At 41.0% G+C, this 72089-nt stretch overlaps 3 protein-coding genes and 1 pseudogene across 4 annotated transcripts in view; all 4 read left to right on the top strand.

Moving 5' to 3' along the window:
* LOC132894769 (olfactory receptor 52P1-like) overlaps window positions 1-248 on the top strand; it is a 957-nt gene extending 709 nt beyond the window's left edge. Inside the window, exon 1 of the mRNA XM_060934886.1 lies at window positions 1-248. This exon is cut by the window's left edge and continues 709 nt beyond it. Within this exon, the coding sequence (XP_060790869.1) occupies window positions 1-248 (248 nt within the window).
* Window positions 249-23389: 23141 nt separating this feature from the next.
* On the top strand, window positions 23390-41206 carry LOC132895432 (carbonyl reductase [NADPH] 1-like). Its single transcript, XM_060936038.1, has 4 exons — window positions 23390-23756; window positions 36749-36929; window positions 40448-40571; window positions 40823-41206. The coding sequence occupies exons 1-4, from the start codon at window positions 23468-23470 to the stop codon at window positions 41060-41062; spliced, it is 834 nt and encodes a 277-aa protein (XP_060792021.1). The 5' UTR covers window positions 23390-23467; the 3' UTR covers window positions 41063-41206.
* A 5163-nt stretch (window positions 41207-46369) lies between these two features.
* On the top strand, window positions 46370-63085 carry LOC132894943 (carbonyl reductase [NADPH] 1-like; annotated as a pseudogene).
* Window positions 63086-68004: 4919 nt separating this feature from the next.
* The window catches only part of LOC132894942 (carbonyl reductase [NADPH] 1-like), a 35660-nt gene continuing 31575 nt past the window's right edge, over window positions 68005-72089 (top strand). For both annotated transcript variants that reach the window (XM_060935086.1, XM_060935087.1), the window contains exon 1: window positions 68005-68300. In XM_060935086.1, the coding sequence (XP_060791069.1) occupies window positions 68012-68300 (289 nt within the window). In that variant the 5' untranslated portion in view covers window positions 68005-68011. The remainder of the gene's footprint in view (window positions 68301-72089) is intronic.

Genomic DNA, 72089 nt, shown 5'->3' with positions numbered 1-72089 from the left:
GCAGCAAAGCCATCTCCACTTGTACCACCCACCTGATAGTTATCTGTATTGCCTACTTCACATCCATGGTGGCCTTTTTGGCCTACAGAATCCAGTCAGGCCTTACACCTGACCTACGTATCCTTACTAGTCTTGGATATCTACTTGTCCCTGGTATCTGCAACCCAGTAATCTATGGTATCAGAAATAAAGAAATACGTGAACAGTTTATTAAACTTCTTAGACTAAATAAGGTTGATGCTTTCTGATCACTATCACACCAATGTCTATCTATCCTTGTATTAAAAATATGAGTATCATGCATAGAGTGACATTTTTAAAGACCTGGGAAATCATTCAAATTGCTGGCAAACAGTGGCTTAATAATTACACATCGCAATAAATACAATGAGAGAAACAGAAATATAGAGCAACATTATTAAATTAATTGGAATAATTTATTTTGCATCCAGTAATACTATTTTCTCTCTATCACTGAGATTAATGAAACAATTTTGGGATTAATGCAAAAAATAATGGATGATAAAACAATCCATGCATATAAGAGTTTTTATTATTAAAAAGTTTTTTTTAAAGAAATGAATAAAATAGCTCATTAAATTAAAGATTTCCTTATTGGTGATAATAATGATAATGGACAAATTTGTAATTAATAATGTACTTATATTACATAGTTTGTCTTGTATCATATTACTGCATGATTATGAAAGATTATTTCTTCTGTAACAATTTGTTCAAAGCAAATATAAAACAGGTTGGGCAACTGTGCAACACAAGAATATTTTTGTAATTTTAGTAAAAAAAAATTTTTTATTCATTTGCAATATTAGTGCACTATATGACAAATTCTGTCAATGTATCATTTTACTGTATGATTAGGAAAGAATATTTCTTTTGTAAAAATTTGATTAAAATAAAAGTGGACAACTGTCCAGCACAAGAATAATGTTTAAAGAATGTTTATTTGAATCATTTCCTATTCATTGTCACAAACAATTCTATGTGTGATATTGGTTACTCATTTATTAAACATTTTGAAAGGTCCAAAAGGTTTTTATTGGAAATTATATACAAGCTGAACTATATAGGTGCATTTTTTTTATCTACTAGTGCTACTTTGAAATTAATTTCCAAAACCTTATTTAACTTACCATTTAAAGCAAGCACAAGTAAGTGCATTAAGAGATCACTTTTTGGTGAATAATTCATTTTATAAATGTTTTATTGGTTTTATAAATAAATAAATAAACTTGAAAACATTTTTTGTATGAAGTTAGTGAAATGACAGTAACGGCAGCACATTGCAGAACGATTCTTGTTCTGATTAAAAATGGGGGGAAATACATTTTGCTAAAATATCCTGATAATATAATTAATATAATATATTTTGGGTTTTTCCTTAGCTTGGCTGCTGTGTATTGCTCAGTGTAAACTCTTGACTAATAATGTCACCACATACTTAATATGATTCAATTTAATTGCAGAAATAACTAACCATCCCCAAATGCACCTGTTACTTAAAACAAAACTGATTAAAAGACACCTTCACTGGTTCCCTAAAGAACAGTGTGAGTCTTTTAATTGGTTTCTTAAGGAAATAAATCACAATAATATGTAACTGATTCCTAAAGGTAATGAAAATCCAGTTAAAAAAATAAAAATAAAAAAATCTCTAACAATTTTCCCATAGGGAATGTTGAAACACGCAGTACACCCAAAGCTCTTTCCCTTTTAAAGGGATCCTCCAGCAGATTTACTCTTAAACTTATGTTAAGTAAAAGTATTCATAGATTTCAACAGTCAAACATTCATTTTCAGAGACCAAATAGTGTTCTAGAAAATTTAATTTTTACAAAAATACCAGATAGGCCTCCTGCCACGGTGGTGTAGTGATTAGCGCTGTCGCCTCACAGCAAGAAGGTCCGGGTTCGAGCCCCGTGGCCAGCGAGGGCCTTTCTGTGTGGAGTTTGCATGTTCTCCCCATGTCCATGTGGGTTTCCTCCGGGTGCTCCGGTTTCCCCCAGAGTCCAAAGACATGCAGGTTAGGTTAACTGGTGACTCTAAATTGACTGTAGGTGTGAATGTGAGTGTGAATGGTTGTCTGTGTCTATGTGTCGGCCCTGTGATGACCTGGCGACTTGTCCAGGGTGTACCCCGCCTTTCGCCCGTAGTCAGCTGGGATAGGCTCCAGCTTGCCTGCGACCCTGTAGAACAGGATAAAGCGGCTAGAGATAATGAGATGAGATGAGTTTCATGCAAAACATTCTGAGTAATTCTCTTATCTGGAGTATAGTAGGCCATACCTGAAGCTCAATCGAATGCTCTGTCTCTTGATCCATTGGAGACTGTTCTTTAACGTCTGTGTTTTCTTTGTTATCCGTATTTTCTTCCAATATACATTGAAGAGCCTACAACGCATTGGAATACCGATTACAATTCACAAGGTAAGACACCAATAATATACCAGGGATGAATCCAGACTGATGCGCATGCAGAAATATATGTGCACCACTTGGCATGGGTCATGGGGTGTTTGTTTACTTTACCACTAGCTACGCTCAACCGACAGACGGGGCCAAGACGCGGTCGTAGTGGGCCGTGGCTACCCTCTTCGGAAAAGGCTTGGTGTGCTCTATGCCCCTGTGAAAATCCATAGCAATCTGGTAAAATTAGTTAAAATGTTTCTGCAAATGTGCATCTGTCAGATTCTTGGGCTGGATCCATCCCTGTATACTACAAAGAATCATGGTAGAACAAAGTTGAAACTAACCTCCCAGTGTTGTTGTCTGTTGCCGCTCAGCACTGCATTGGCGGACTTTTGGAGCTGAACGATGGGCAAATATTGTTGGCACAGCATCATCTTTTCTTTCTTTTCATTCTGGAAGCCCCCATTAACCTTGCTTTTAATTCCATCGATTCATCGAAACAGGATGATTCAAAATGTTTGGAGCATAAGTAGGGCACCACAGGCAGATTGTTGTGAGGGCTTTTGATGGCATGAATCAATTTCTTGTGAATAGTCAGATGATTCTGGCCAGGTAAATGGTGAAAAGATATCTTCTCGTCTTTCTTTTTAGCATCATTTTGGCATTTATATGCTGCGCAATGAGGCATACGTTACTTATTTAAAAACCTATAAATTCTGTAAAAATACTTGTAAAACTAACAAAACCATGATGTAAGCAGATGATGTAAACAGCTGAGTTGCTCCAAGCTTCCACTAAGCCATGTCATCGCATATGTCACTTCCACAGGAGGCTCGTCTGGTATTTTAATAAAAATTAACCTTTCTAGAACACAATTTGGTCTCCAAAAATGAATGTTTGACTGTTGAAATCTACAAATACTTTTACTTAACATAAGTTTAAGATTAAATCCGCTGGAGAATCCCTTTAAAAAGTCTCAAAGACCTCATGTTTAGGATGAAGGATAACTAATAATGTATTCATTATTCACTGTTGCATGTAGCAATGATCAAAACTGTTTTAGACCCTGTTTAATAACCCATTAAAAGCTTTAACCTGAAAATGCATAATATTTTTTTCTTTATTTAATTAAAGAAGTTGTTTTAATTGACTTATTATTACTTGCTCAGCTTTTAATATTTACTGACGTTCAGGAATGAGAGTGGTCTCCATGTTGAAAATAACAAGAAATGCACACATCATCCATTGGTACAACAGACACTATTCAGTTTGTCTGTGTCCAGAAGTCAAAACTAATGGAGAATATGCACTTTTTAAAGTGTATAGGCATGATGTAAACATCACGTCAAGGGTGTCTGACGTCAAAATGAAGATCAAAGAAAGAGTATGGGACTGACACTCACTGCACTACTGAAATGTAAATTAAACAGTGACAGCCAAAATTACAATTTTGTGATAACTCTACAAATGGTCAACAAAAGCAAGTACAACTACACAAGTACAATAGGGAGTAGAGAGCTGAAGTAATTCACACACACACACACACACACACACACACACACACACACACACACACACACACACACAGAGTGACATGAATATCATCTTGGATATGAATGTCATGGCAATATTTGGGCTTTTTCTATGGCAGAATGATTGTACAGCATACATTTTTAATTAAAAAAACACTAGAATTTGATGCACAAGTTTTAATTTTCTTTGGGTTTTCTGAAATCAACACAGGGTTAAAATTATACATACAGGATCAAAAATTTACATATGCTCACTTAGATTATTAATTCAGAGGTGCTGAAACTTCCAAAATGTCTCTTATCTTGCCAAGGCTGAGGTCTCTTAACTTCCTGTTACTGATCATGATTGAGTACAGCTGGTAAATTCTCTCTGCCATCATAAAAAGGGTTTGTTTACAGCACTGATTGGATTGACCAACACACAGTAAAATGGGAAAGTCCAAGGGGCTCAGTGCAGATCTGAGAAAGAAGATCGCAGATATACACAACTCTGGAATATCTCTTGGAGCCAGTGGCGTGCACAGACATTTTGGGGGGCAAGTGCTCTGGGGGGAAAAAAGGGCACTTTTTTGCGCATGTGGAACACCTTATTATAAAAGTCTGGGATTTAACCCTCCTCTTGTGTTCATAATCATATCAAAGTTTTGGGTATTTTTCTGTAGTTCCATCTTTAAAAAGTCTGATAAAGTCTGAAAGTCTGATCTTCCCATCACTGACTTGAGTCTCAAGACTGTGTTTATTCACAGATTTCCATGAGATCATCTTAAAATTTGTAACGAAATATACACACTCAATGGGCTCAACAGAGCTCTCCTTTATTTGCATAATGGTGTGCATACTAGCATAACGTGATATTCTTAATCATGTTATAAAAACAGGTCGGAATTGATGGAGAGTGGGGTTGCCTCAATGGTTTAGGCTACATTTAAAATGTTGTTCAGTTTGTTTCTCCATATGGAAAGGAGCAAATAAGCTGGCAAAGGCTGCCATGTGCAGTTGTTTCTGTATGCAACGGGCTACTTCATGACAAAATAATTACAGCTTGGGCTTAGAGGGCAAACAATACATTTTCACTCGATTCATGTGTTACCTGGCTGGTGGGGCAGGGGAAGAGCTGACTGACTGCCCGATGTGTTGTCTGCGCTACGACAAGGCCGTGGCTTCCAGGACGCTATGCTGCTGCAACCTCACATTGAATGCACTGCACGCTTGTTCACGTGACAGAGCAAGAGAGACAGAGGTCCGGTGTGTGTGCGGAGGGGGCACACATCGGGACATTATTTTCACACACGCTTTTAATGCCGCGGCTTTTCTAAAAGATCATGTCGACATTGGCCTCAGTAAACTGTAAAAAAAAAATTTCAAAAGGGCACTTTTTTGGACAGAGGGCAGAGGGGCAGGTGCTTGAGCACCACCTCGTGTCTATCTGTGCATGCCACTGCTTGGAGCCATTTCTAAACAACTGCAAATTCCAAGATCAGTTCAAACAACTGTGACTGGTGTAGTCACTTTGCTTCAAGAAAACCCAAACTGTCAACATCAGCTGAAAGGAAATTTGTTTGGATGATCAGGAACAACCCAGGAACCACCATGGCACAGCCCTGCCATGAACTGGAAGCTGATGGATCACTGTCTACAGTTCAGATCACCATAGACTAAGAGGCTGCTATCCAAGAAATAACCCCCTGCTCCAAAATTGGCACTTTCAAGCTTAAAGGAGATAAGCAGAACCTTTAATTTTAAATACATTTCTGAGTGGATAGTATCTCCATCTTTGACTCTTGTATGCTGCATAAATGGGAATTAAAAAATATATATTTTTGAGAGTTAAAATCAACCTCAAAGTTGGCATACGAGCTGCCCCACTGAGCCAGCCAGCCCTGAGTGCATGACATCACAGCAGGAACTGGTTTTAAGGCCCAGGCTTTTGACAGCTATATACTAAAGTCATATAAATAACATAAAATTAGGTACTACCTAATAGTGGAGCTTCCATTCAAATGAAAACAAACATGCAACAGATGATGTACTTTGATGTGTTTCAATTTCATCACGAGAAGATAAATTTCTCCAAACTCACATGTAGTAGCTTAGTCTAACAATAAGCAATACCGGACAATGTGCAATATAATGTGCAATATAAAGTGCAATATCTCTCCTGCCGCCCCCCTTCTCTCCCCCCCCCCCGTTCCCCCCCCTCGGTTCCCCCCCTCCTTCGCCCCCCCTTCTCCCCCCTCCTTCGCCCCCCCTCTTCGCCCCCCTCTCCCCCCCTTCTCCCCCCCTCCTTCGCCCCCCTTCTCTCCCCCCCCCGGTTCCCCCCCTCCTTCGCCCCCCTCTCTTCCCCATATCTTATTCTTTTTATATTTGTATATGTAAATACTTAATTTATTTTAATTTATCTAGAAGTTTTCTCTATTTATTTTCTCTGTTTATCAGTAATGATGCTGCTGGAATCTTAATTTCCCTGAGGGAACCCACCGAAAGGAATCAATAAAGTTTTATCTAATCTAATCTAATCTAATCTAATCTAATCTAATCTAATCTAATCTAATTATATTATTCTTTTTATTACTATAAACTACAGTGTGCTTTAGGGATTTATAGCAAAATGTTTTGAAAACAAAAGATACACGATTCATGAAACCACTGACTGGATTCAGGTCAACTTGTCAGATCCTGAAGGATTTTGCAGTGATTTCAAAATCAACATCACTATTTAGAATTAAATTCCTACAACTCATCATTTCTATTAATTCATTTTTTACACGTTTTCTTTCTCTGTCAGCTTGTCGCTTTTCTTGTGAAAGATTTCTTCACCTTTCTCTAGCTCTTTCACATCTTTCCTTTTCTTCCTCTGTCAAAACTCTCTTTCTCTTCCCGGTTTTGACTTCATTTTTCTCTCCTTGGTTAACTTGTTCTGACATCTTTTTAAAGTTTGTATTAAAGTTTGTAAAAATTATTATTATTTTGTTGCACTGTTTGAGTTGTTCTCAGTGGAACAAACAGATAAATATGAAATTATCTGTAGACAAAAATAAATTATGTAGGCACGCTCAAGCTTCTAGTTCCTGCCAAAATCAAACAGCCAATCAGAATCGCGAGGGGCACGGACGAACGGACGGACGTACACGGCTGGGATCCCTGTGTGTCCATGAAAAATCAACTCAGTGGGTTACCATATTTTCTTAAGTATGGAGCTCTGCTCACACGAGCCTTTGGCCCGCGCAAAAGCTCCGCTAAAAATTTATGGTGAAAGTAAGAAATACCGTTACCGACTTGCTCAACTAAAGTCTCACTCACAACCTGCCATACGTGCTGCTATTGGCGGTCTACAGTAAAAAATCTGGCAAAACCGTGCTTGAGACTTGCGTGACACTTGCGTGTGTTCAGCACCGTAGAAGGTTGCAGACTGCCTGTGGAGACTTTTGGTCCTGCACATGCAAATTCTACAGGTCTTGTGACAAATCAAGAATGCATACACTACGTACGGGACCTGTACTCATTTTGTATGCCTGAACCAAGTCAGCAGCGTGGCTAGTAGGGGCTTTTTGCGATGACCATACGACACATGAGTGATGCACAGTCATTATACAAGTGATGTGCCTCAGAAGTACTACAACTATTCCACACTTGCTATTTGTGCGGCCCGCAAGACAGAAGTACATCTCACTTTCTACCCCATGTGTGGCAACCTGCACGCAGGGCACGCAACCCGCACGTGACACGAGGGGCAAGACTCTGGGTATATACAACCCTGAGTCCAAAAAAGTTGGGACAAAGTACAAATTGTAAATAAAAACGGAATGCAATGATGTGGAAGTTTCAAAATTCCATATTTTATTCAGAATAGAACATAGATGACATATAAAATGTTTAAACTGAGAAAATGTATCATTTAAAGAGAAAAATTAGGTGATTTTAAATTTCATGACAACAACACATCTCAAAAAAGTTGGGACAAGGCCATGTTTACCACTGTGAGACATCCCGTTTTCTCTTTACAACAGTCTGTAAATGTCTGGGGACTGAGGAGACAAGTTGCTCAAGTTTAGGGATAAGAATGTTAACCCATTCTTGTCTAATGTAGGATTCTAGTTGTTCAACTGTCTTAGGTCTTTTTTGTCATATCTTCCGTTTTATGATGCGCCAAATGTTTTCTATGGGTGAAAGATCTGGACTGCAGGCTGGCCAGTTCAGTACCCGGACCCTTATCTGTGAAGATACTCAGTCGTCCAGGTACATAGTAATCTGTGGTTGGTAGAAGAGAGCAACTGGACTTGCTTGAAAAGTCTTGAAGACGTTTCGCCTCTCGTCCGAAAGGCATCATCAGTTCTGTCTGTCTAATAGGGAGTATCAAGTATTTATCCTCTCATGGATCATAATAGAATCCAAATCAGAATGCTGATGGCTGCATTGAAGGTGGCTGATAGATGTCATAGACACCCACCTCTGTTCAGTGATGGTCGTTCCAGGCTGACAAAATTGAACGATCCTCTCTGGCTAAGATGTCTACCAGTTTTCTGGAAGTCCTCTCATACTCCCGCACTAGTCGAAGGGAACTCATCCCAAAGTGTGTAGAAACATATCTGTGAAGATACTCAGTCGTCCAGGTACATAGTAATCTGTGGTTGGTAGAAGAGAGCAACTGGACTTGCTTGAAAAGTCTTGAAGACGTTTCGCCTCTCGTCCGAAAGGCATCATCAGTTCTGTCTGTCTAATAGGGAGTATCAAGTATTTATATATACTTAGAATGTTAAATAGAATGTTAAATAGAATGTAGAAATCTTTCTTTTCAAGGACCATTAGCTAATATGATTTTGAGTTTGAAAAGAGTTTGCTAGCATGTCAGGTGGAGTTTCACTGACTAGCTAGCTTAAGGTTAAACCACCGTGATGGCACAGCATGTGTTCTCATCTCATATCTCATCTCATTATCTCTAGCCGCTTTATCCTTCTACAGGGTCGCAGGCAAGCTGGAGCCTATCCCAGCTGACTACGGGCGAAAGGCGGGGTACACCCTGGACAAATCGCCAGGGCATCACAGGGCTGACACATAGACACAGACAACCATTCACACTCACATTCACACCTACGGTCAATTTAGAGTCACCAGTTAACCTAACCTGCATGTCTTTGGACTGTGGGGGAAACCGGAGCACCCGAAAGAAACCCACGCAGACACGGGGAGAACATGCAAACTCCGCACAGAAAGGCCCTCGCCGGCCACGGGGCTCGAACCCAGACCTTCTTGCTGTCAGGCGACAGTGCTAACCACTACACCACTGTGCCGCCCCACAGCATGTGTTCATTTTTTGAATTCACATTTCTGTCTGTGGTAATGGCATTAGGTTTTGTAAGCGTTGTGGCAATAATACAACGATGTGTTGACAGAAAATGTACTTTTAATACTTAAGTATGTTTAAAAGCAAGTACTTCAGTACTTTAACTTAAGTAAAAATTTGACTGTACAACTTTCACTTGTATCGGAGTAACATTTGACCAGTGGGATCTGTACTTAGGTGGTGTAGTAGTTAGCACTGTCGCCTCACAGCAAGAAGGTCCTCGGTTCGAGCCCAGCGGCCGACGAGGGCCTTTCTGTGTCCGCGTGGGTTTCCTCCGGGTGCTCCGGTTTCCCCAACAGTCCAAAGGCATGCAGGTTAGGCTAATTGGTGGCTCTAAATTGGCCGTAGGTGTGAATGTGAGTGTGAATGGTTGTCTGTGTCTATGTATCAGCCTTGTGATGACCTGGCGACTTGTCCAGGGTGTACCCCGCCTCTCGCCCATAGTCAGCTGGGATTGGCTCCAGCTTGCCTGTGACATTGTACAGGATAAGCGGCTGCAGATAATGGATGGATTGATCTGTACTTTGACTTAAGTAATTAATTTGCGTACTTTGTCCACCTCTGAATAATACTGGACAGCGATACATGTTAGTACAAGATGTTAAGTATGAAACCCCTGAATATTTAGAAAACGTAACATTATTGTAATGTACCGTACAGTTCAGTGTTGTTTTTGGCAGCCATTTTTGATTTAGTTTTAGTCTTAGTCTTTTGGACGAAATGCTTATTAGTTTTAGTCACATTTTAGTCAATTCCATCTTTGATAGTTTTGATCTAGTTTTAGTCAATGAAAACTAAAAGGGTTTTAGTCCAGTTTTAGTCATTCATTTTAGTCGAAAAAATAATTACTTTAAAACATTAAATTAGGCCAATACAGAGATAGGAAATTGTAATCGAGGTTGACAGGTTGTGCATAACATACTCTCTACATAAATGCTGTCTAGTGTGCATGCTCTCTACATAAACGCTGTCTAGTGTGTATACTCTCTACATAAATGCTATCTAGTGTGCATGCTCTCGACATAAACGCTGTCTAGTGTGCATGCTCTCTACATAAACGCTGTCTCGTGTGCATGCTCTCTACATAAACGCTGTCTCGTGTGCATGCTCTCTACATAAACGCTGTCTAGTGTGTATACTCTCTACATAAATGCTGTCTAGTGTGCATGCTCTCGACATAAACGCTGTCTAGTGTGCATGCTCTCTACATAAACGCTGTCTAGTGTGCATGCTCTCTACATAAACGCTGTCTAGTGTGCATGCTCTCTACATAAACGCTGTCTAGTGTGCATGCTCTCTACATAAATGCTGTCTAGTGTGTATACTCTCTACATAAACGCTGTCTAGTGTGCATGCTCTCTACATAAACGCTGTCTCGTGTGCATGCTCTCTACATAAACGCTGTCTCGTGTGCATGCTCTCTACATAAACGCTGTCTAGTGTGTATACTCTCTACATCACTGGTGCCATGGTGGCGGCCTGCGGGCCGGATCCGGCCCGAATGAACATCTAATCCGGCCCCCTTGCTGATGGCCCTCTAATCGTTCGGCCGGCAGAGAGCCATCAATGTCTGCCGCACCCCATTGAACAATTATTACAGAACAATTACCTGTCTTTCACTGCCGATCGCATTGACGTCAGAGGCGGAGATTTGCACCGATGTGCGTTGGTTGAGCCGAGGCGCAGTGCTCAAACGGTTCTACAAATTGTGCAAAGAGATAGCCGAGTTCATGCAGGCTAAAGGGAAGCCTGTGGAGGAATTGGACGACACCGAATGGACCAGGGACCTTGCCTTTTTAGTGGACATTACCGAACACCTGAACTTATTGAATGTTAATATGCAAGGTCGCAACAAACTCGTTACCGAGTATTACGACGGTGTCCGTGCGTTTCAACGTAAACTTGCGTTATGGAAGGCACAGCTCTGTCAGCGCAATGCAGCCCACTTCCCCTGTTTGAAATCTCTGTCTGTCAGTCATCAGAGCATGGACAGGTATGCAAACTTGCTTTCCGGTCTCATGCAAGAGTTTGCCAATCGATTCACGGTTTTCACTGAACTGGAAAAGGACTTTGCGTTTTTTGGCTCTCCATTCACCACGGATGCTTCCGAGGTCCCCGAGGCGATGCAAATGGAACTGATAGACTTGCAATGCTGCACGCGGTTGAAGGACATGTACAAATCTGTTGGTATTGAATCATTCTACCAATCGTTGCCACCTGAGTACCCGACTATCACTGCATTTGCAGGTAAAATACTCTGTATGTTTGGGACAACATATTTATGTGAGCAGGCATTTTCAGTTATGAATATTAATAAATCGAAAATGCGCAATCGTATGACACATGGACATCTCAATGATGTCATGAAAATAGCCACGGCCCAGAGCCTGTCCCCCAATGTGGACAAGCTGGTGAAAAATAAAAGGCTTCTGGCTTCGACATGTAAAATGTAGCTGGCTTGTCTGCCCATGTAACATAGTGCTGTGAAGTAATGATTGGGAGGGTATGTTTGTGGGAGTGGGAGTTTGTGGGAGTTGTTTAAGTTAATGTACCATCTGTTATTTATGTCTTTTTATTATTAAGTTCTAGTGAATATTTAGTCACTTGGCCTGTTGGTGGAGTACTTAACCTTGGCACATCTTTTGACTTCTTTAGGGCTACTTAGGGCCATCTTTTTTAATTGGCCTAATTAGGCCTGTGTATTGACATGGTTTTATGTGCAAGTTGTCAATAAATCTGATCAAAGTAATTTACAGTTTAGTTGTGTTTTTATGTGTCCTTGTCCATTTTGTTGTTTTTGTTTATTTAAAAAAACAAACATTTATAAATAATATTTATATTCATAAATGATATCAAATAGTATGTCTATTTGTTTAGTGTTTGGTCTTGTCACGCCGGTAATGTGGCCCCCCAAGGTCCCACTTGAAAACAATCTGGCCCCCTGACCAATTTCACCCTGGCACCCCTGCTCTACATAAATGCTGTCTAGTGTGCATGCTCTCGATATAAACGCTGTCTAGTGTGCATGCTCTCGACATAAACGCTGTCTAGTGTGTATACTCTACATAAACTCTGTCTAGTGTGTATACTCTACATAAACGCTGTCGTGTGTATGCTCTCTACATAAACGCCGTCTAGTGTGCATGCTCTCTACATAAACGCTGTCTAGTGTGTATACTCTCTACATAAATGCTGTTTAGTGTGTATACTCCATTGTTCACAGACTCGTGTTTCTGCCTCCGTTTAACATGTCGCAATGCGCTGATCGAGCACAAACATGTCATGATGAATACACAACTAGAAGATGACCACGCTGTCCGTTAATGTAAATATGATGGCTAAACATGCTGCTAACCTTAGAGTAGCCAGGTGTGCTGCTGCTCATTTAGACATATTAAGGAACAGCAACAGGTCTGAAAAGCTACATTTCCCTAGCCTGGGCCCGCCCATCCTAAGTGTGACGCAACACGGGGGGCTGTTGCGAACTTAGTCTGTCAAGGCAAGCTATCTCCAGCTCTTCCAAGTTCCTGAAAAATCGGGAGCCAATCAACTTTGAGCATCTCCAACGGCCCTGGGTAGAGGCGTGTTCAAGGCAGTGACATAGTAGAACTGCGACCGGAAGCCATAGATTGTTTACAGAATCTATGCCGGAAGCGCTTCATTCACTAGAAACATTACGAACATGGAGCAGTGGCAAGCCTTTGACACAGCGGTAGATGCTGTATTGAAAGCATTCAACGGGAAGTTCTCATTGAAAACGGAGCAAAGAGCAGCCCTGGAGGTATTTTTTGAAAGGAAGGACGTTTTCGCCTTGCTCCCGACCGGCTACGATAAGAGTTTAATCTACCAGTTAGCCCCGCTGGTAGCCAAATCAATGGAGCTTAGCGAGAATCCTATCGTTGTGGTCGTCGCGTCACATACGTCAGAGGAAAGAGTGATGTGATTGGTTTAAGCTTTGTCACAGCCTTTTCTGGCTTCGACCAGTAGCAAACTGAGGCATTTCAAGGAGGCGGGTCAACCACACGCTTTGGGAAACAGTTGGGCTTAATATCTATGCCAGACCAATGCTCGCAGAGCTTTGAAGTTGCGTTAGCCAGACTAACATTTCCCCCCATATGTTTCACAGTAACTCAAATATGGGTCAATATATGACAAAGCATTCAGTTGCTGTCCCACCAATAATCCCTGCAGGACAAGTTTTACTCATGACATGTTAATTGAATTTAAGTTAGCTTAACCAAGCCAACTTTAGCTTGAAGCTAGCGGTTCCATTCATTTTCGCCAGGTCACGGTGTTTTGGAAAACTTCATAGGAAATTCATCACAGACCGATTGTTGAGTGACATTAACCAAAGCTAGCAAACGTATACATGATTTGTTAACAGGACTTCTTGTAACGTTAACTTACCATTGCAGAAATAGCAGCATGGTGAGCCTTTAGATGCCTCTTGAGGTTGGTCATATTCTTGCCACGTAGTTTATAGCCACAGCGTGTACCTCTGTCTCCCACTACAAGGCATTCCGTTTTATTTTCTGCTGGATTATGTGTAAAGTATGTCCATAAATCATCACATCTTTTCCACCCACCAAGCCCTTGTGCTGGCATTGCCAATGGTCCATGAACTGTGTGTGGCTGCCCTGGTGTGCACTGTGCCCGGACATGCCTGTGGTGGGCATGACCAAACAAGGACAGGATGCACATACATGTCAACCTTTGGTCAATCAAACCTGTATAACCAACCTCCAAAATCCATATTTCCCTTATAAAATCCGTATAAGATGCAAATTAAAATAATTTACCTAAAATTTGAATGATAATTAACAATGATATATCCCAGTTACTTTTTATTCAATATTAATAACAATAAACCTTCAGAATGAATACAAAGCTCCAATGTTTGACAAAAACACAAAGTGTTATCAGCGTAGTTACGAAGGAAATACTTCGTTGTTTGGAGACAGGTTTCACCGAGCGGCTATTATGCGCGAGACTTCATATTAGCCACAAAGTCAGGAAAATCTGTTTGTAAAATTACGTTATAATGACCAAATACAATGAAAAGTATTTTTCCAGTCTCACCTGTGAAAGGTAATCCCATGTGATCTTGTTTGGATGGTAAACCTGTTGGTACAGTTAAACGCAGCATATGAATGAGGCATCTTTATTCTCGGCTACTGTCTAGACGCTATACCAGAGACGGGTGAAGAATCTCCACTTTGCCCCATCCAATATGGCGGCGAGGATGACGTATGATTCTACGCAGAAGGTGGCGTCTATGTTTATATGTCTATGACTTCCCGGTTGGTGGGATTCTCGCAATGTGGTGTGCGCATGATCAAAAGTGGAATGAAGTCTCACTACCACAAGATAACGCGTGATTTCATAAGACTCTTTACTGGCTGTCTGTGGTGTACAATACGTTTGTAAATGTTATGCACTCTTTTGTCATCGTGGGAATTGATTATAGCTCTAAATAAATATTGAAGTTTTTTTTAAAAGAATCTGTATAACTTTATTTATACGCCCGTATACTACGTTTATTGAATCAAATCCGTATAAAATACGGACATTCCGTATAGGTTGACATGTATGGATACAGGTGCATTGCTGATATTTTCAGTATTTGGCAGACAGATTGCACGCACCGTTGGAGGAAACGCCATGCATTTTGACAGTCCTATAGCCAACCCACTAACTCGTCTCATCTCGTCAACGAAAACAACAGATACACTATATTGCCAAAAGTATTTGCTCACCCATCCAAATTGTCGGAATCAGGTGTTCCAATCACTTCCATGGCCACAGGTGTATAAAATCAAGCACCTAGGCATGCAGACTGTTTTCACAGTTTGGAGCAGGCCCCTTCCTCTTCCAACATGACTGTGCACCAGTGCACAAAGCAAGGTCCATAAAGACATGGATGACAGAGTCTGGTGTGGATGAACTTGACTGGCCTGCATAGAGTCCTGACCTCAACCCGATAGAACACCTTTGGGATGAATTAGAGCGGAGACTGAGAGCCAGGCCTTCTCGTCCAACATCAGTGTGTGACCTCACAAATGCGCTTCTGGAAGAATGGTCAAAAATTCCCATAAACACACTCCTAAACCTTGTGGACAGCCTTCCCAGAAGAGTTGAAGCTGTTCTAGCTGCAAAGGGTGGACCGACGTCATATTGAACCCTATGGATTAGGAATGGGATGTCACTTAAGCTCATATGTGAGTCAAGGCAGGTGAGCAAATACTTTTGGCAATATAGTGTATGTCTCGTCATATTTTTGTGATTAAAGAGTTATGTTCAGCTCATCACTGTCTCGTTTTAGTCATGAAAAAAAGGTGCGTTAACAAAATTATTTCGTCATCGTTAATGAAAACAACAATGGTCCGGTTCCAGTTCATACTTTCCATACCAGGTGATAGGAGACACCAATAAACTACAGTAACTTCATCTCATCCACACGAATTCACCTGCACTGTGCACCAATGAGAAGGATTCTGATTCTTTTCACTGAGTCGGATCATTCGGCTCAACTCACCAAGAAGAAAGAAAAAAAAGAAAGAAAGAAAGAAAGAAAGAAAGAAAGAAAGAAAGAAAGAAAGAAAGAAAGCACAACTTTATTCATCACACACTTGTGAAATTTCCTCTCTGCATTTAACCCATCTGAAGCAGTGAACACACACATGCACAATGAGCACACACACATACCAAGAGCAGTGGGCAGCCATGCTAACAGCACCCAGGGAGCAGTTGGGAGTTAGGTGCCTCACTCGAGGGCACCTCAGCCCAAGGCCATCCCATATTAACCTAATCTGCATGTCTTTGGATTGTGGGGGAAACCAGAGCACCCAGAGGAAACCCATGCAGACACAGGGAGAACATGCAAACTCCATACAGAAAGGACCTTGCCAGCCGCTGGTTTCGAACCCAGAACCTTCTTGCTGTGAGGCGGCCGTGCTAACCACTACACCACCATGCCACCCAAGATTCGGCTCTTTCAAGTCAAGTTTATTTGTACAGCACTTTTAACAATAGACATTGTTGCAAAGCAGCTTTACAGAATTTGAATGACTTTAAACATGAGCTAATTTTATCCCTAATCTATCCACAGTGAGCAAGCCTGTGGCGACGGTGGCAAGGAAATCTCCCTCAGACGACATGAGGACGAAACCTCGAGAGGAACCAGACTCAAAAGGGAACCCATCCTCATTTGGGCAACAACAGACAACATGACTATAACATTAACAGTTTTAACATGAAGTCAGTTTCGTTGATGTTATAAACTCTTCATTGATGGAAACTTGAGTGCAAAACTGTTCATGACAACTGCAGTCCTAAAGTTAGCAAGTCAACTGTAGTCCACAGCCATAAAAGCATTACTGTAAGGGTAGTATCTCACTGGGCTGTGACAGCCCACGACTAGTTGGAGACACAACAATTGCAATAAAACATGCGAGTTAGCAACAATTTTCACTTGGAATCACACTGAATTGATGTTCGCATATTTTACCGCAATTGTTGTGTCTCCAACTGTCGCAGCCCGGCTTTCCCTCGGCAGGCAGGGAAGTAGAGGAAGCCTCACGGAAACTGACTTGAGAAGGGTTCGCGACGGCTTTGTGACACCAGCAACGCATTTGCGGCTATTTTGAGAGAAATTTTGTCGCACGAATTTTTTGAACATGTTCAAAATTTCAGCAACGAAGAAGCGACACTTAGACTACGTTCAGACTGCACCCTGAAACGACCCATATCCGATTTTTTTGCCCATATACGACCTGTATCCGATTTGTTATTGACAATCTGAACGACACAGATCCGATTTTTTCACATGCGACCCAGGCCGCTTGGATATGTGGTCCTAAATCCGATGCATATCCGATATTTTCACATGCGACTGCAGTCTGACCAGACAGGTCGCATTCATGCGACCTACACGTCATCAACAAGAGACAAACGTCACTATTCTGCGTTGGCTAATCCCGCCTCTTTGGTGGAAAACAACAACATTTGTACAGTTTTCAGAATTTAAATAGACTTTTATAGAATTGATCAAGCTAATGGTGGATTTGGTAGGGACCTGGATGTTGATCTGTTAGCCTGATTAAATAAAACAGTTTCTATAACTGATTTATAACTTAAAGTAGTTCTAGAATTTTAGAACCCACTATTGATGAAAATGTAGTATAAGGGTATATATTCAATGTATGCAAATTAAAAATAAAAAATTTCCCCATCAAAGGGGTGTATTTGAGCGACAAAACCGAGCTTCTGGGAAGCATTTCCTGAAAATCCCAGTCGGGAGTCACGTGACCGATGACGTAGTAAATTGACCAGGATGGCAGCATCCAGTATAAACACAAGCGAAATGAGTGAATCAGACAGCGATTATTCAGACGAAATTGCGTCTGAAGACGAAAGTGAATCGTGTTCCAGTCGAGGTGAGTCGATGCACAACATTTTTTCTACTAAATCAGAGGTCTGGGCCGAAATGTGCGTCGTGATCGGCAGTATATTTGGGGCGAACCGATGGCGTTCAAGCGGCCTTTCCAACAACACGGAAATGACTGCAGCTGTCAAAGTCTGCTTTGTGTGCGTTCGGAGCTTGGGGAGAAGAAAAATGCGGGCCTGAATGGGGACAGTCACGGCTGTATCGTAGAAGTGCAAAGCAGGAACTCGTCCAGGGATCGTCTAGTTCTTATGTAGTGAAAATTCATTATGTCTGATTATTATAACTATTCTTTAAGTTCGTTTCTTAAGACACGTATTTTTTAGTATGTTACCTCGTTTGTTGACAGTTTTGGCGAACACTTCCGCCTTCTTCAAAACAGTCACCAGATGTCGAGTGGTGACGTGCCTTATCAGCTGATGTACTCTATGGAGGCGTGAACGTCCCGCCCAATTTGACAGGTAGTCCACGCCTCCTGCTGTCAGGTTGCTGCCCCAGGACTGCGCTCCAGGTGTGTGACAGCGCGTACTCGACATCTGGTGACCGTTTTGAAGAGGGCGGAAGTGTTCGCCGAAACTGTCAACAAACGAGGTAACATACTAAAAAATACGTGTCTTAAGAAACAAACTTAAAGAATCGTCTAGTGCTTGTTTAGTTAAAGAACCCTTTAACTGTCCTAAAGGTTCGGGAAGCTCGTTCAAAGCGCGCCTCAAGATTCTCCCATGGACTATAAAAACCACTTTTCCCTTTACACTCACCAGCATAAATATGTGCACTAGCCTTCAACTAGCACCAGTCTGCCCTCGTCCGCTTTACTTGCCGGTTCCACTCAGCGAGATCGTATCCATTATTCTTATCAGGATCAGGGAACTGATGCAGAGATACTCCGTCTTTGTTGGTTTTAGAACAGCCGTACGCGACACACTTTTTTTACCATCGTATACAGTGGAAATAATCCGTAGATCCGCGAATTGTCACTCATAGTCACAGTATGTACAGGAAGTGAGCTGTCTAGCTTGTCAATTTACTACGTCATCGGTCACGTGATCGCGGCGCGATGTTTTGCTCGTGGGCTATTGCAGAAAATCCTCTATAAAATCATTACGGATAAACATTTTTTAGTGATTTTTTTGTAATATACTACAAATATTAGTATTCATCGTTACATGCAAAGACGATTTTCAAATTCTAAAACTACTTTAAACCCTCCTGTATTACAAGATTATAAGATTGTTCTGGAAATTTCCAGTAATTTGACACCTTCTGTCTCATTAGTCTGCTGTTAATGAGATTATTGTGTGAGTTCCGCCGCCGCCACAAAAACCACATCGCCAGGTCTCGTCTCATCTCCATAGCAAACTGCACTGGTGTTTATGCACCTTGAGCCAGCGCTGAGAGAAGTTGCAGAATTCAGCTGGCTATAAACAATCTAAATAAATATTTATAAAAATGTAGAAAAAGTTTATTAATATGACGAAATAAATATGTGCAAATTATTAAGCCTGAATTAAGAGTTTGGTAATACAGCGGCCATATCCCAAATGACTGCCTACTGAAGCTCGAGTGCACTATATAGAGTTTAAAAATCCATTACTTCCTAGTAACATGTAGTGCACTTATATAGAAATTAGAGAGACATTTAGGAGTCAACCCTCGTTACCAGGCTACACGTTTTCATTTCAGTTCAGAAACAAAAACACACACGAGACCTCACACTTTAACACTAACCAGATAATTAAACAAACAAAAAAAAGAAATCATTAAACATGAAGAGTGCGCTTTTTTTTTGTTTACGTATTACGTAGATGTGCTTATTACGTGTCAATTTGCGCATGCGGGACACTTTTGGGTCGTTTTCCATTCATATTGGAGATCGCATACAAGTCTCATATAATTGGTAACGTGAACGGCCTAACAAAAAAATCGGATTTCACAACAAATCGGTTATGGGTCGTTTCAAGTTGCAGTCTGAACGTAGTGCTAGTGACTCATGCGAGGAAATTGAGAAGCCCCGCGAATGTTTCAAAACACTTTTGAAACTCTCTTGCGAATGACGTTTGCAATTTGTCACAAGCTGTTGCAGCCCAGTGAGATACTGGCTTAAGTGTCCAGAGCAATCTTTTGGCTTTGTTTTATTAACCATGGTGCAGAGCATTTTTTAAGGATTTTCCACTAGGAGACCAACTGGTCTGGGCAATACAATCACAGGCCCCAGAGTCCATGCGGCTACACTGCTGCGGCATATTCTGTGATGCAAATTGCCGCATTACAAATCCTCATTTCAGCCAGCATAATATCAACATAGTTAATGCAGTGCAAAGTTTTCCTTGTTAAATGTATACTTACATGGTACTTGGTTAATTAATTGCAACTGATTGAGCCAAATGATAAGACATAACTTGGCTTAAAATTTGGTCTCCCAGTGAAGCTGGTTTGGCATTGACTAGGAGACCAAATCTGGCCACTGGGAGACCATTTGGTCTCCCAGTAACTATGTTAAAAATGCTCTGCCATGGTGAGCATTGATAGCTGCTAAAGTCATGCCTGATTGGCATCCCTTTGACCATGGGCATCGCCACCATTGAATGTAATTTCATAATTTTTCGTTACCTACAACAACTCACCGCATGCAGTTTTCTGGAAAGTAACATGGGAAATCAGTGTATGGGGAAGGAATAGTAGAAAGGAAAGCAATGGAGAGAGACGGATGTTATTCCAGGTGGATTGTGAAGGAAAGGGGGATAAAAGTTATGAAGTGGTAGAAATTGTGGTGGCACCAGTGTAAGAAGGAGTTATATCTATGAATCTATTTGTTATACTAATCTGTAAATGTTACTGTAGTACCACCATTGCATGTAGGTTGACAAAACCGCACTTGTTCATTGTGTGACGTTCTCTTTTATGTGTCATTGCTTGACACAGTGAAATTTTGAGTTATGAAGACTGCATGATGCCATGTCATTTTTGTTATGAGTATCACTAAATCGGAAAAATTAAAATGCACCCACTAAAGTCACTGTTGGTGGTTAACAAAATTGCACCTGTTCATTGTGTGAAGTTGTTTTTTATGTTACCGTTGCTTGACACAGTGTGATTTTGTGTTATGAAGTTTGCATGATGCCATGTCATGCCTGTTCATTGTGTGAAATTATGAATATTCTTATTTTTAAACATACAGTTGAGTGTCACTATTGCTTGGCACAGTGGCATGTTGTGTTACATCTAAAACTAAATAAAAAAGGAAACACAAAATAAAAAGTAAAATGCACCCATAAAGTCATTGTTGGTGATAAATTGTGTCACATTCATCTCATTATCTTAGGCAGAGCAGTGGGTTTAAAAACAGGCTGATGAATATATGGACTAGTTGAATGAGGACTTATTGTTGAGTCTCTAAAATAGTAATTGAATCAAGTGACTTTTGTAGGTAAAATTAGGCATTTAAAAACCTGTTAAAAATACACCAGAATGCAGGAAATGGCATCTAATTAATTAAAATTTTCTGGGGGAGGACCCCCCGCCAGTGTGCCCCCCCCCCCCCACACACACACACACACATTAAAAATGCTTCTGATGCCCCTGTTGTAGGCCATGATGTGGTTCATTTTCAGCAAACAAACATTTAAAACAAAACAAAACAAATATTTAATCCTTTCAGAAAACTGAAACATAGGTTCTAGGTAAAGCCATGAGTGTGTTCATTCCCCAGAAGAACTGCCTCCTTCCATTCTGCCATCAACTGATCGTGTTCAAGTAATGCTGCTGAGAAATCACTGAACTTGATTATATACAGTCTGTGGACGAGACATGACCCTAGTGATTACTGATAGGCTCAATATTGAGAGTAACCACAGGTGCCCCTAAAATCACTGAATCATTGAAATTGAAAAGGATGCCTCCACCCCTGCACAGGCACTCTCAGGTGATCATGTCAGGGCAAAATTGGCCTTTGGTTATTTACTCTTTACATTAATGTTATAGAAAACATATTGCTCTCAATGGTGCATTTTGCCCATGTTCAGGGTGGAAAATAAAAAAGAAAGATTCAAGTAAGACGAGCCAAATTGGTGTTTTTAAAAAGAAGGGATCATGGAGAATAAAGAAAAAATATTTTAAAAATCTGCGCACATTCCCACAAGGTGTTATGGTGCTCTGAAAATGACATCCAAAATGACTTGTCAGATTTGAGGTCTTCTGTTCAAACACTGATAGAGTTTCCTTTCTGTTTATTGCATTTTTTGAGAGTGTTTCTACTTATCTCAATAAGGGAAAAAAAAAAGCCTATGTTGGGTAAAAATATGTCTTCTGAAGGCCTAAACAGAGCACAGCCAAAAACTCCAATAAAATTTTGATCATCTTTGAGGGAGAGCTATGACCATGCAGGATCATCCAGACCCAAAATGACAGTTTTGCTACATAATATTCCTATTTATGTACCAGCATGCAAAATTTGAGCCTCCTACATGGTTTAGTTCTTGAGCTGTGGGCTTGTGAACTTTGACAAAAAAAAAAAAAGAGTCTGAACAAAATTGACACCCCCTCCCCCAGTAAAACTGGCTGTAACATGGAAAGTATACATCTTACATTCCAATAAATTTACAGTGTTTTTCCTAGGTAACATGGGTACATCTGGTTATTTTTTTCAGAATTTTTTGAGACCTAAGTGCGCGGGCCCCGGTTGAATTGACGTGGAATGACCCTAAAGGGTTCACAAACTTTCAAACGGCTCTGGATGTGAGTCGGCTCACAAGTTGTAGGATCCGGCTCAAAGAGTCGACTCATTCCTGAACGCTTGAGGCAAACAGTGTTGCCAGATTGGGCGGTTTTCCGCCCAATTGGGCTACTTTTGATTACATCTGGCGGGGAAAATGCATTGGGCGGGTATATACAATTTGGGCTGCTTTTGCCAACAACTGGCGGTTTTTTAATATTGTGAAAACTGCACAACAAACCGTTATTTTATGGTTTATAAACAATACAAATACAAAATTCAGTATACATCACTCACTCGTATTATGGTCATTGCAGTGAGTTATTCAGTCGCTATAACAATGTGACGTCACATCAACAAACTAGCGTAGTGCGCCGACGCAGAAGCCTGAGGCAGAAGCCCGCGCTCTCTCAACTCTGTAGACTAACAGCTGTAGCGCCGTGCGTCTTTCAGCACCCTGGTGGAGAGTGACTGTTCATGTAAATATGGTCTCCATATGTCCATAGTAATCTTTTTACGTGTAAATAGCAGGTGGTTACTGCTGCTGTGTTAACTTGGGCCTGGCACTGGGATACACGAGGTGTATTTGGCAAGTTCTGTGATTGTTTTATTATGCTCTTTTTGGTTGTGATTTGCTATCTGTAACAGTCTAGATATTTCTGCAGTGTCGAGTAAGGCCACAAGAGGGTGGCGCCTACTTTTTTGTATCGTGTATGCACTATCTTGTTCTCCCCCGCCACACGGACTTCCATTCTCTTTCTTATGCTTATATTCTCTTGTAAGTGGTGATAGCGGATCAGCCTATGCGATCCTACGCATGTATGACTAATAAACGCAAATACCGTTGATCTCTGGCAACTTAAGCCTTTGGGCGGGATTTTATTGGATTGGGCGGGTTTCAAACTGTGATTGGGCTGGAAACTGTCACTCTCATCTGGCAACACTGGAGGCAAATTCCACTGCACGCTACATGTAGCACCATTTGGCAGGTTGATTGTTGCACAGGAGCAGAACATGGCTACTAAAGTCGCTGTTGTCACAGGAGCCAACAAAGGCATCGGACTAGCGATAGTGAAAGGACTTTGTAAAGCAGGTTACAGTGGAGATGTTCTCCTGACTGCTCGCAGCGAAGCGCTGGGAAAGAAGGCACTGGAGCTGGTGAAAGCCGAGGGCTTCGAAAACGTCGCCTTCCATCGACTCGACATCTGCGACCAAAGCAGCTGCCTCGCGCTCAGAAAGTTTCTGGAGGAGAACTACGGAGGCCTGGACGTGCTTATCAACAACGCGGGAATCGCTTACAAAGGTTGATTCACACGCTTAGTTATGCTGCGTTCATGTGCTATGGGAATTATGGTAAATACCAAACGCCGACATGGAAAGCACACATGAACGCCCCCTCTTGTGGTATTTTCCACTGGGCAACTCGTAGAAAATTTTGATACACGAGTTGCCGAGATGAGATGAACTTTAACCTTTTCAACATGGCGGCGAGCGGTACAAGACACTTGAATGCTAAGCATTGTACGCTACTAAAGTTTTTTTTACTAGTACTAGTGGGTAGTTTTTGGTGTCTATGCAATGTTGCGTCATTAACAAGTGTAATATAATACATTAGAAATCCGTTTCCTTTAAAAATGTGTTGTTATGGTTTGTTTTTACCTATCCAGAGCAGACGCTATTGCTAACGATAGCTAACTAACTATTGCTAACTTGAATCTGGTCCACCATCTTTAATTTGTCAACCACAACAAAAGCATGTGAACACAACACACTGGTAAATACCACTTCCCAACTGGAAAATATCTTCTTCCCAGAGCACATGAATGCAGGGTCAATGTACATCAAACTACGGAGCCCCTCATTGGGTGGAAAAAAAAAATTCCGTGGTCACGAGAAGTGTTAGTAATTTCATCACTGAGACTGTTGACTTTCTGGCATCAGTAGCTTCAGCCGCAAATATGGACAAGTTTGATCTGATTTCGTTTATTTTAATCTAGGAATGAGTTATAATGATATCCTTAAATCACTTGCAGTTAGACATGGAGTAATTCTGAGCAAGAGGCACTTACACTGAAAAAAAATTTGGAGTGGGGTTTACTTAAAAAAAAACTAGTACACTTTTTCCATGCAGAAATACTAAGTAAATTTAACATGGCATATTTTCAAGTAAAATTTACTTGCATCTCTTCATAGATTTTATTAGTAATACCCAAGTAAAGTTTACCCCTGAAAGCATGTTGAATTACATTCAGCCACAGCTTTATAAATCTCCCTAAAAAATGACACACATTCTCCAGAATTCTGCCTTTTATTTCTCACAAAATACAAAAAAAGAGGGCCTTGGGTCCTGTAAAACAAGGAAAGGCCGGAGAGGGAACCTAAATGGACCTCTAATAACAACTGTCATATTTCCCTTTTACAGTAGCAGTTTCGTCTCAGGGAATCCACTTTTGGGGAAAACTTTTAACCATCTAACTCCAGAAACAACTTCTTTAAACACTTCACTGAATCTCATTTATCCTCCAAAATTGAGATACACATTTGAATACACAAAGCCTTGCTGCATACAACATCACATTTCCCTTTTACAGTAGCAGTTTTCTTCTCAGGGAATCCACTTTTGGGGACAACTTTAAATCCAAAAAACTCTTGAAACACTTCAAATGTTTCTCTCAATTTTGGAGGATGACTGAGATTCAGTGATTACACAAACCTCATGAGCAGAATGCAAGCGTACATGGTAAAAAAAAAATCAAAATCTTCAATAAAGAATACAAATCTTAGAAAAAACTGTACAGGCACATCTGTGCATTATAAGTCATTAAACAAGCCAGGCATAACTCGAAGCCTTTTATGAACATGAAGTAGTAAATTGCATCTGCTGCATGAAACAATGTCACATTTCCTTTTTACAGTAGCAGTTTTCTTCTCAGGGAATCCACTTTTGGGGAAAACTTTTAACCATCTAACTCCAGAGACAACTTTTTTAAACACTTCACTGAATCTCAATTATCCTCCAAAATTGAGATACACATTTGAATACACAAAGCCTATGAGCAGAATGCAAACGTACACTGTAATAAAACCAAAATTAATCAAAAATCAAAATCTTCAATGAAGAAAAGTGCAAGACATATCTCGAAGCCTGATATGAACAGTTATGAATGACCTCACAATAAACACATCTGCTGCATATAACGTCACATTTCCCTTTTACAGTAGCAGTTTTCTTCTCAGGGAATCCACTTTTGGGGAAAACTTTAAATCCAAAAACAACTTTTGAAACACGTAATGTTTCTCTCAATTTTGGAGGATGACAGATTCAGTGATTACACAAACCTCATGAGCAGAATGCAAGCGTACATGGTAAAAAAAATAAAAAATCAAAATCTTCAATAAAGAATATACAAATCTTAGAAAAAACCTGTACAGGCACATCTGTGCATTATAAGTCATTAAACAAGCCAGGCATAACTCGAAGCCTTTTATGAACATGAAGTAGTAAATTGCATCTGCTGCATGAAACAATGTCACATTTCCTTTTTACAGTAGCAGTTTTCTTCTCAGGGAATCCACTTTTGGGGAAAACTTTAACTCATCCAATTCCAGAAACAACTTTTGAAACACTTCAATTTTGGCGGATAACTGAGATTCAATGAATACACAAAGCCCATGAGCAGAATGCAAGCGTTGGTGAGTATTTTACAACCACCCATCACCTCTGTACCATCAATCACAATGATGACATCAGTTGGGGTGGCACCCTCTGCAGCACTGCCCAGCACAAGGATCTTGATCACATGCTCTCTGATATCTTGTTTGATAACATCCTTGGAAGCATCCTGCCAAACACAACACAACAAAATGCCATAGTGGTCAAAAACTGCACAACACTGAACAACCCATACATCCCAAAACCTCAACTGCAGCCATCGTAAAAGAAAGGGGAAAAAAAACAAACCTGGTAGTCTTTAATGAGGTCCTCTGTCGATTCTCCCAGGAAAAGGATCAGACAACGGATGACCGCATCATGGCTATCGATCTCTTGCTGTATAAATACAAGAGAGTAAATAACTACAATGAACACTACTATTCTCTAATAACATGCATCAGCAGATCCATTAAACATCTGTACTGTGTCCAAGTACATTTGACAACCCTACGTTTGCTTGACCAGTGTGGGCCCCCAACTCATTCTGTACTGGAGCAGAGTGCACTAGTATGGTTGGAGGTGAATTTGGGCATGGTCCTCATGAAGTGTGCTGACAAACATACCTGAGCAGTTTTGAAATACATTTGCCAAACAAATCGCAAGGAATTCCCTTTCGGTAATAAAAAAGAAGCAAAGGTTCTAAATTCAGTTCAATGTTAGATACTAGTCTGGCTAACGCAACTTCAAAGCTCTGCGAGCATTTGGTCTGGCAAAGATATTAAGCCCAACCGTTTCCCAAAGTGCGTGGTTGACCCGCCTCCCTGAAATGCCTCAGTTTGCTACTGGTCGAAGCCAGAAAAGGCTGTGACGAAGCTTAAACCAATCACATCACTCTTTCCTCTGACGTATGTGACACGACGGGGCTAACTGGTAGATTAAACTCTTACCGAAGCCAGTCGGGAGCAAGGCGAAAACGTCCTTCCTTTCAATAAATACCTCCAGGGCTGCTCTTTGCTCCGTTTTCAATGAGAACTTGCTCCATGTTCGTAATGTTTCTAGTGAATGAAGCGCTTCCGGCATAGATTCTGTAAACAATCTATGGCTTCCGGTTGCAGTTCTACTATGTCAGTGCCTTGAACACACCTCTACCCAGGGCCATTGGAGATGCTCAAAGTTGATTGGCTCCCGATTTTTCGGGAGCTTGGAAGAGCTGTAGATAGCTTGCCTGGCCAGACTAAGCTCGCAACAGGCCCTCATGTTGCGTCACGCTTAGGATGGGTGGGCCCAGGCTAGTTAGATACACCGTCTGAGTGCAGACCAGGGACCAGAAACTATCATACTCCAGTAGAGTGTAAGCAACCTAGGGTGTATGTACACTAGGTACATTACACTCATACTGTACTGAAGTATGGTTGCCTTCGGCCCCCAGTCTACATGCACACTGCATACCATCAAACTGTCTCAGAGTAACTAACTGTTTTCACAAACATTTGTGATCATACTACATGTGCACAGGCACAACTGAACACAGCCTGAAACCACTTCATTTAAGGATAGACCCAACCTCCCAGCCGACCTTGACGGATAAAATTCTCTTTTTCCCCCCTTTCCTCCACTGGCCGACTCTGACTCCACAGGGGAAAACAAGGGGGTAATTTTGGGGTGGAACAAAGAAAGATGCTGTCTGAGTCTGTATGCTAACGACTACCAACTACTGTACCATTAGAGAATGGGTGGTGATCACACTGGTCAAAGAAGACAGCTCTGGCATGATGGGACATGATGTATATCCTTATAAAATGTGAGACAAATGAAACAGATAAGTACATACTACAGGCTGTCACAATAAAATGTATACAAACTTTAAATCCTTGTAAAGTAGGGGTTAATTAAAATTCATGCAATTTTCAAAGTTTAATAGAATTAACAGACATCGCCTTATTGTTTTGTAACCACCTATTCTCAAACTGATGTCAAAAGTCTATGCTATGACACCTGCAACAGTCACTGAAAGTCAAAGCAACCATTTGTGAATGCATTAAAATTTAAAGAGAATCGTGTGCAATTCACGTTGTCAGCAGTGCCTGGACCAGAATGAATGTCAGTTTGAGAACAGGCGGTGACAGTACTAAATTAAGGTCTGTACATTCTATTACACTTTGTAAATTACATTAATTTTGATAAATGTCTACTTTACAATGATTGAAAATGATTAACTGTATATTAACTGTATATTAAAAAATACATAGCGTTGGACAGAATCTTTCAGATTTTTTTTTTACCTGGCTGAGTGAGTCCAACAGGCTTTTTATTTTTGTGCCTGCAGTCCCACCCTTTGTCTTGAAAATTGACAGGAGTTTCTGAGTGTAGAAATCCATCTTAGTCAAAAAGGTTCGGTCCAGGTGGATGGTTGTGACCCTCTTGAACGCCTCTTTCACCTAAAAAAACCACACACACACACACACACACACACACACACACACACACACACACACAATTTGAAATGTTTTATTATTATATGAATATGATTGTATTCATGTATGTATATACATTTGAAAGCTACAATGAAATAAAAACTTTCCAAAAACATTTAATGACCTACTAACTGCCATGAAAGCATGGCACAAAGATTCATGACGTTTACCTGAGATTCATAGAAAAGGGCAGGCCATCTCTCCATGACATCTGGGACAGCAGGGATGTGGTTGACAATCTCCAACCGTCGATATGAAAAGGTCTTCTCCATTTTCTCACTGATAATCTTGTCGTTGTTGGTCTTTTTCACTTCTGTGAGGAGAACCACCCTCTCTTCTTCCAGTGTTTCTTTCGTTTCCCCAACTGGAAATGGAGGCAAATAATTGACTTCAGCCTTTTTGGGCCTTTTGATGCCTTTGGGATGGGGCTCATCATTCATCCTCTTCTTTTTTGAGTTCACCTCTAGCTCTGGACAGGGAAGTTGGAGGCCTCTTAGTTTTGCTCGATAATTGACCATTTTGTACTTGATTCTCTGTTGCTATCCATACATTCCATTGAATGATCCGGGTTCTTTGAGGCATGGATATTTCTCTGCCAAGGCCTCAACTACATTCATGACTTGGATTCCTGTTGGGTATGCTGTGTAATGGAATATTGTCTCTGCTAGTTTCTCAAGGACACTGCTGGTCACTTTGGGATTGTTCAAGAGGGTTCCATTTGTGTGATAAGCTTCGTTCCCTCTCTCCAGCAAAAGTTGCACATCAAAGGAGAAGGTTGGTATTTCAAACTTTCTTGGCCATGGTTGAGAACGGCGTGGTGAGAGATCGTCATCAGATGAAGACAGCAAAACAGTGTCCTGAGATGCTAAAGATGTGGATGACATGCAGTCTGATTCTGTTAAGTTATCGTCCTTTTCTTCCACTCTGCTGAGATTCACAATGACTGGTTCATGTTGAACAACTTTCAGGGTACCCATGTCTTGCACATCTTCTATGGAGGTCAATGTGAAGTACTGTCCCCCAAACTCCACATCTTGATACATTAGAGTAAAGCCATCTGTAATGTTGAATGTGCCCTGGATGACCAGTTTAAGATCCTGTACAGTACTGGGGATACCTGTTGGCACATCCAATTTGTGGACTGTATGATCATCAAAAATTATCCGTAGCTTTGCTGGGGTAGACATCTGAACAGGCAGGGAGACACTGCAACAAAAAATTAATCCATTTAGTTCATTCTGATAAAAAAGGAAAAGGAGAGAAAAAAACCCATTGAAAGTTTGAGCAACTTCCATTGCATATTTAAAAGGGAAGATTAATGTGGTGCTTTAAGGTAACAACTCGTCGTCCTGCAATAGAGATCTTGCAGTCACGTGACCGGAAAGTACACAACCGCCATCTTGTTGGTTAAAAACACCGCTGAATACTGCTGCACTCGTGTACAGAATGGATCAATTTCAACCGACGGACTACACGGCTCATTTTTCTAATGAATAGATAACTAGATATATGTCTAAAATAAACGATCTACAGATTTGTGACCCTTATGGCTTACCGGACGGAGTCTTCATGACCGGATTTTGAACTGTCAGCGGAATACCCGGACATGTATAATTACCTCATTAACTTTCCCTCGCTGTTCAGTGGTGAAGCACTGCGTGCCTATAAATCTCTGGACAGTTATCTTTACAGAAATTCAGGATTTGTCAGTGACTCAGATGTGGCATCTTGTAAACAAGAATCCTCATTGGATGGGTAAGTCACTTAAGTATTGAGTATAACACTGACCAGCCGATTATAGAATAGAATAAGGTAATTCCAAATCGTCCGTCTTGTTTACATGGATCTGGCGTTGGAGAGGTAGAGGCTTGGCAGTGGAGATTTGAGTAGCTGTTTTCTGAGCTTAGTCAACAGGCCGGCTCTGCAGCCTCGCTTTTGCTTCCGCTCCCGGCACTGCCTCCTTCGCTTTGATTCCGATAACAATCCACAGAGACCCCGCTGGTCTCGCTATCTCGTCCGGAATGTTTTTTTTTTTTTTTTTCTCGTCCGGAATGTTGTGCATGCGATGGAAATCGCTACAAACCGTCATTTTCTGCTGGAAACCAATGTCCAGTAAGTCCATACAGTTGTAGTGGATATTGAAGTCCGGTACAGACGAACAACACGCAAAAATACACACAAAAAACATAAAAAACGTGCACAGGTAGGGACAGCTTGTAGCCACAGCCGTTGTAGTAGAATTGTATATAGTAGGGTTTTCCAGAAGAAAAGGTAGAAGTAAAAGCAGAAGTAGAAGTATAAGGCGGAATATGGCGTTTGACCGACAAGATGGCGTCTGTCACAATCTGGATCGGCTGTGACGTCACATGCAAGTGCTCCATAGAGTACATAGCCAGGGGATAGAAATCAAGTAGTTCTTTCAGTTGAAGTATTTGGATGTTGCCCGTGTAGTCTAGCTCATAGCTCCTGAGGTGCTCGTTGTACCATGCATTAAGTAGTTTGACAATAAAGACTATGCTATCCAAAACCAAGAGGATCTGCGAAACCTCAGCAAAGTCAGGCAAACCTGCAGTTGAACCATAACACAGCAACATTCCTGGTGCATAGCTTGTACCTGAAAAGGCCACCTTGTTTGAGACATGGACCATTGTGATGTTTGGATACTTTCGCAACACCAAGTCTTTAATGGTCTCATTTAGTACATCTAATGACACTTGTGATGTTTTGGTAACAGTCACAGATTGTTTGACTGTACTGTTCTCATGGAGACACAGTGCAACCATGAGTTGGTGTTTTTTGGCGAGGGATAACAATATGTTCCTAAAACAGCCTGTCTGTCTGACAATTTTTTTGAAGAAGCTGTGTTTCGCTTCGAATCTCATTGTCCACAGGGCAGACAACGGACCAAATTCCTTAATTAGCTCAGGGTAGTGCTCAATGAAGTGGTGCTTGGGAAGCAGCTTCTCTTGGGGGAATACATCAAGAAATCTGTGTCTGTGTTCAGAGATCTTAGTGTCCAAGTAACAAATGCTTTCTTCTGTATGAACTGGGGACATCACTAGCTCCACTATGTCCTTCAAAACCATTAACATCTGCCATACTGGATCACTCTCAGGTACTCTCAACCCTATTATAAAGGGCAAAAGATGCAACAGGCACCAATTTTCATGGGCATTCCCTCCTACTGATCTTTTTGCAGCGAAATTGGCAGGGACCGAATGTGGGCGATTTGTTCTGTCAGTCCACTTGTAAGGGAACTGAGAAATTAAGTCATTGAGTTCCACCAAAGAAAAATACTTTTTCTTGATGAACACATTCAATGACGATGCCAGCTCTAGGGGAACAACACCCTCAAGAAGATCATGCAGCACATCTGGAGGGTAACCAGATGTCACATCAAAATGACTCAGTTTTTCAGATAGTGCACACTGACTTTTCACCCCATAACAGGGTCTAAGAGCAGGACTTGACAAAGCTGTCTGAACATGCAAGGTGTGCTGCTCTTGCCGTCTTTGCTGAAAAAGTCCTGATCTTACCTCTGTTGTCTGAAACAGAGAGCGCTCTCCCAGACAGAATCGACAGACATGAGGTCCTGTGAAACTTTCAACAAATCCTGCCACAGTATGAGCTCCCAAATTGTCAGCCACTATGCTCACCACAGTGCCTTTGATGACTTTCCCAAAACTTGGAATAAAAAAACTATCTTTAAGCTTTGAAGATCTCGTAATAGTGGCTCTAGGACAGTCTGAAATCCAAACTTCTTGGTGTCGCTGGCCTTACAAAGAATGGCTAAGTAAATACTTGACAATGCTGATCTCGCTTGTGCTGGGATGTTTCCCAACACCCAATACACAGCAGTGACTTTATGTATCTTACGGGATGTTCCCAGGGGATTGCAGACCTCAAAGTCATTGATGTACAGGATAAGACTTAATCTGTCCTCATTTGCAGAGAAGTCATTTTTCTGAAAATGAGACCCATCTTGAAATGACTGGTATTTCAATGCACAGTCTGGGTTCCTTGTAGCAACTAGGTATTTTTCTGAAGAATTCTTGAGTACGGGTGGCACGGTGGTGTAGTGGTTAGCGCCGTCACCTCACAGCAAGAAGGTCCGGGTTTGAGCCCCGTGGCCGGCGAGGGCCTTTCTGTGCGGAGTTTGCATGTTCTCCCCGTGTCCACGTGGGTTTCCTCCGGGTGCTCCGGTTTCCCCCACAGTCCAAAGACATGCAGGTTAGGTTAACTGGTGACTCTAAATTGACCGTAGGTGTGAATGTGAGTGTGAATGGTTGTCTGTGTCTGTGTCAGCCCTGTGATGACCTGGCGACTTGTCCAGGGTGTACCCCGTCTTTCGCCCGTAGTCAGCTGGGATAGGCTCCAGCTTGCCTGCGACCCTATAGAACAGGATAAAGCGGCTAGAGATAATGAGAATGAGATTCTTGAGTACCTGTAACAAGGACTGCAGTATAGGAACATATTGGAATGTTTTATTTTCCTTCTTATTCAGAATGTACTCTTTTGGTTCCACAGCTGAAAAATGTGCCTTCATATATTCCCTTCTCCTATGTGATGTAGTAAAAGGACCACCTTTGCCTAAAGCTGAACTAATAGGGTGTGACTCACATAGGTTGCTCACTAAATCGCTTAAAAGAACTGAATCCAAGTCACAGTTGTGTTTCTTGAAGGTGGACTCGACAACATGTCTCAAAACTGGTCCAGATGAGGAGCAGGATATGAACTGTAACTCATCTACAATTTCATCGATGCACTTGTTCGGCACATTGTAACAACTCTCCAACCTTAGAAAGAGCAGTCCAAGCTTCTCTTTTATAACTTCAGCCAAATCCTCACATGGTTCAACAAAAACCTCAGTATCCTGCTCAGAAATCACTGGATCATGCTGGATGACAGGAGTATCTGAATGTGTTTTCAAGACCTCAGGTTTAAAGTCATCATGCGAGTGCTGACCGTGTTTCCTGTGCTTATGAGTAGAAAAGGTTGAATAGATGTTTGTACTGAAGCTACAGTTTTTAAATACACACTGAACAACTTCAAACCTCTTCAGATGACTGTTTAAGTGTTCAAAATACTGTTTCTCTGAAGAGAAGGACGCTAAACTGCAGCGCTGACAACTAAATGAAAGGACCACCTTTGGTGCAACTGATTCCACATGATGACGGGACAGATGGATCTTGAGAGCATTAAACGTCTTAAATGAACAAGGACAATTAGTATAAAGGCAAGGGATGGATTGAGTACGGCCACTGTTTCCATGTTTGAGTCTGTAGTGCTTCAAAAGTTCAACCCTTTTATTTGAGGCAAAGCTACAACTTTTACACAGCCACCTCATGGTGGCACACCTAGGGCAAAAAATAAATAAAATATTTTTAAAAAATTATATTTCAGGCACATATATATTTCACACACGATTGATCGTAAATCATGCTGTAATGTGATTGTGTGCTCAACTTACCCTTAACAGGATGCCTCATGAGGGATACAAATGTCCATGTCACCAGAGGGGCTCTGTATTAAACCATTAAACCTCTGTATTAAACCATACTTGCCAACTTTTCAAAATTCTCATGGGGGAGAAAAGTGCGTGAACGGCATTTTCTTTCTTTCTTTCTTTCTTTCTTTCTTTCTTTCTTTCTTTCTTTTTTTTTAATTCAGAAAAGGTCAGTTTACAAAAAAATTGTTTCACTTGTTATCCTTACAAAACAGAAAAACCTTTTCCATTTTTTACATATATGTACATATGCATATGTACTCAAAAGCCTTACATCTTTCTGATCCTGTGAGCTATAATTCAGACCACGAGAGAAAATTCAAAAAGAAAGATAAAAAGTAGAATATGTACCCAAGTGGTGGTTAGCGCTGTCGCCTCACAGCAGGAGGATCCGGGTTCGAGCCCCGTGGCCGACGAGGGCCTTTCTGTGTGGAGTTTGCATGTTGTCCGCGTGGGTTTCCTCCGGGTGCTCCGGTTTCCCCCACAGTCCAAAGACATGCAGGCTAGGTCAACTGGTGACTCTAAATTGACCGTAGGTGTGAGCATGAATGTTGACACAGACAACTATGCCCTGTGATGACCTGGCGACTTGTCCAGGGTGTACCCCGCCTTTCGCCCGTAGTCAGCTGGGCTCCAGCTTGCCTGCGACCCTGTGGAACAGGATAAAGGGGCTAGAGATAATGAGATGAGATGTACCCAAGTACCTCCTTAAATCTGTCTTCAAGTACCTCTGCTAGAAGCTCTTGCATAGCTTTGTCTTTCTCACATATGTCCATATTATGTCCTCCTATCATGAATAACACAATCACAATAAACACTAGAACCAAGGGAGCTTATATTGCTATTATTCGCATCAACACAAGGGAATTTGTACTAAGTAACAGTGGAATCATACCAAGTCTGCTCTCGTCGGGGCTATGAATTCAATCCATTTATTCCAAATTTGGTAGAATTTGTTCCTTTGAATCCGTAGAGAATAGGTCAATTTCTCCATTTTAAATATTTCCATAATTGTTCCATACCAGTTATCCAATGTAGGTGGCACTGGATTTAGCCACCTTTTAGTGATCGTTTTTTTTTTTTTTTACTTGCCGCTAGAAGGGCCTGCAGCAGCTTTATGTCCTTCCTCTATTTCAGAAGTGAACGACGTTTTCAATTGGACAAGGGTATGATGCACAGTGGAAAGGATAAAAACAGTGGATCCCAATTAATTGCAAACCATTTGAAATTTATACAGTTAAAGAGTTTTTGAATTGTTGATATTGCTCTATCAATTACTATAAGTTATGGGATTCATGTATCAGGCATGAGAGAGCTCAGAGTGAAAAATCTGAAATAATACTCGTCTTGAATTTTAATATTATAACAATGAAAGGGAAGTCTTAAATCAGATTTTGAGCAGAAAAATCTCATGCGTGAATATTGTATACATACAGAGACCCACAGAAAATAACACGTGATGCTTTAGAAGAATGTTTATAATTTCGTAAAATAGTCACAGTGAATGAAAGTGTTATTGGATTGCATCAAATGTGTTTTCCTTCTGTAAGCTCATGTAAAAATACAGATAACTATAATATCATATATAAATTAAATAAAATTTTAATAAGATTTGACCAAAATAGTAACTCAGTTAAATAAATACTGCACTGTCTTAGTACTACTAAAATGCATCTCTCTCACTAAACACTTTCCAACAGAATTTTTAAAAAGCACTAGAAATCCTATCAAAATCCTATCGGAATGCATCAAAGGAATTTGCTCATTTGCAAACTTTGACTGAAAGTTTTCAAACAAAATTTAAAAATGGCACTATAAATACTACCATACTATCAAAATATACTCCGCAAAGAAATTCACTCGAATGCATAATTTTAGTACTACCAAAATACACTCACTAGTAATCTTTCACTTAAAACCTCAAAACTCTATCAAAGTCAATCACTTTCCAGATACAGTAATTCACTTGTAAACTTTCACTTAAAACTTTCAAACATAAATTCAAAATAGCACTAAGACACTACCACACTATTCAAATACACTCATCAAACAAGTTCGATAGTTACGGCCGCCCAACCCAGCGTTAAAAATATTCCAACTGAAATAAATTTGCGAGACCCGGATGTAAACATACAGACTTCTAAACTTTGACCTGTGCGGTCAGTGAATCGCTTACCTTGCAAAATGTGTTGGTCTGGTTGGTCAAACATTTGCTTATCCATGAAGATTCATTCTCCCATGCAACCTGGTATTTGCATTCATATTTTTGCTGTTTGGTATTTGGTTTAGTGGCCATGATGAATGACTGCTTGTAAAAAATGTCGGACAGCCTGGGTGAATCCTACATTACGGAAGTGACTGTCATTCTGTTCGTTGATTGGTTAAAAATCTGTTGACATCAGCAGTGTTTCTCATACGATTCTGATTGGACATAATCGGGAGTATTTTTAACTTGGCAGTAGGGATTTCCCCAAACCGGGAGATTATCCAGTTTTTAACAAATACGATCGGGAGGCGGGAGACGGAGGCTAAAATTGGGAGCCTCCCGCCGAAATCGGGAGGGTTGGCAAGTATGATGAAATGCTTTTGTAAATTTACAAGAAAAAATGCACGCCCAGAATATTTGACAACAAAAACATTTATTTCCTGTCTTTGTTTATTAGAGAATGCCACTGAGCCTTTTGGGGAACAGGCTGAAGTCACCATGCGCACCAACTTCTGGGGAACCCTGTGGGTGTGTCATGCTCTATTCCCCCTGCTGAGACCAAATGCTCGTGTGGTCAATGTGTCCAGCTTCTACAGCAAGCTGACTCTGGAGAAATGTAGCCCAGAACTCCAGGCAAAGTATACAACCTACACAGACATATGGGTTTGTCTCAGAAACTGGGTACTGTGGGGGTACCCCACTAAATATACTCACAGTCAATAAACTATACGGTTTTGAATGGTGATGTTGGTTTTAATTTGAGATAAAATGACGAAAGAAATAATACAGATAAAACTAAATCTTTGATGTGAATATTCAGAATTTGGCAAAAATTCTGCAAATTTGTTGAAAAATGGCGGCTTGATCTGGGACATGATAAATGGTTGACTACATCGCATTCCCTTAAAAACGTTGTAGTCCACTGAAAAGTCTACAGTTATCACTAATTGTATTTTAAGTTGTAACTTTATACACCTAAGGATTGGTGCGCTCACAGAATAATCATAACCGTAATAAAACATCATGCAAAATATTTGATCACCGTTGTAACTCCATTTTCCGCATACCCAAAACCAATACGATCGTGTGTTTTGATCTAAACAGAAAGCCTCAGGGTCAAGGTCACTACCTCACCAAAAGTAGTAACTTAAAATCACTACGCCATATAAAAATTTAGTTATAAATCTGCGGTTTTGTTTTTTAAAACGAAAGCTGAAAGTTAGGTATAGAATATGTTTCTTACAGAATATGTTACGATGGTAGCTGGTCTTGTATGAATTTCTGAGCTATAAAATGAGTTGTGGTCTATTTTTTACCGTAGCATGTTATTTGTGTGCGGGGAAGGACACATATTAACAATTTGCATGTGTAGAATGGAATTTTCCACTCCAACAGTTAGAAGTTGATCGTGCTTCCATTTGCGGTCTTTCTGTTACGCGAGTGATCTGTTTGGACGTTATCACTGAAAAGGTGAGTTTTGACAGTTTTATTTTTTGACAGTTTTATTTTGTTTTAGTCTTGCAGTGTAAGGCAATAGAATGTTTCTTTTTCATCTTACTTTCATATTTCGTAGTGTTTGCGTATTTTTGGCCAATATTTTGCAACCATGGTCAATTTAGATCGAACTTTTGATAGAATCTACAGCCAGTCATTTTGCCCCGCCCCCGCCTCACGCTCCGTCCGGTGCGGTAGTGATGTCCCGTTGCTTGTGCGCCACAGCAGAGACCAGCGTGACCTTCAGCCGGTACAGTCGCTGTTCTTTTACCACCGCCGTTATTCTCATCTTTCCGGTGTGTTCTTGATTTTTCCATTGTGTCCTATTGTCCTATTTCGCCATATCAAATACCCAAAATGTATCATATTATTCATATTTAAGTGAATAATCAATTCAGTCATCATAACTTGGCATTTTTAACCCAAGCAATCAAAAACAGGAAATTTATTCAATATTTTCACTCATCTGTGAAGGAGGGGCTTTAATTCTTCATGATGTAGTTATTTTATATGTAAATCAATTTTACAAAAGCATTTGAATTGTAATCAAAAAAATTTTCCACAGTGGAGGCCAGATAAAGCAAGATACTATCTTTATTCTTATTAAACATGACAAAAGAAACATTGTTAGGTAAATGCAAAAAAAAAGTAAAATTAGAAAAAATATTTTTTGACCATATTGTCCCCAAATGAGAGACCAGTTTCTGAGACAGACAGACAGACATATATATATATATATATATATATCAGAGAGAGAGAAGCAATATTAAAAATTAACATAATGACAACACTTTTAGGGATATGTCTTTCACCAGATCCTCAAATCTATTTATTAGGAGATGCAACAAATATTGATGCACAGTTAAGAAAAGCCTAAAAGAAGTTTCTCGCATTGGCCCTGTGCATTGCCAGGAAGTGCATAGCCATTACATGGAAGTCTGACTCCCAACTCCCTATAGCAAGATGGGTTTCGGAAATGAACAGTTACGTTCCACTTGTTAAGATTACATACAGGGCAGCACGGTGGTGTAGTGGTTAGCACTGTTGCCTCACAGCAAGAAGGTTCTGGGTTCGAGCCCAGTGGCCGACGAGGGCCTTTCTGTGTGGAGTTTGCATGCTCTCCCCGTGTACTCCGCCTCTCGCCCATAGTCAGCTGGGATAGGCTCCAGCTTGCCTGCAACCCTGTACAACAGGATTAGCGGCTACAGATAATGGATGGAAGATTACATACACACTTAGAAATGATTACAACACTTTTGTAGAGATTTGGAAGCCTTATTTGGCATATATGGACACACTGCCAACTTCTATTGTGGACAAGATATAGAAAGGTTATTAGAATTAACAAGCCTTTGATCATAAGTATATAAGTATTGTTTGTCTCGCCTCTCTTTTTAGTTACCTCTCCAGTTGATGGGTGGGTTAGGGAAGGGGTTTGGATTCATGTTTTTGTATGTTTGTGTATGTCTTGTTAATTTGGAAAATTGAAAATAAAATATTCTATAAAAATAAAAAATTAAGCAAATTTGTGACATTTGTCATTCCTTTGTACAAAAGGCCAGATTCTCTTTGAGCCTTATCCATTCCACTGAAGACCCTCTTATGGTTTTGATCTAACATGAATAATCAGGTTTTACACAAACTTGTGGAGTCCATGCCAGCTCAAGTGCAAACTGTCATTAAAACAAAATAGGAAATATGAAGAAATTTTCAAATTCGTGTAAATATTCAAATAATTTTTACTTTTCACTCAAATTATTGCTGATAGTATAAGTTTTAAGTAAACATTCTGTATTACATTTGTAAAGCTTACAAAACAGAAGCATTTTCTTTAATGGTCTTAGAATTTTGTACAGGTGGCGCAGTGGTTATCACTGTCGCCTTACAGCAAGAAGGTTCTGGATTTGAGCCCAGTGGCCAGTAGGGGCCTTTCGGTGTCAAGTTTGCATGTTCTCCCCATGTTTGTGTGGGTTTTCTCCCGTTGCGCCAGTTTTCACCCACAGTTCAAAGATATGCAGTTAGGTTAACTGGCTACTCTAAATTGTCTATGGGTGTGAAAGTGTGTGTGTGAATGGTTGTTTCCCAAGCCTGGTAATGGGAGGGTTGCATCAGGAGCATAAAACTATGCTCCAATTAATATATGACATGTGGATCAATAGGGTCCACATGGGAACAACCCCACACACATAAGTGGGACAAGCTGGAAGGAGTGAGTGAGTAGGTCTTAGGATTTTGTACCCCGTTTTATTTATATTGGAATGGCAAAGACTCAGTCATGTAGTTTTATGCAAAACAATACGCGCCTCAAAGCGAGACACACCTCGAAGCGGGGCTTCGTCTGACACTTCCCCTTATAATCGATACACGCTTTGGAACCTCAGCTTCAGATAGCCCATCGCTAGCTCTGAATGTCCACTGTTGGTTTGAGCCCTGGGTTTCACATGTGAAGACTGCATTTGTTGTTAAAGAGGATAAACCAACATGAAGACCAGAGAGCTGTCTATGGGAGAAAAGCAAGCCATGGATGGATATGTTGCCATTTTCTTGATTATGGCCCCTTGTATATACAGAAACATAGTTTTCATATATTTTTATTTCTACCAATGGCTACATACTATACCTTTCATTTCATCAGATTTTGACAATATGCTGTTTTTGATAGGTTGAGAAGAACAGACATGTCTGAGGAGGAGCTCTGCTCAATGATGGGGGAGTATGTTATTGCTGCACAGATTGGAGCTCATGAGGCTCAGGGCTGGACACACAGTGCTTATGGTACCACCAAGGTACTGTTCACAAGCTTCTTTTTTTTTTGACAATTTGATGGCATCATCTAATTATAATTTATGAAATGAAAGAAATCCAAATTATTATTTAGAAAAAGGTGGTATAGTGGAGGGGTGGACGATCTGGCCAAATCATGATCCATGACAGAATCATGAGCCATGATCTGTATCACAATCTTTCTCAACTCTTTTAAAACGTAGGCTAGTTACAACCAATCTCCAAATGTGACTATTTCTTGTGATTCTTTTAGATCGGTGTGACTGTCCTTTCAAGGATCCAGGCACGGGTTCTTAATGAAACCAGGTCCAGCGATGGCATTCTCATCAATGCCTGTTGCCCAGGCTGGGTGAGAACAGGCATGGCTGGTCAGAATGCCCCCAAGAGCCCAGAACAAGGAGCAGAAACTCCGGTGTACCTGGCATTGTTGCCAGAAGGAGCGAAGGAGCCACATGGACAATTGGTTTGGGACAAAGAGGTGCAGGAATGGTAGCAAGAAAGTAGAAAAATAGCACATAAATTATGTAAACAGAATAAAATGTATTAAAACTAATGATTAAGTTCTACTGGATAAAGCAATCTAATTTTTACTCATCTTGATTGACATAATAATATTGGTTTTGCCATGCAATATTTTTCCCACAAATATATGTATAAAATTAATTTTAAAAAATGTTATTAGTTGCCTTTCTTAACTGTGTTGGTTTTCATGGTCTTTCAAGGTGACAAATTGCTTCATGCTTCTAAATGCTGAGTCATCCCACATGGTGATAATCCAGAACAGAATTTGACATTAGCAAATAGCAACAATTAGTAGTATTTGTATGCTACTTCCTTCCCTAGAAGAGGCTAAATGAGTCAGATGATGACTTGCAGGAATTCAGAGATTCTATAATTTCTTTTATCACTTCAGAAAGTAGTTCCATAAAAGCAAAAATAAACTGACAATTTGTTGCACTTTGGGTTTTATAATCTGTGGTTGGTAGAAGAGAGCAACTGGACTTGCTTGAAGATTCTTGAAGACGTTTCGCCTCTCATCTGAAAGGCATCCTCAGTTCTGTCTGACTAATAGGGAGTATCAAGTATTTATCCTCTCATGGATCATCATAGAATCCACCTACAATGCAGCCATCAGCATTCTGATTCGGATTCTATGATGATCCATGAGAGGATAAATACTTGATACTCCCTATTAGTCAGACAGAACTGAGGATGCCTTTCAGATGAGAGGCGAAACGTCTTCAAGAATCTTCAAGCAAGTCCAGTTGCTCTCTTCTACCAACCACAGATTACTATATACCTGGATGACTGAGTATCTTCACAGATATGTTTGGGTTTTATAGGTGTGACTGCAATATTTGCCACAAATCTGCCATTGCCAGAAGGGCCAAGTATCTTTTGGCACATTTAAATAGTATATAATAAATAAGAAAAAAACTGACAAGGTGACTAAAATGTTTTATAATAATTTATACCAGAGCACTGTTGAATTCCTGAATCTGCTTGGTTAGAAGGTGTTAAATATAACAGCAGGTCTGGCAATAGTTACAGCAAATCAAAGGTTTACATTCATGTACTTGTTCACAGGTCACGGGGACTGTGCTTCACATACTCTAGGCCTCCCAATATTTACACATTTTCACATTGCAATACACTGCAATATTCATTCATTATCTCTAGCCGCTTTATCCTTCTACAGGGTCGCAGGCAAGCTGGAGCCTATCCCAGCTGACTACGGGCGAAAGGTGGGGTACACCCTGGACAAGTCGCCAGGTCATCACAGGGCTGACACATAGACACAGACAACCATTCACACCTACGGTCAATTTAGAGTCACCAGTTAACCTAACCTGCATGTCTTTGGACTGTGGGGAAAACCGGAGCACCCGGAGGAAACCCACGCGGACACGGGGAGAACATGCAAACTCCACACAGAAAGGCCCTCGCCGGCCCCGGGGCTCGATCCCAGGACCTTCTTGCTGTGAGGCGACAGCGCTAACCACTACACCACCACGCCGCCCACACTGCAATATACTACAAGCTATTTAAAAGCAGTGGCAAGGTCAGAAATGAAAGAGCGGATTGTTTACTGTTTTATACATACACACACCCGTGTTGCCACAGCTACAGCACAAAAAAAAAAAGAAGAAATTCCAGGAGCTTTTCCTCTAGGTTATAACCATTAAACACAACACAAGGGCTATCAGAGGTCTATCAATTAAAATATAACGTTTCTTATAGGCTGTGCAGGCTTATGACTTTAAATTGCAAGAAAATACCAATTAACTTAGTACAAAATATGTTTTCAGAAGAAACCTACAAATCACACCAACTGTTTTAGCCAAGACTTTTAAATCTATTTAGTAGAACCTTAATCACTGTCAGATGAATTTTTGATGGCATTTAAATATTTTCATTCAAGTAAGGATATGAACAGAAAAAATAGCAAGAATGGCCAACTGCCTCATCAGATTTTTTTGTTAAATAATTTCATTCATCTGCAAAACAGTGAAAAGATTCAGATTTCTGATGATAAAAGGGAAACCAGGCCTACTCCAATTCCTATGATTAAAGATAATTTTGTTGTGTTTTTATTACAGCAAATAATGACTTTGTGTTAGACCATACATTCTTCAACAAACTGCATTTCTGTTCTTCAACTCTCAGATGTGTCCAATCTCCACCCTTGATAGAATGGTCCAGCATTTTATACTACAACTCTGATTCCAAAACGTTGGGATGCTGTGTACGACATAAATAAAAACAGAACAGGCTACAATGATTTGCAAATCCTTTTTGACCTATTGTATTGAATACAATACAAAGACAAGCTGGGCAGCACGGTGTAGTGGTTAGCGCTGTCGCCTCACAGCAAGAAGGTCCGGGTTCGAGCCCCGTGGCCGGCGAGGGCCTTTCTGTGCGGAGTTTGCATGTTCTCCCCGTGTCTGCATGGGTTTCCTCCGGGTGCTCCGGTTTCCCCCACAGTCCAAAGACATGCAGGTTAGGTTAACTGGTGACTCTTAATTGACCGTAGGTGTGAATGGTTGTCTGTGTCTATGTGTCAGCCCTGTGATGACCTGGCAACTTGTCCATGGTGTACCCTGCCTTTCGCCCGTAGTCAGCTGGGATAGGCTGAATCTGATGCTTGCAACACGTTCCAAAAGAAGTTGGAACAGGGGCAATAAAAGAGTGGGGAAAGATGTGGACTGCCCAAAGAAAAAAAGAAAGAAAACCCTCCTGTTTGGAACATTCTACAGGGAAACAGGTTAATTGGTAGCAGGTGATAGTATCCTGATTGACTATGAAAGGGTCATCTTTGAAAGGCTTAGTCGTTTACAAGCAAGGCTGGGGTGAAGTTCACTACTTTAAGAACAACAAGGTAGTTTTGCTGTTCACGGAACTTTGATCAGTTAGAAAGTGCAAAGTTAAACAGCTCCTCCCTTTGTATACAGGAAGTGCAAAGTCATGCAGGTACACTTAGAGAAGATGTTGACTTGATATGACATTGCACTTTGCCTGCTGCTCACAGTCCAGCCCATGTGTTTTTGAGAGTGTATTATGGCTCTGTGCGGTGCCCTACATGATTATTGGCACACCTTTCAATTAAAGGTTGGCTTTTTCTCTTTTTTTTCAGTGTGAGATGAAGCTGCTTCATCAAAAGGTGGATTTTTTTTTAAATAACCCTTTTTACTATTTATAAGTGGTATCAATAATGGTGGAGGGCATGACCCTAGTGATTACTGATAGGCTCAATATTGAGAGTAACCACAGGTGCCCCTAAAATCACTGAATCATTGAAATTGAAAAGGATACCTCCACCCCTGCACAGGCTCTCTCAGGTGATCATGTCAGGGCAAAATTGGCCTTTGGTTATTTACTCTTTACATTAATGTTATAGAAAACATATTGCTCTCAATGGTGCATTTTGCCCATGTTCAGGGTGGAAAATAAAAAAAGAAAGATTCAAGTAAGACAAGCCAAATTGGTGTTTTTAAAAAGAAGGGATCATGGAGAATAAAGAAAAAATATTTAAAAAATCTGCGCGCATTCCCACAAGGTGTTACGGTGCTCTGAAAATGACATCCAAAATGATTTGTCAGACTTGAGGTCTTCTGTTCAAACACTGATAGAGTTTCCTTTCTGTTTATTGCTTTTTTTTTTGAGAGTGTTTCTACTTATCTCAATAAGGGAAAAAAATCAAGAGCCTATGTTGGGTAAAAATATGTCTTCTGAAGGCCTAAACAGAGCACAGCCAAAAACTCCAATAAAATTTTGATCATCTTTGAGGGAGTGCTATGACCATGCAGGATCATCCAGACCCAAAATGACAGTTTTGCTACATACTATTCCTATTTATGTACCAGCATGCAAAATTTGAGCCTCCTACATGGTTTAGTTCTTGAGCTGTGGGCTTGTGAACTTTGACAAAAAAAAAAAAAAAGAGTCTGAACAAAATTGACACCCCCTCCCCCAGTAAAACTGGCTGTAACATGGCAAGTATACATCTTACATTCCAATAAATTTACAGTGTTTTTCCTAGGTAACATGGGTACATCTGGTGATTTTTTTTCAGAATTTTTTGAGACCTAAGTGCGCGGGCCCCGGTTGAATTGACGTGGAATGACCCTAAAGGGTTCACAAACTTTCAAGCGGCTCTGGATGTGAGTCGGCTCACAAGCTATAGGATCCGGCTCAAAGAGTCGACTCATTCCTGAACGCTTGGGGCAAATTCCACTGCACGCTACATGCTGCACCATTTGGCAGGTTGATTGTTGCAGTGCCAGTGGCGGCTGGTGAAAAAAATTCTTGGTGGGGCTGGTGTGTGCCAGTAGAGTTCCCTGCCTAGTCCAGTATAAGCATTCAAATGAACAGTCAGAAAATGACAATTCCACAATAATAATTTAATTTCCTTCTCAAAATCAGCAGTTTCACAGATAAAGTAAATTAACAATTTACAGCTATATTAGGCTCCATTTATGCTTTGGAAAGGAACGGTTTCAAATACAATACAATACTCAAGTTCTTGAGAGAAGTTTACAGCAAGGGTATGATTTCAGCTGAATCTATACAAATCAACTGTGTGTGTGTGTGTGTGTGTGTGAGAGAGAGAGAGAGAGAGAGTGTGAATGAGTGAGTGAGAGAGAGGGAGGAAGGTTTCTAAGGTGAGTGTGGGACTGAGTGAGGTGGTGTGTGTGTGTGTGTGTCTGATTCTAAGGTGAGTGTAAGATTTCTGTGTGAGAGAGTGACTATGAAATGAGGTGTGTGTGTGTTCTGAGCTGTGTATTTCTGTGAAACGAGACTGAGAGGGGGAGCGAAACACAGTGTTGACACTCTTGTTGTGAATACAAACTAAGACAAGAAAGATGTGTGATTATTGTCCAATATGAACCAAAAGTCTAGTTTTGATATCAAAGACAGAGAGAGAGAGAGAGATGCATTTTCTGTAGCAGGGGCGAAATTTCCAGCGCCCCAAAACCATTAAATTCGGCGATGCTGATTGGCCAAATATTTATGATTTTTCCCGAGCAACCATACACGATTGGCTATTCCGCTGCACTTCTGGGGCGCGCCCAAGAAGAGAAATGATACGCGTCTGTCGGTGGAAATTCACCATTGAATGAGAGTCAGTTGGTCGAAATGTTGTTTAAATAATTCAGATCGCATGTAGGCACACACTATTAAGTAAAACTGACATTGATAATAAAATTTGTAAAAATATATATCGATATATTTTTTCCCCTCCACATCTGGGAGAGCAGCGCCCGAGCGCCCCCTATGAGCCAGCCGCCACTGTGTTGCACAGGAGCAGAACATGGCTACTAAAGTCGCTGTTGTCACAGGAGCCAACAAAGGCATCGGACTAGCGATAGTGAAAGGACTTTGTAAAGCAGGTTACAGTGGAGATGTTCTCCTGACTGCTCGCAACGAAGCGCTGGGAAAGAAGGCACTGGAGCTGGTGAAAGCCGAGGGCTTCGAAAACGTCGCCTTCCATCGACTCGACATCTGCGACCAAAGCAGCTGCCTCGCGCTCAGAAAGTTTCTGGAGGAGAACTACGGAGGCCTGGACGTGCTTATCAACAACGCGGGAATCGCTTACAAAGGTTGATTCACACGCTTAGTTAATGCACATCAAACTACGGAGCCCCTCATTGGGTGGAAAAAAAAATTCCGTGGCCACGAGTTAATCACGCGTGGGAACGAGATCCTATTCCGTGGCCATGACTTGTTTAATGCGTGGGAACGAGATGATTATTAGGTAGGGTGACCAGATTTCCCTAGTCTGAAACCTGGACACTTTTGCGCGCGACCATGCTCGTGCACGCACACCTTTTTTTTACGTAAACGTGACACTCAGAGAGGTGCTCTTATCATTTTGTTGAAGCTCACATTTATCAACATCTCACATGAAATAAAACAAAAATAAAACAGGCATTTTGTTATCTAGTAGCATAGTGGTATACAGATCAGTTAAATTATGGTCAGACAACAGATTTTGTAGTGGCTGAGAATAGGCCAGGCTATGTCCATAGGCCAAATTTAAACTTATTTATTTCACCTGTTTGTGAGAACACCAAGAAGAATGCATATGCACATGTAGGCTATATCTCTAAAATTGTATGCACTATAGCATGAACTTAAAAAGTAGATATGTGACCTCAACATAGCCTAGGTCAGAATCAACCTTACTAACCATTCCCCACAACTGAATGAATAAAGCAAGATGTGTACAAAAGTGAACACTTTAATAGAAGTTGCAACAAGCTGTTCAACACAGCAATATGGCCAAACTGTCAGAATGGTATGTTAAAGAGAAACAAAAAAGGGACAAGTGATTTGAGAATATACACTCAAACAAAACAGCAATAAAGGAGAGGGGCGACAGCCCGACGAAAGCCCCCACAGGAGCGCACAGCATTTGCAACATAGGCTACCTAAGGTGGGGTTTACATTAGAGCATATCAGCGGATCATCAGATTAACGTTTTTAAAATGATTAGCGTGCACACAGCAACGCCAATACGCGATTCGCGTGCACACAGCAACGCCAATACACGGATACGCTCGGCTCCGCAGGCATCCTGCGCTCCAAATCACTCTGCCCTGAACAGCGAGTGCCGTCTGGAGGATGCGCACTCCGGCCCTGCGCAGCTCACAGAGCGCGCGAGTGAAGCGCACGAGCAGTGATTCGGGACTGAGCTGCTGTGTGTGTGATCCCAGTGCATATCGGGCATGCGCGTCACTTACCACTTGCAAGTGGAAGGATGGCAAGCCTAAAGACAATCATAACTACACAATGGGCAGTATTTGCATCAGTATTTGCAGTATTTTCATACTTTTATACTCTAATGAAAGGTGATACAAGGCGGAAGTCCGCGCCGTTTTTCAGCAGTCGCGTCACATGACCAATGCCAGCGAATCAGGAAGGTGGATGTCACAGTGACGTTGTCCAGTGACGACGCCAGCTAGAGCTCAGCACAGCGTATCCGCGTATTCTCAATGTTTACACAGCACCGGACCAGACACCATCTGGATTGAATACGTGGACCCTGGCGGATTCCCGTTTCCCGGCGTTTCCAGGCGTTTTAATGTAAATGGACAGTGCATCCGCGAAGAAAATGAGACAGATACGGTCTAATGTAAACTTGGCCTAACTCAGTACAAGAACAAAGCACAGGAACAAAGCTAAGGTGACTGTCAATCCACCCACCCTAAACAAAATGCATTAGCCTACGTATATTTACAAGAAGAGTGAATCTTTTCCAGTAGGGTTTTATTGGCCGAGAGTCGTGGGCTACGGAGAAGGAACACTTACAGTGTGTGAAGTAGGCTTCGTGCGCATTGTTCTGCACCTCTCGGAGGAAGGGGTAGGTGCCCTGTAAATCTTTGGAAAAGGTACATTTTCTTTTTGGCATAATTGCTGCGGCATTGCTGCTGCTAGCTGCTAGACAAAGAACATTCGCGCCAGTTAATGTTTATTTTATTGTTGCATGGCAACACGTTCTGTTGTCTGGAATAATGTGGCTAAATAAACACCCATGCCACAGGGCCAGGGGGCAGTAACCAGGAAAGTTTGTGATTCCTGTCAATTCATCAAAATAGTAAATGCAGACATTTCTCCGCTAATGATTCCCACGCTGCTCAGTCGCAAACGTCGCTAGTGGCGAAAACCGGGACATATCCGTGTCCTGACAGGCTTTTGTCGGGACTCGGGACACACAACCCCAAATCGGGACTGTCCCGGTAAAACCGGGACGTCTGGTTACCCTATTATTAGGTGGCCATGAATTAATAACGCATGGCCACGAGAAGTGTTAGTCATTTCCCGTCTCGTAAAATACAGAATCGTCCTTTTTTTGGCAATTAAATCTTGTGTCCCATATTGAACCGATACAGGACGCGATTTGTTCCGTATTTTCATAAATGTCCAATACACATGTCTGTCTCACACATCAACACTAAATCTAACAATAATGAACAAAAATATAGCTGCAAGCAGCAATGTGGGGGCCAATCAGCATATGAGCCTCGTCGTCAGGCTCGCAGAATGCATTTGGGCCAGACAGATGGTCACGAGCATCCACAAGAAGTTTCATGTCGATATACCATCGTTTGACTGAGATACAAGGTCATTTGCTGTTCGGTGGCTTCACCATCAAATTCGATTGACTGTGATGGCTGAAATTACTTCAAATGTACTAGGGGTGTGTGTGTGTGTGTGTGTGTGTGTGTGTGTGTGCGCTAAAAGACTGCTGAGATATGAGCTCAATGACATATGAGACAAAACATATTTTGTATAGTTATAGCGCCCCCTAATGGCCAATGTGCACCAAATTTGGTATGGGCCCTTGGGGAGGGGTGGGGCATAATCGCACCAAGTGTGGTTAAGAAAGGTCAAAGGGCTGCCGAGATATGAGCTCACTTCCTGTTTGACGTCTTCGCAGCTGCGTTTCATTGGCTGCTGCGGCCAAAGAGTTTTAAAATTTCAAAACACTGAGGATAACTTTTGTGCGGCTTGGTCCAATGATGCTATCAACCAAGACTGGCCAAATTTGCTCAAAAATTGAGGGAGGAGTAGCAATTTAAATGATTTTAACAAAATTCAAAATTGCGGAAAATCTACCAGGTGCAATATGATGAGATAGGGTGCGTTGGATTCGGTTTGACCGACGGATTCCAGCGATACTAAGATTTTGACAATCAGCCATACGGTTCAAAAGTAACAAGCAGAAATGTACTTCCAACTTTGACCTGTTGGTGGCGCTAGAGAGTTTGAGGTGGTGAGTTGAAATTTGCTGACAAGAACCTTGAGGCAGCCTAGAATCAGTGTGCCAAATTTCTCAACCTCTCGCCAGACGGTTCTATGGGTTGCCATAGAATTTCATTGATTTTAACAAAATTCAAAGTTGTTAAGACCAACAACAATAACAAGACCGCGAAAGATCGCCATTTTTAAGCGACGAGAAGCAGCAGCTGTACAAACGTGAAGTCATCTATTATTATTGTTGTTGTTGTTGCTGCTGCTGCTTCTTCCGTGTTGTTTTTGCTTCGATATTCACGCCAAGGTTTATGCAAACGTAGCGATGTAACTGACATATACAACGACGTAATGACGTGGCTTCCCTTAGCACCGCGAGCTATGGAAAAGCAAACTGGTTCTCAGCTGGCTCGCAAGTTGAACGAGTTGTGAACCAGCACCAGCACTGGCCCCAAACCAGCCCTGGAACTGATTTGGTGGAAAAGGGGTATCTGTGTCACGCTCTGTGCGTCTGTGCCTGGCTGCCTGCGTCACTGCGTGCGGTGCTGTCACGGTTGCCTAGAGACAGACAACACACACCGGCGCTGCTCAAAAAACCCGGGCCTTTTGCTGCACCCGGGACTCCACCACGTCCTCAAAAGCGTAAACGCTTACAAAAATACAGATGTGAGTGGGAAGAGGCACATCCTTGGCTGGACAGCATGAGTGGAGATGACTACAGAGCAAACTGTAAACAGACATACATGTTTGTTGTGTTTTTGTTGTTTTTTGTTCTCTTTTTTCCTCTCTAAGTAAAAATGTCCCCAAGGTTCACAAAGAGAGTCCCTACACCAAGAACAGTTATGCACTTACATTTACAGTGATATTAAGTTCTCAATATATTTAGATTATATTTTAAAAGTTCATTGTTGCCAACTTGTACATTATTATTATTATTATTATTATTATTATGTACACCTCATTTTTCAAAATCGGTCCATCCTTGGCAGAAATATTCAATTTTATTGATCGTAGTTATGGTCACATTGTCATAATGTGAAATGTATTAAGACAATGCAAGAATCTGTGATCTAACTTATTTTGTGGCAGTAAAAATGCAATATTTCAGTAACTAATAAAGATATCTATTTGAAATTTTCAGGAAACATAGACAGGGAGACTCACCATAGAATTTAAGTCCTGCTTCTTGCCCTGGCCAGCTTTGACCTTGGAAAATAAGGATCAAAGGTCACTGCAACACCGCATACAACCATTCTCAAGATATCTCTATTTCCCATAATTGATGCATTATTTGATAAAAAATGGATTGAAATGCAGTTTCTGGGATATGTAGTCAATGAATATTCTCCAAACACAACATTGCAGCCAATCAGAAGGAGGCGGTAGGCAGCCATCTTGATTAAATTAACGATTTTCAAAAGATGAGTCAAGTATGGCTTGTGACATATCAAAATACTCGTCTCAAACAAAGCAATACAAAAATGGATATATGAACAGGTACAAACTTCTTTTAACTGAATCATCAACAACTAAATGTTAAATCTCCCAGAAGGAAGTCAGTCAGTGCATCGGCCACTTTGATGTTAGAATCTGCAGCATCCTCCTCCTCTTCATCGGGCAGCCAATAGGCCGCCCTCAGCTTAGCTGGCTTGTTCTTGTAAGATTCGAATTGGATAACTTTACCACAGTACACAACATCACCTACACCTTCAACATACCATATGTGGTTGATATACTGTCCCACCAAAGTCTCAGGGTCCTCAACATACTGTACCACCATTTGACACACAGATTGTTCAAGATCAGAAACTAGAGTGGAGAGCTGAGCCTTAAAATCATCAGGCATTCTTTTCAAGGCTTCTTCGACTTTTTTACCTATCCTCCCCCTCAACAGTTTGTCCTTCCTCTGTGCTTTTTCTCTCAATCGCCTCTGGTACATTTCAGTCCTTTGCTCATCCTTCTTCTTCCTAATTGCTCGGTACCTGCATGCTCTTGATATGGCAAAGGAAATCAGTCGGTCCTGTTCCTCCGAGGATTTTTCCTTGAGCCAAGCCATAACCTTATTCTTCTTTCCTTTCACTTTCCCATCAATAAAACCAATGGTGGCATTCGGAGCACATCTCCACTGACTATCTGTCAAACCAAGGATCCTCTCACTTTCAATATTGTGTACTGGGGCAGATTTTGTGGTGTCCAGCATCTCTGGGGTGGGAGAGGACAAGCGGCCAGAAAGATAGTCAGCCAGCTGCCTTTCTAAAACACGCACACATCCCTGAAGCAACGACTTCATTGTCCGAGCGAAATGATCAGCCTGGGCCTCTTCAACAACACTTTGCAGGCATGATAGAACCTGTTCATCTCTGTCCAGTGGGCGTCCAAAACAGTCCTCAGTTGCCTGCAAAACCGACATTGGATTTTCAGCAAACAACTTCACTTTCCCAACACAGTTCTTAAGCAGTGGTAGAGCTTCCAAGTTGGACAGTCCCTCCTTATTTCCATAAAGCACTGCCATCCAAGGCCCCGTTATCAGTTTCCCTATCAAACCTAGGGCTTTCATCTGCACAGCAACATGAGGGGATGAAAGGTCTTTCAACAGTGCAGTTCTAAATCCAGTTGTGCAGTTACATGAATGTTGAAGATATTCGAGCAGCTTGACTCGAAGGAAGAAGAATGTCCCTCCAAGATGAAAAAGAACATGCATGCGGTTGCCCACATATCTGATGACCATGTTCCGTGGGATACTGTTGGTTTTCATGAAGTGTGTGAACCCTTTTGGGTCACCACTACCATTCTTGTATCACATTTTTGAAAGGCCATATATTACATTTACAGTGGCAGTACCTTTACCCAAAACCTTTCCATGGAAGTCTGACACAGAGTCATCAGATTTCAGTGATTTTTTTTTTGCCTCAGATGCAAGGCCATCCAGGGGATGTACATTGCATTTTAACTCCAGCAAAGTTATGTTTAGTTCCTCCTCAAGTTCAATACGAACACAATGGTTCACAGAAACACGGTCACTCAATGTGTTTTTCAGTTTCTTCACAATAGCTTGGTGGAATTGTACTTCATCAATGCGATTGTATTCTGTGTAAGAATCACTTATATCTTTAAGAGCTTGACAAATATATTGTACATAGTCAGCTGTGGTTCCCCCTACCAAGACATCAACTTGCAACACAAAACTTTTAGATGGACCACCATCAGCCCCAACACAGTTTATATGAATCTCATTTACATGTTCAGGAAGTGATGTAGCATCCCAGGCAATGTTGACATTTTCTTCTTTTGCTAGAGCTTCCCCAACCTGAAGGTCAGCAAGAATTCCGAGTTCATAGGCACACTGGCTAACAGTGCTAGGATTGGCAACTGAACGAAGTTTTTTCCCTGTTATTTCCTCTACAATGTCCTTAATCAGCATGCCAGTTGCCTCCACAGGTACCTGGTTTAACAAACAGCAGTATATGCTGCGTCTGTAACTGGAGCTGAAGGTCTTTCCGTCCTTTTTGCACTCAATAGAACCGTCAGATTCCTCAGCCAATGCATCTTCTAACTGGAGTTGTAAGTCTTCCTTCTCTGCCTGAAGTTGTCGCTGGACTTTTCTATGTTGGTGAACAGATACGGTAACTGGTGATGGTTGAGCCTTCTTTTTCTTCTTGTGATACATCTTCAACTTCAGATGTTTCTGCTTAAGGTCTGCCAGTTCTGCCTTGACTTTTGCTAGTTGTTTTGCCAAAGTATTTCCTTTCAATCTTTCTTGTAACCGTCTAATTTTGTCACCTCTGTTTTTGATGTGCTGATCCTTACGCTTCAATGCCTGGTAGACCACACGCTTTGGGCATTTCATCTTTTCTGTAAGGGCCTTTATCTTTTTCTTGAAAGCCTTTGCCTCTTTAATCTTACTCTGTGTGGTAAATTGGAGTCTCCTCTTCAACATGGCCTTTCTAGGAGTAAGTTGTTCCACCGCAGACCGAGTAGCCACATTTGATGTCGATGGGACTGGCGGCATGACATCCGCAGGATGGGGTATGGTGAGGCATGATGAAGCAAGATCAGTGGAAGGATGGAGATGATTATTATTATTATTATCACTGTCTGCTGTTTCACAGGGCTTTTCCTCAGGAGAGAGAGTACTCGAAAGGCAAGATTGAGCTGAACCCACATCTTCTACAACATCAGGTTGTGGCATGGCATCTGCAGGAGGAAGCCGATTAACATCTGGAATATCAGCTTCATCTTGAGCAATGTCTTCAGCTTCTGCTTCTTGAACAGAAATACCGACTCCTACATTGAAAGTGTCATTGCAAATGTCACTGAATAAGCTGAACTCCCTTTGACTGCTTTTTAAATTTTTACATTTCATGAAAGTTCTTGACACAAGGCTTTTTATCCTGGAATTGAGTACACTCGGCAAACTTTCAGCATACTTCAATTGCAGCATCTTCTCTGTCTTGGCTCGACTACTTGACGAGGACAAATACTGTATGCCTGAAGGACATGCCCATTCTTCAGCAAGGACACACTCCCAGGAAGCATAGCAAAGTGTGCCTCAAGATGGCATCTGGCTGTACCTGGCTGGCTGTCAGCTTGCATCTTTCTTTTCTTTTTAAGTGGCATCTGAAAAAGACCAATGTACAACTTAAAAAATAATTCTGAAAAATATCATGAGCAATTAACATTAAAATATGATAGACTCTACAATTTGAAAGACTTTAGGTACAATCATTACATCTTTCTTATCATAAACATGAGGAACTGCAACCATACCATTCATATTTCAATGAATTTTATACTCATATCAGGCAGAAAATGAGGAACTTTCAGTTTGTTAACTAAACTTAGCTTACCATGCAATCAGTGAAATTACTTCTGACACGAACTTGTCAAGATGGGTCTGGAAGAATGTCAGTCTGAGCCTACAAGCACATTAGTTGGGTCCTGCTCCTGAAAAGTAAATAAAAAATAGCTACATTCAATTAAACATGTAAAATAATTGCAAATATATATATACTAATCCAAACAGCACGTGGCTATATGTTCACAATCACAACATGTCATTTAATCAGATGATGCCATTCAGGTTAGGTGACCTCTGCACCCAGATACTTCATCAATTCCAACTCAAAGCATCCTGCAGAAATCCCAAATCATCGGGAAAACAGAAGGCTAGATCATCTACAAACCATCATGAAACAGGACTTCTGATGCTAATAAAGAGATATGCAGCCATAATTTTGCATCACACTGAATTTAAGACTGCTTATTTTTTTTAAGTTTTAGGGCCCATTTTCCCCTAATGCGGAGTCTGCCATGATGGATCATCAAGTTGCACATCCCTCAAACAGGGGCTTCAAAATATACCTTAGAATATTCAGACTGCAATGAAGCGTCACAGAACTTTAGGAAAGAATATATTTTAACGTCCTACATACCTTTAATTGCATCCTATAACCCCAAACATGGTATTTGGAGGGGCTGAACACGAGGCAAAATTTCACATGGAGACGGTCATGGCAAGAGACAATGGAAGCAGAAAATTCGAGAACGAGGTTAAAGCTGAGGATTCCCCCTACGTCATATGGTGGGAATCACCGAAAAATACCACTTATGAACCGATGAAATCGCAGATTTCTAAAGGTAGTCAGAAATGCACCGCTATCCTCGCGCACATTTCAAGCTTTAAGTATGAGTAATTGCTTTCTTGATCACCCCTTTACTAAAAACACCTACAAAATAAAACATACCACTGCTGCAGGCACCCCACCCCATGGGAGTCGTGCCCGTGGTGGTCATGGCCCCAAGGAGCCGTGGTGGGCGTCCCTTATTTTCATTTCTGAATGGTGGCAACCCTATTCATCACTGAGACTGTTGACTTTCTGGCATCAGTAGCTTCAGCCACAAATATGGACAAGTTTGATCTGATTTCATTTAATTTTAATCTAGGAATGAATTATAATGATATTCTTAAATCACTTGCAGTTAGACATGGAGTAATTCTGAGCAAGAGACACTTAATTCGGCTGCTCAAAAAGCACGGGCTCAAACGTAGACAATATGCTGACCTCGGGGAAGTTATAGATTTCATCGTGCAAATATAGACAGCAAATTTAACGGCCGCTCTAGAACTGGACATCATCCCATCAGGCTGGAACTTAAATCATCTCGTGGCCACGCATTATTAATTCGTGGCCATCCAATAATCATCTCGTTCCCATGCATTAATAAGCAAGTCGTGGCCACGGAATAGGATCTCATTCCTATGTATTAAACAAGTCATGGCCATGGAATAGGATCTCGTTCCCACGCATTAAACAAGTCATGGCCATGGAATAGGATCTCGTTCCCACACGTTATTAACTCGTGGCCACGGAATATTTTTTTTTCACCCATGTCACCAGAGGGGCTCCATATTAAACCATACTTGCCAACTTTTCAAAATTCTCATGGGGGAGAAAAGTGCGTGAATGACATTTTCTTTCTTTCTTTTTTTTAATTCAGAAAAGGTCAGTTTACAAAAAATTCAGTTTCACTTGTTATCCTTACAAAACAGAAAAACCTTTTCCATTTTTTACACAAAAACATGTACATATGCATATGTACTCAAAAGCCTTACATCTTTCTGATCCTGTGAGCTATAATTCAGTCCACGAGAGAAAATTCAAAAAGAAAGATAAAAAATAGAATATGTACCCAAGTGGTGGTTAGCGCTGTCGCCTCACAGCAAGAGGATCTGGGTTCGAGCCCCGTAGCCAACGAGGGCCTTTCTGTGTGGAGTTTGCATGTTGTCCGCGTGGGTTTCCTCCGGGTGCTCCGGTTTCCCCCACAGTCCAAAGACATGCAGGTTAGGTTAACTGGTGACTCTAAATTGACCGTAGGTGTGAGTGTGAATGTTGACACAGACAACTATGCCCTGTGATGACCTGGCGACTTGTCCAGGGTGTACCCTGCCTTTCGCCCATAGTCAGCTGGGCTCCAGCTTGCCTGCGACCCTGTGGAAGAGGATAAAGCAGCTAGAGATAATGAGATGAGATGTACCCAAGTACCTCCTTAAATCTGTCTTCAAGTACCTCTGCTAGAAGCTCTTACATAGCTTTGTCTTTCTCACATATGTCCATATTATGTCCTCCTATCATGAATAACACAATCACAATAAACACTAGAACCAAGGGAGCTTATATTGCTATTATTCGCATCAACACAAGGGAATTTGTACTAAGTAACAGTGGAATCATACCAAGTCTGCTCTCGTCGGGGCTATGAATTCAATCCATTTATTCCAAATTTGGTAGAATTTGTCCCTTTGAATCCGTAGAGAATAGGTCAATTTCTCCATTTTAAATATTTCCATAATTGTTCCATACCAGTTATCCAATGTAGGTGGTACTGGATTTAGCCACCTTTTAGTGATCGATTTTTTTACTTGCCGCTAGAATGGCCTGCAGCAGCTTTATGTCCTTTCTCTATTTCAGAAGTGAACGAGGTTTTCAATTGGACGAGGGTATGATGCGCAGTTGACACGATAAAAACAGTGGACCCCAGTTAACTGCAAACCATTTGAAATTTATACAATTAAAGAGTTTTTGAATTGTTGATATTGCTCTATCAATTACTATAAGTTATGGGATTCATGTATCAGGCATGAGAGAGCTCAGATTGAAAAATCTGAAATAATACTCGTCTTGAATTTTAATATTATAACAATGAAAGGGAAGTCTTAAATCAGATTTTGAGCAGAAAAATCTCATGCGTGAATATTGTATACATACAGAGACCCACAGAAAATAACATGTGATGCTTTAGAAGAATGTTTATAATTTCGTAAAATAGTCACAGTGAATGAAAGTGTTATTGGATTGCATCAAATGTGTTTTCCTTCTGTAAGCTCAAGTAAAAATACAGAGAACTATAATATCATATATAAATTAAATAAAATTTTAATAAGATTTGACCAAAATAGTAACTCAGTTAAATAAATACTGCACTGTCTTAGTACTACTAAAATGCATCTCTCTCACTAAACATTTTCCAACAGAATTTTTAAAAAGCACTAGTAATCCTATCGGAATGCATCAAAGGAATTTGCTCATTTGCAAGCTTTGACTGAAAGTTTTCAAACAAAATTTAAAAGTAGCACTATAAATACCACCATACTATCAAAATATACTCCGCAAAGAAATTCACTTGAATGCAAAATTTTAGTACTACCAAAATACACTCACTCATAATCTTTCACTTAAAACCTCAAAACTCTATCAAAATCAATCACTTTCCAGATAATTCACTTGTAAACTTTCACACATAAATTCAAAATAGCACTAAGACACTACCACACTATTCAAATACACTCATCAAACAAGTTCGATAGTTACGGCCGCCCAACCCAGCGTTAAAAATATTCCAACTGAAATAAATTTGCGAGACCCGGATGTAAACATACAGACTTCTAAACTTTGACCTGTGCGGTCAGTGAATCGCTTACCTTGCAAAATGTGTTGGTCTGGTTGGTCGAACATTTGCTTATCCATGAAGATTCATTCTCCCATGCACCCTGGTATTTGCATTCATATTTTTGCTGTTTGGTATTTGGTTTAGTGGCCATGATGAATGACTGCTTGTAAAAAATGTCGGACAGCCTGGGTGAATCCTACATTACGGAAGTGACTGTCATTCTGTTCGTTGATTGGTTAAAAATCAGTTGACATCAGCAGTGTTTCTCATACGATTCTGATTGGACATAATCGGGAGTATTTTTAACTTGGCAGTAGGGATTTCCCCAAACCGGGAGATTATCCAGTTTTTAACAAATACGATCGGGAGGCGGGAGACAGAGGCTAAAATCGGGAGCCTCCCGCCGAAATCGGGAGGGTTGGCAAGTATGATTAAATGCTTTTGTAAATTTACAAGAAAAAATGCACGCCCAGAATATTTGACAACAAAAACATTTATTTCCTGTCTTTGTTTATTAGAGAATGCCACTGAGCCTTTTGGGGAACAGGCTGAAGTCACCATGCGCACCAACTTCTGGGGAACCCTGTGGGTGTGTCATGCTCTATTCCCCCTGCTGAGACCAAATGCTCGTGTGGTCAATGTGTCCAGCTTCTACAGCAAGCTGACTCTGGAGAAATGTAGCCCAGAACTCCAGGCAAAGTATACAACCTACACAGACATATGGGTCTGTCTCAGAAACTGGGTACTGTGGGGGTACCCCACTAAATATACTCACAGTCAATAAACTATACGGTTTTGAATGATGTTGGTTTTAATTTGAGATAAAATGACGAAAGAAATAATACAGATAAAACTAAATCTTTGATGTGAATATTCAGAATTTGGCAAAAATTCTGCAAATTTGTTGAAAAATGGCGGCTTGATCTGGGACATGATAAATGGTTGACTACATCGCATTCCCTTAAAAAGGTTGTAGTCCACTGAAAAGTCTACAGTTATCACTAATTGTATTTTAAGTTGTAACTTTATACACCTAAGGATTGGTGCGCTCACAGAATAATCATAACCGTAATAAAACATCATGCAAAATATTTGATCACCGTTGTAACTCCATTTTCCGCATACCCAAAACCAATATGATCGTGTGTTTTGATCTAAACAGAAAGCCTCAGGGTCAAGGTCACTACCTCACCAAAAGTAGTAACTTAAAATCACTACGCCATTATAAAAATTTAGTTATAAATCTGCGATTTTGTTTTTTAAAACGAAAGCTGAAAGTTAGGTATAGAATATGTTTCTTACAGAATATGTTACGATGGTAGCTGGTCTTGTATGAATTTCTGAGCTATAAAATGAGTTGTGGTCTATTTTTTACCATAGCGTGTTGTGTGCGGGGAAGGACACATATTAACAATTTGCATGTGTAGAATGGAATTTTCCACTCCAACAGAAGTTGATCGTGCTTCCATTTGCGGTCTTTCTGTTACGCGAGTGATCTGTTCGGACGTTATCACTGAAAAGGTGAGTTTTGACAGTTTTATTTTGTTTTAGTCTTGCAGTATAAGGCAATAGAATGTTTCTTTTTCATCTTACTTTCATATTTCGTAGTGTTTGCGTATTTTTGGCCAATATTTTGCAACCATGGTCAATTTAGATCGAACTTTTGATAGAATCTACAGCCAGTCATTTTGCCCCGCCCCCGCCTCACGCTCCGTCCGGTGCGGTAGTGATGTCCCGTTGCTCGTGCGCCACAGCAGAAACCAGCGTGAACTTCAGCCGGTACAGTCGCTGTTCTTTTACCACCGCCGTTATTCTCATCTTTCCGGTGTGTTCTTGATTTTTCCATTGGGTCCTATTGTCCTATTTCGCCATATCAAATACCCAAAATGTATCATATTATTCATATTTAAGTGAATAATCAATTCAGTCATCATAACTTGGCATTTTTAACCCAAGCAATCAAAAACAGGAAATTTATTCAATATTTTCACTCATCTGTGAAGGAGGGGCTTTAATTCTTCATGATGTAGTTATTTTATATGTAAATCAATTTTACAAAAGCATTTGAATTGTAATCAAAAAAAATTTCCACAGTGGAGGCCAGATAAAGCAAGATACTATCTTTATTCTTATTAAACATGACAAAAGAAACATTGAGTGTTAGGTAAATGCAAAAAAAAAAGTAAAATTAGAAAAATTATTTTTTGACCATAATGTCCCCAAATGAGAGACCAGTTTCTGAGACAGACAGACAGACATATATATCAGAGAGAGAGAAGCAATGTTAAAATGTAACATCATGACAACACTTTTAGGGATATGTCTTTCAACAGATCCTCAAATCTGTTTATTAGGAGATACAACAAATATTGATGCACAGTTAAGAAAAGCCTAAAAGAAGTTTCTCGCATTGGCCCTGTGCATTGCCAGGAAGTGCATAGCCATTACATGGAAGTCTGACTCCCAACTCCCTATAGCAAGATGGGTTTCGGAAATGAACAGTTACATTCCACTTGTTAAGATTACATACAGGGCGGCACGGTGGTGTAGTGGTTAGCACTGTTGCCTCACAGCAAGAAGGTTCTGGGTTCGAGCCCAGTGGCCGACGAGGGCCTTTTTGTGTGGAGTTTGCATGCTCTCCCCGTGTACTCCGCCTCTCGCCCATAGTCAGCTGGGATAGGCTCCAGCTTGCCTGCAACCCTGTACAACAGGATTAGCGGCTACAGATAATGGATGGAAGATTACATACACACTTAGAAATGATTACAACACTTTCGTAGAGATTTGGAAGCCTTATTTGGCATATATGGACACACTGCCAACTTCTATTGTTGACAAGATATAGAAAGGTTATTAGAATTAACAAGCCTTTGATCATAAGTATATAAGTATTGTTTGTCTCGCCTCTCTTTTTAGTTACCTCTCCAGTTGATGGGTGGGTTAGGGAAGGGGTTTGGATTCATGTTTTTGTATGTTTGTGTATGTCTTGTTAATTTGGAAAATTGAAAATAAAATATTCTATAAAAATTAAAAAATTCAGCAAATTTGTGACATTTGTCATTCCTTTGTACAAAAGGCCAGATTCTCTTTGAGCCTTATCCATTCCACTGAAGACCCTCTTATGGTTTTGATCTAACATGAATAATCAGGTTTTACACAAACTTGTGGAGTCCATGCCAGCTCAAGTGCAAACTGTCATTAAAACAAAATAGGAAATATGAAGAAATTTTCAAATTCGTGTAAATATTCAAATAATTTTTACTTTTCACTCAAATTATTGCTGAGAGTATAAGTTTTAAGTAAACATTCTGTATTACATTTGTAAAGCTTACAAAATAGAAGCATTTTCTTTAATGGTCTTAGAATTTTGTACAGGTGGCGCAGTGGTTATCACTGTCGCCTTACAGCAAGAAGGTTCTGGGTTTGAGCCCAGTGGCCAGTAGGGGCCTTTCGGTGTCAAGTTTGCATGTTCTCCCCATGTTTGTGTGGGTTTTCTCCCGTTGCGCCAGTTTTCACCCACAGTTCAAAGATATGCAGTTAGGTTAACTGGCTACTCTAAATTGTCTATGGGTGTGAAAGTGTGTGTGTGAATGGTTGTTTCCCAAGCCTGGTAATGGGAGGGTTGCATCAGGAGCATAAAACTATGCTCCAATTAATATATGACATGTGGATCAATAGGGTCCACATGGGAGCAACCCCACACACATAAGTGGGACAAGCTGGAAGGAGTGAGTGAGTAGGTCTTAGGATTTTGTACCCCGTTTTATTTATATTGGAATGGCAAAGACTCAGTCATGTAGTTTTATGCAAAACAATACACACCTCAAAGCGATACACACCTCGAAGCGGGGCTTCGTCTGACACTCCCCCTTATCATCGATACACGCTTTGGAACCTCAGCTTCAGACAGCCCATCGCTAGCTCTGAATGTCCACTGTTGGTTTGAGCCCTGGGTTTCACATGTGAAGACTGCATTTGTTGTTAAAGAGGATAAACCAACATGAAGACCAGAGAGCTGTCTATGGGAGAAAAGGAAGCCATGGATGGATATGTTGCCATTTTCTTGATTATGGCCCCTTGTATATACAGAAACAGAGCTTTCATATATTTTTATTTCTACCAATGACTACATACTATGCCTTTCATTTCATCAGATTTTGACAATATGCTGTTTTTGATAGGTTGAGAAGAACAGACATGTCTGAGGAGGAGCTCTGCTCAATGATGGGGGAGTTTGTTATTGCTGCACAGATTGGAGCTCATGAGGCTCAGGTCTGGACACACTGCTTATGGTACCACCAAGGTACTGTTCACAAGCTTCTTTTTTTTTTGACAATTTGATGGCATCATCTCATTATAATTTATGAAATAAAGAAAGAAATCCAAATTATTATTTAGAAAAAGGTGGTATAGTGGAGGGGTGGACGAGCTGGCCAAATCATGATCCATGACAGAATCATGAGCCATGATCTGTATCACAATCTTTCTCAACTCTTTTAAAACGTAGGCTAGTTACAACCAATCTACAAATGTGACTATTTCTTGTGATTCTTTTAGATCGGTGTGACTGTCCTTTCAAGGATCCAGGCACGGGTTCTTAATGAAACCAGGTCCAGCGATGGCATTCTCGTCAATGCCTGTTGCCCAGGCTGGGTGAGAACAGACATGGCTGGTCAGAATGCCCCCAAGAGCCCAGAACAAGGAGCAGAAACTCTGGTGTACCTGGCATTGTTGCCAGAAGGAGCGAAGGAGCCACATGGACAATTGGTTTGGGACAAAGAGGTGCAGGAATGGTAGCAGGAAAGTAGAAAAATAGCACATGAATTATGTAAACAGAATAAAATGTATTAAAACTAATGATTAAGTTCTACTGGATAAAGCAATCTAATTTTTACTCATCTTGATTGACATAATAATATTGGTTTTGCCATGCAATATTTTTCCCACAAATATATGTATAAAATTAATTTTAAAAAATGTTATTAGTTGCCTTTCTTAACTGTGTTGGTTTTCATGGTCTTTCAAGGTGACAAATTGCTTCATGCTTCTAAATGCTGAGTCATCCCACATGGTGATAATCCAGAACAGAATTTGACATTAGCAAATAGCAACAATTAGTAGTATTTGTATGCTACTTCCTTCCCTAGAAGAGGCTAAATGAGTCAGATGATGACTTGCAGGAATTCAGAGATTGTATAATTTATCACTTCAGAAAGTAGTTCTATAAAAGCAAAAAATAAACTGACAAAAATTTGTTGCACTTTGGGTTTTATAATCTGTGGTTGGTAGAAGAGAGCAACTGGACTTGCTTGAAGATTCTTGAAGACGTTTCGCCTCTCATCTGAAAGGCATCCTCAGTTCTGTCTGACTAATAGGGAGTATTAAGTATTTATCCTCTCATGGATCATCATAGAATCCACCTACAATGCAGCCATCAGCATTCTGATTCGGATTCTATGTTGATCCATGAGTGGATAAATACTTGATACTATTAGTCAGACAGAACTGAGGATGCCTTTCAGATGAGAGGCGAAACGTCTTCAAGAATCTTCAAGCAAGTCCAGTTGCTCTCTTCTACCAACCACAGATTACTATGTACCTGGATGGACTGAGTATCTTCACAGATATGTTTGGGTTTTATAGGTGTGATTGCAATATTTGCCACAAATCTGCCATTGCCAGAAGGGCCAAGTATCTTTTGGCACATTTAAATAGTATATAATAAATAAGAAAAAAACTGACAAGGTGACTAAAATGTTTTATAATAATTTATACCAGAGCACTGTTGAATTCCTGAATCTGCTTGGTTAGAAGGTGTTAAATATAACAGCAGGTCTGGCAATAGTTACAGCAAATCAAAGGTTTACATTCATGTACTTGTTCACAGGTCACGGGGACTGTGCTTCACATACTCTAGGCCTCCCAATATTTACACATTTTCACATTGCAATACACTGCAATATACTACAAGCTATTTAAAAGCAGTGGCAAGGTCAGAAATGAAAGAGCGGATTGTTTACTGTTTTATACATACACACACCCATGTTGCCACAGCTACAGCACAAAAAAAAAAGACATTCCAGGAGCTTTTACTATAGGTTATAACCATTAAACACAACACAAGGGCTATCAGAGGTCTATTAATTAAAATATAATGTATCTTATAGGCTGTGCAGGCTTATGACTTTAAATTGCAAGAAAATACCAATTAACTTAGTACAAAATATGTTTTCAGAAGAAACCTACAAATCACACCAACTGTTTTAGCCAAGACTTTTAAATCTATTTAGTAGAACCTTAATCACTGTCAGATGAATTTTTGATGGCATTTAAATATTTTCATTCAAGTAAGGATATGGACAGAAAAAATAGCAAGAATGGCCAACTGCCTCATCAGATTTTTTTGTTAAATAATTTCATTCATCTGCAAAACAGTGAAAAGATTCAGATTTCTGATGATAAAAGGGAAACCAGGCCTACTCCAATTCCTATGATTAAAGATAATTTTGTTGTGTTTTTATTACAGCAAAAAATGACTTTGTGTTAGACCATACATTCTTCAACAAACTGCATTTCTGTTCTTCAACTCTCAGATGTGTCCAATCTCCACCCTTGATAGAATGGTCCAGCATTTTATACTACAACTCTGATTCCAAAACATTGGGATGCTGTGTACGACATAAATAAAAACAGAACAGGCTACAATGATTTGCAAATCCTTTTTGACCTATTGTATTGAATACAATACAAAGACAAGCTGGGCGGCACGGTGTAGTGGTTAGCGCTGTCGCCTCACAGCAAGAAGGTCCGGGTTCGAGCCCCGTGGCCGGCGAGGGCCTTTCTGTGCGGAGTTTGCATGTTCTCCCCGTGTCTGCATGGGTTTCCTCCGGGTGCTCCGGTTTCCCCCACAGTCCAAAGACATGCAGGTTAGGTTAACTGGTGACTCTAAATTGACCGTAGGTGTGAATGGTTGTCTGTGTCTATGTGTCAGTCCTGTGATGACCTGGCAACTTGTCCATGGTGTACCCTGCCTTTCGCCCGTAGTCAGCTGGGATAGGCTGAATCTGATGCTTGCAACACGTTCCAAAAGAAGTTGGAACAGGGGCAATAAAAGAGTGGGGAAAGATGTGGACTGCCCAAAGAAAAAAAGAAAGAAAACCCTCCTGTTTGGAACATTCTACAGGGAAACAGGTTAATTGGTAGCAGGTGATAGTATCCTGATTGACTATGAAAGGGTCATCTTTGAAAGGCTTAGTCGTTTACAAGCAAGGCTGGGGTGAAGTTTACTACTTTAAGAACAACAAGGTAGTTTTGCTATTCACGGAACTTTGATCAGTTAGAAAGTGCAAAGTTAAATAGCTCCTCCCTTTGTATACAGGAAGTGCAAAGTCATGCAGGTACACTTAGAGAAGATGTTGACTTGATATGACATTGCACTTTGCCTGCTGCTCACAGTCCAGCCCATGTGTTTTTGAGAGTGTATTATGGCTCTGTGCAGTGCCCTACATGATTATTGGCACACCTTTCAATTAAAGGTTGGCTTTTTCTCTTTTTTTTCAGTGTGAGATGAAGCTGCTTCACCAAAAGGTGGATTTTTTTTAAATAACCCTTTTTACTATTTACAAGTGGTATCAATAATGGTGGAGGGCATGACTCTAGTGATTACTGATAGGCTCAATATTGAGAGTAACCACAGGTGCCCCTAAAATCACTGAATCATTGAAATTGAAAAGGATACCTCCACCCCTGCACAGGCTCTCTCAGGTGATCATGTCAGGGCAAAATTGGCCTTTGGTTATTTACTCTTTACATTAATGTTATAGAAAACATATTGCTCTCAATGGTGCATTTTGCCCATGTTCAGGGTGGAAAATAAAAAAAGAAAGATTCGAGTAAGACAAGCCAAATTGGTGTTTTTAAAAAGAAGGGATCATGGAGAATAAAGAAAAAATATTTAAAAAATCTGTGCACATTCCCACAAGGTGTTACGGTGCTCTGAAAATGACATCCAAAATGATTTGTCAGACTTGAGGTCTTCTGTTCAAACACTGATAGAGTTTCCTTTCTGTTTATTGCTTTTTTTTGAGAGTGTTTCTACTTATCTCAATAAGGGAAAAAAAATCAAGAGCCTATGTTGGGTAAAAATATGTCTTCTGAAGGCCTAAACAGAGCACAGCCAAAAACTCCAATAAAATGTTGATCATCTTTGAGGGAGTGCTATGACCATGCAGGATCATCCAGACCCAAAATGACAGTTTTGCTACATACTATTCCTATTTATGTACCAGCATGCAAAATTTGAGCCTCCTACATGGTTTAGTTCTTGAGCTGTGGGCTTGTGAACTTTGACAAAAAAAAAAAAAAAAAAGAGTCTGAACAAAATTGACACCCCCTCCCCCAGTAAAACTGGCTGTAACATGGAAAGTATACATCTTACATTCCAATAAATTTACAGTGTTTTTCCTAGGTAACATGGGTACATCTGTTGATTTTTTTTTCAGAATTTTTTGAGACCTAAGTGCGCGGGCCCCGGTTGAATTGACGTGGAATGACCCTAAAGGGTTCACAAACTTTCAAGCGGCTCTGGATGTGAGTCGGCTCACAAGCTATAGGATCCGGCTCAAAGAGTCGACTCATTCCTGAACGCTTGGGGCAAATTCCACTGCACGCTACATGCTGCACCATTTGGCAGGTTGATTGTTGCAGTGCCAGTGGCGGCTGGTGAAAAAAATTCTTGGTGGGGCTGGTGTGTGCCAGTAGAGTTCCCTGCCTAGTCCAGTATAAGCATTCAAATGAACAGTCAGAAAATGACAATTCCACAATAATAATTTAATTTCCTTCTCAAAATCAGCAGTTTCACAGATAAAGTAAATTAACAATTTACAGCTATATTAGGCTCCATTTATGCTTTGGAAAGGAACGGTTTCAAATACAATACAATACTCAAGTTCTTGAGAGAAGTTTACAGCAAGGGTATGATTTCAGCTGAATCTATACAAATCAACTGTGTGTGTGTGTGTGTGTGTGTGTGTGAGAGAGAGAGAGTGTGAATGAGTGAGTGAGAGAGAGGGAGGAAGGTTTCTAAGGTGAATGTGGGACTGAGTGAGGTGGTGTGTGTGTGTGTGTCTGATTCTAAGGTGAGTGTAAGATTTCTGTGTGAGAGAGTGACTATGAAATGAGGTGTGTGTGTGTTCTGAGCTGTGTATTTCTGTGAAACGAGACTGAGAGGGTGAGCGAAACACAGTGTTGACACTCTTGTTGTGAATACAAACTAAGACAAGAAAGATGTGTGATTATTGTCCAATATGAACCAAAAGTCTAGTTTTGATATCAAAGAGAGAGAGAGAGAGAGATGCATTTTCTGTAGCAGGGGCGAAATTTCCAGCGCCCCAAAACCATTAAATTCGGCGATGCTGATTGGCCAAATATTTATGATTTTTCCCGAGCAACCATACACGATTGGCTATTCCGCTGCACTTCTGGGGCGCGCCCAAGAAGAGAAATGATACGCGTCTGTCGGTGGAAATTCACCATTGAATGAGAGTCAGTTGGTCGAAATGTTGTTTAAATAATTCAGATCGCATGTAGGCACACACTATTAAGTAAAACTGACATTGATAATAAAATTTGTAAAAATATATATCGATATATTTTATATTTTTTCCCCTCCACATCTGGGAGGGCGGCGCCCGAGCGCCCCCTATGAGCCAGCCGCCACTGTGTTGCACAGGAGCAGAACATGGCTACTAAAGTCGCTGTTGTCACAGGAGCCAACAAAGGCATCGGACTAGCGATAGTGAAAGGACTTTGTAAAGCAGGTTACAGTGGAGATGTTCTCCTGACTGCTCGCAATGAAGCGCTGGGAAAGAAGGCACTGGAGCTGGTGAAAGCCGAGGGCTTCGAAAACGTCGCCTTCCATCGACTCGACATCTGCGACCAAAACAGCTGCCTCGCGCTCAGAAAGTTTCTGGAGGAGAACTACGGAGGCCTGGACGTGCTTATCAACAACGCGGGAATCGCTTACAAAGGTTGATTCACACGCTTAGTTAATGCACATCAAACTATGGAGCCCCTCATTGGGTGGAAAAAAAAATTCCGTGGCCACGAGTTAATAACGCGTGGGAACGAGATCCTGTTCCGTGGCCATGACTTGTTTAATGCGTGGGAACGAGATGATTATTAGGTAGGGTGACCAGATTTCCCTAGTCTGAAACCTGGACACTTTTGCACGCGACCATGCTCGTGCACGCACACCTTTTTTTTTACGTAAACGTGACGCTCAGAGAGGTGCTCTTATCATTTTGTTGAAGCTCACATTTATCAACATCTCACATGAAATAAAACAAAAATAAAACAGGCATTTTGTCATCTAGTAGCATAGTGGTATACAGATCAGTTAAATTATGGTCAGACAACAGATTTTGTAATGGCTGAGAATAGGCCAGGCTATGTCCATAGGCCAAATTTAAACTGATTTATTTCACCTGTTTGTGAGAACACTAAGAAGAATGCATATGCACATGTCGGCTATATCTCTAAAATTGTATGCACTATAGCATGAACTTAAAAAGTAGATATGTGACCTCAACATAGCCTAGGTCAGAATCAACCTTACTAACCATTCCCCACAACTGAATGAATAAAGCAAGATGTGTACAAAAGTGAACACTTTAATAGAAGGTGCAACAAGCTGTTCAACACAGCAATATGGCCAAACTGTCAGAATGGTATGTTAAACAGAAACAAAAAAGAGACAAGTGATTTAAGAATATACACTCAAACAAAACAGCAATAAAGGAGAGGGACGACAGCCCGAGGAAAGTCCCCACAGGAGCGCACATCATTTGCAACATAGGCTACCTAAGGTGGGGTTTACATTAGACCGTATCAGCGGATCATCAGATTAACGTTTTTAAAACGATTAGCGTGCACACAGCAACGCCAATACACGATTCGCGTGCACACAGCAACGCCAATACACGGATACGCTCGGCTCCGCAGGCATCCTGCGCTCCAAATCACTCTGCCCTGAACATCGAGTGCCCTCTGGAGGGTGCGCACTCCGGCCCTGCACAGCTCACAGAGCGCGCGAGTGAAGCGCACGAGCAGTGATTCGGGACTGAGCCACTGTGTGTGTGATCCCAGTGCATATCGGGCATGCGCGTCACTTACCACTTGCAAGTGGAAGGATGGCAAGCCTAAAGACAATCATAACTACACAATGGGCAGTATTTGCATCAGTATTTGCAGTATTTTCATACTTTTATACTATAATGAAAGGTGATACAAGGCGGAAGTCCGCGCCGTTTTTCAGCAGTCGCGTCACATGACCAATGCCAGCGAATCAGGAAGGTGGATGTCACAGTGACGTTGTCCAGTGACGACGCCAGCTAGAGCTCAGCACAGCGTATCCGCGTATTCTCAATGTTTACACAGCACCGGACCAGACACCATCTGGATTGAATACGTGGACCCTGGCGGATTCCCGTTTCCCGGCGTTTCCAGGCGTTTTAATGTAAACGGACAGTGCATCCGCGAAGAAAACGAGACAGATACGGTCTAATGTAAACTTGGCCTAACTCAGTACAAGAACAAAGCACAGGAATAAAGCTAAGGTGACTGTCAATCCACCCACCCTAAACAAAATGCATTAGCCTACGTATATTTACAAGAAGAGTGAATCTTTTCCAGTAGGGTTTTATTGGCCAAGAGTCGTGGGCTACGGAGAAGGAACACTTACAGTGTGTGAAGTAGGCTTCGTGCGCATTGTTCTGCACCTCTCGGAGGAAGGGGTAGGTGCCCTGTAAATCTTTGGAAAAGGTACATTTTCTTTTCGGCATAATTGCTGCGGCATTGCTGCTGCTAGCTGCTAGACAAAGAACATTCGCACCAGTTAATGTTTATTTTATTGTTGCATGGCAACACGTTCTGTTGTCCGGAATAATGTGGCTAAATAAACACCCATGCCACAGGGCCAGGGGGCAGTAACCAGGAAAGTTTGTGATTCCTGTCAATTCATCAAAATAGTAAATGCAGACATTTCTCCGCTAATGATTCCCACGCTGCTCAGTCGCAAACGTCGCGAGTGGCGAAAACCGGGACATATCCGTGTCCTGACAGGCTTTTGTCGGGACTCGGGACACACAACCCCAAATCGGGACTGTCCCGGTAAAACCGGGATGTCTGGTCACCCTATTATTAGGTGGCCATGAATTAATAACGCGTGGCCACGAGAAGTGTTAGTCATTTCCCGTCTCGTAAAATACAGAATCGTCCTTTATTTGGCAATTAAATCTTGTGTCCCGTATTGAACCGATACAGGACGCGATTTGTTCCGTATTTTCATAAATGTCCAATACACATGTCTGTCTCACACATCAACACTAAATCTAACAATAATGAACAAAAATATAGCTGCAAGCAGCAATGTGGGGGCCAATCAGCATATGAGCCTAGTCGTCAGGCTCGCAGAATGCATTTGGGCCAGACAGATGGTCACGAGCACCCACAAGAAGTTTCATGTCGATATACCATCGTTTGACTGAGATACAAGGTCATTTGCTGTTCGGCAGCTTCACCATCAAATTCGATTGACTGTGATGGCTGAAATTACTTCAAATGTACTAGGTGTGTGTGTGTGTGTGTGTGTGTGTGTGTGTGTGTGTGTGCGCTAAAAGACTGCTGAGATATGAGCTCAATGACATATGAGACAAAACATATTTTGTATAGTTATAGCGCCCCCTAATGGCCAATGTGCACCAAATTTGGTATGGGCCCTTGGGGAGGGGTGGGGCATAATCCCACCAAGTGTGGTTAAGAAAGGTCAAAGGGCTGCCGAGATATTAGCTCACTTCCTGTTTGACGTCTTCGCAGCTGCGTTTCATTGGCTGCTGCGGCCAAACAGTTTTAAAATTTCAAAACACTGAGGATAATTTTTGTGCGGCTTGGTCCAATGATGCTATCAACCAAGACTGGCCAAATTTGCTCAAAAATTGAGGGAGGAGTAGCAATTTAAATGATTTTAACAAAATTCAAAATTGCGGAAAATCTACCAGGTGCAATATGACGACATAGGGTGCCTTGGATTCGTTTTGACCGACGGATTCCAGCGATACTAAGCTTTTGACAATCAGCCGTACGGTTCAAAAGTAACAAGCAGAAATGTACTTCCAACTTTGACCTGTTGGTGGCGCTAGAGAGTTTGAGGTGGTGAGTTGAAATTTGCTGACAAGAACCTTGAGGCAGCCTAGAATCAGTGTGCCAAATTTCTCAACCTCTCGCCAGACGGTTCTATGGGTTGCCATAGAATTTCATTGATTTTAACAAAATTCAAAATGGCGGAAAATCCTCAAGGCAGAATATGACGTGATATGGTGCGATGGATTCGACTTGAGCCATGGATTCCAGAGATAGTTGAATTTTGTTTCTACCCAAAACGCATCATGAGATATGAGCCAAAAGTCATTTTTCCTAGTTATAGCGCCCCCTCGCGGCCAATTTGTTCCAAATTTTTTGTGGGCCTTTGTGAAGGGGTGGGGCATAATCCCACCAAGTTTCGTCAAGATAGCCCAAAGGGCCGCCGAGATATGAGCGCACTTCCTGTTTAGCGTCTGCGCAGCCAATTTTGATTGGCTGCCACGGCCAAACGCTTATGAAATTCCAAACACTGGGTATAACTTTTTTGTGCAGGTTGGTCCAATTATGCTATCTTCCAAGTTTGGGAGAAATTGGTCAAAAATTGAGGGAGAAGTAGCATTTTAATTGATTTTCACAAAATTCAAAATGGCGGAAAAACTATATGGGCGGAAAATAACGTC

This window comes from Neoarius graeffei, chromosome 12 (assembly GCF_027579695.1).
Source record: "Neoarius graeffei isolate fNeoGra1 chromosome 12, fNeoGra1.pri, whole genome shotgun sequence".
NCBI lineage: Eukaryota > Metazoa > Chordata > Actinopteri > Siluriformes > Ariidae > Neoarius > Neoarius graeffei.
Note: the sequence above shows the minus strand (reverse complement) of the source record. Positions and strands in the feature narration are given on the sequence as shown.

Excerpts from the sequence above, each read along its gene's own strand:
- LOC132895432 (XM_060936038.1), top strand. The coding sequence starts at position 23,468 with ATGGCTACTAAAGTCGCTGTTGTCACAGGAGCCAACAAAGGCATCGGA. Across the intron at positions 23,757-36,748 it reads CGCGGGAATCGCTTACAAAG|AGAATGCCACTGAGCCTTTT; the intron begins GTTGATTCACAC and ends TTTGTTTATTAG. Across the intron at positions 40,572-40,822 it reads GTGCTTATGGTACCACCAAG|ATCGGTGTGACTGTCCTTTC; the intron begins GTACTGTTCACA and ends TGATTCTTTTAG.